This window comes from Lontra canadensis, unplaced genomic scaffold (assembly GCF_010015895.1).
Source record: "Lontra canadensis isolate GAN:19392208 unplaced genomic scaffold, GSC_riverotter_1.0 scaffold123, whole genome shotgun sequence".
NCBI lineage: Eukaryota > Metazoa > Chordata > Mammalia > Carnivora > Mustelidae > Lontra > Lontra canadensis.
In genome coordinates this window covers 5,070,020-5,137,652 of record NW_022631117.1, presented here as the reverse complement: position 1 = coordinate 5,137,652, position 67,633 = coordinate 5,070,020, and the positions used below count along the sequence as shown (strand labels likewise).

Here is a 67,633-nt window from a genome sequence, read left to right as displayed (position 1 = left end):
ATGAGATGTAGTTGCAGCCCAGCTTCTGAGGGACAGCAACACCCAGCCAACGAGGGACAGGCATAACGCAGCCAATGTTGGAAATCAGAACTCAGGCACTGAGGGGAAGCTGACACTCAGCCGATGAGTGTCAGGCACAACCCACCTATTCAGGAAGAGTCCCAGCTCAGCCAATGAAGGACACTCAAAGCTTAGGCAATGAAAGACAATCACAGCACCAACAATGAAGGACAGTCACAACCTAGTCAATGAGATAAAGTCATAGTTCCATCAGTGAGGGACAGCCCCTTCCAGGCTAATGAGGGACAGTCATCTCAGCCAAATAATGACTGTCGCAGCTCAGGCAATGAGGTATAGGCTCAGCCTATCCATTCAGGGATAGACCTGCTTGCCCAGTGAGGGACAGTCAAATCCTAGGCATGAGATTCACATCCAAACCAATGTGAGACAGGTTGTGTCTATCGTTAAGTGGTAAGTACATCACAGCCAAAGTGATACAGCCAGACAGTGAGAGAAATTGATAGCATTGTCAATGAGCAACAGTCACACCCCAGCCAGTGAGGGACAGCTGCAGCCGAGATAATAAGGGATAGTTACATTCATCCCTGAGAGACGGGCCCAGATCAGACAATGACACCAAGACAGACCCCAGTGACTGGAGGATATTCACAGTTTTGACAATGAGAGAAAGTCAAACCCCAACCACTGAGAGACTCATCCAATGATGATGAGCCAAGCTCAGCCAATGAGCAATAGTCACAACTCAGCCAATGTTGGACAGTCACCATTCATCCATTGATGGACAATCAGAACCCAGCAAATGAGGGACTGGCACAGCTCAGCCAATGATGGGCAGTCACAATTCATCCAATGAGAGACAGTCAGAGTCCAGCAAATGAGGGACAGTCGCAGCTCAGGAATGAAGGACACTCTCAATTCAACCAATGAGGGACAGTCATATCCCAGTCAATGATGGACATTCACACCTTACACAATGAGGGAGAGTCATAGCCTAGCCAATGAGAGACTGTCACATCTCAGTAAATGATGGACAGCAACAGCTCAGCCAATGAGGGAGAGTCACAGTTGAGCAAACGAGGGCCAGACAAATTTTAGCCATTGAGGGACAGTCAAAGCTCAGGCATTGAAGGACAGTCACAGCCTAGCCAGTGAAGGTCAGGCACAACTCAGCCATTAAGGGATAGTCACAGCTCAGCCAACGAGAGACAGTGAAAGCTCAACCAAAGAGGGACAATCACAATACAAACAATGAGAGATAGTCACAGCCATTTCAATAAGATATAGTTACAGCCCAACCAATAAGGGACAGCCTCACCCAAGCCAATGATGTACAGTCATGCTCAGCCAATGAGGGACAGGCACAGCTTATGCACTATGCATTAGACATGATCAAGAAATGAAGAACAGTCACAGCCCAGCCAGTGAGGGAAATTCACAGCTAAATCAATAAATAGGCACAGCTTATTATTAAGTGATACTCACAGCACAGCCAATGTGATACATCCACAGCCCAGCCAATGAGGGAAATTAACAGCTTTGCCAATGAGCAACAGTAAAACCCCAGCTAATGGGGACAGCTACACCCAAGATAATGAGGAATATTCAAGTTCAGCCAAGGAGAGACAGTTATAATTCAGACAGTGGTTGGCAGTCAGAGTCCATATATTCAGTTTTGACAATGAGATAAAATCAAAGCCCAGCCAATGAGAGACTGTCACAGCTAAGCCAATGGTGGACAGTCATACCTCAACCAATGAGGGATATTCTCAGCCCAGCCAATGAAGAACAGTCAAGCTCAGCAAAAGAGAGGCATTTACAACTAAGCCAATTTGGGACAGTCACAGCCTAGACAAGTGAGACATACAGAGCTTAGAGAATGACAGAGAGTCACAGAACAGACAGTGGGGGGATGTCCACACCCAAGCCGAAGAAAGACAGTTTACTTAAGCCAATGAGGGACAGTCACAGCTCAGGAATTAAAGACAGTCACCATTCGCCCAAAGATGGACAGTCAGAGTCCAGGTTATGAAGGAAATTCACAGCTTACACGATGAGTGAAAGTTATAGCACAGCCAGTGAGAGACTGTCATTGCTCAACCAATCATGGACAGTCACAACTCAGCCAATGGGAGACAGTCACTGCTCAGCCAATGAGTGATAGTCAGTATTCAATGACAGATAGTCAGAGATCAGACAATGAGGGATATTCACAGCATATCCAATAAGAAAGAGTCGTAGCCCAGACAGTGAGATACTGTCACAGGCCAGTCAACGATGGACAGTCACAACCCAGCTAATGAGGGACAGTCAAGTTCAGGGAAAGATGGTCAGTCACAGCTCAGCCAATGAGGGACAGTCACAACTCAGCCATAGAAGGCCAGGCACAATTCAGGCAATGACACAAGATCAGAGCCCAACCAATGAGGGACATTCACAGCTTTGCCAATGACTGAGAGTCATAGCGCAGCCAGTGAGAGACTCACCTCTCAGCAAATGATGGTCAGTCACAGCTCAGCTAATAAGGGAGCATCACAGTTCAGCCAATGATGGACAGACAAATCTTAGCCATTGAAGGACAGTTAAAGATCAGCCAGTGAGAGACAATCACAGCCCAGCCAGTGAGGGACAGCCACACCCAATCCAATGAGGAACAGTCATGCTCAACCAATGAGGGACAGTCACAACTTGGCCAGGGAGGGACAGGCACAGCCCATCCATTAAGGGATAGACATGCTCAACCCATGAGGTATAGTCACAGCCCAGCCAATGAGGGAGATTCACAGTCAAGCCAATGAAGGACAGACACACTTTATCCTTTAGCTATAATCACAACACAGCCAAAGTGGTACAGTCACAACACAGACAAGAGGGAAACTGACAGCTTTGCCAATGAGTGACAGTCAAATCCAAGCCAATGACAGTCAATCCAAGCTAGACAGTCAGTCTAGACAATTGAGACATAAAGAGCTTAGACAATGAAAGAGAATCGCAGACCCGCCAATGAAGGACAGCCACACCCAAGACACTGAGGGACAGTCAAGCTCAGCCAATGAAGTACAGTCACAATTCAGACAATGAGGGAGAGTCAGAGCCTAGCCACTGAGGGACATTCACAGCTTACACAATGAGACAGAGTCACAACTCAGCCAATGAGAGACACTCACAGTTCAGCCAATGATGGACAGTCACAGCTCAGCCAATGAGAGACAGCCGCAATTCAAACACAGACGTACAGCCAGAGCCTAGCCAATGAGGGACATTCACAGCTTACACAATGAGAGAGAGCCATAGTCAAACCAATGACAGACTGTCAAAGTTCTACCAATGATGGACAATCACAAGTCAGCCAATGATGGACAGTCAAAGATCAGCCAGTGAGGGACAGAATACAGCTCAGCCAATGAAGAACAGTCACAATTCATCCAATGAGGGACAGTCAGAGCCCAACCACTGAGGAACATTCGCAGCTTCCACAATGAGAGAGAGTCATAGCCCAATCAATGAGAGACTGTCATGTCTCAGCCAATAAGGGACAGTCAGAGTTACACTAATGAGGGACGTTCATAGCTTAGCCGTTGAGGGACAGTCACAGTACACAAAAAGAGGGTAAGTCACAGCTCAGCCAATGAGGGAGAGTCACAGCCAATCCCTCAGGAGACAGGCATAGCCAATACATAAAGGGATAGTTACAGCTCAGCCAGTCAGGGACAGTCACAGCCCAGCCAATGATGATCAGTCATGCCTCAGCACATAATGAAACAGTCACAGCCAAGCCAATAAGGGACAGGTACAACCCATCCATTAAGGGATACTTACAACTCAGCCAATGAGGGAAAGTCACTGCCCAGCCAATGAAGAGCAGTCAAGCTCAGCCAAAGAGAGACAGTTACAACTAAGCCAATTAGGGACAGTCAGTCTAGACAATTGAGACATAAAGAGCTTAGACAATGAGAGAGAGTCACAGACCAGCTAATGAGGGACAGCCCACCCAAGCCAAGCAGGGACAATCAACCTAAGCCAATGACAGACAGTAAGAGCCCAACCAATGACGGATTTTCACAACTTACACAATTAGAGTCATAGCCCAACCAATAAGATACTGTCACAGCTCAGCCAATGATGGACAGTCACAGCTAAGCCAATGAGGGACATTCAAAGCTCAGCTAATGAGGGACAGTCAAGCTCACCCAGTTAGGGTCAGTCACAATTCAGTCAATGACAGACAGTCAGAGCCCAACCAATGAAGGACACCCACAGCTTAGCCAATGAGAAAGAGGGATAGCCCAGACAATGAGAGATTGTCACAGCTCAGCCAATGAGGGACAGTCATGGCTTATCATTGGATAACAGCCACAGCCCAGACAATGAGGGAGAGTCACAGCCAAACCAATGAGGGAGAGGAACAGCCCAGCTTAAGGAATAGTCACAACTTAGACAATGAAGGACACTCACAGCTCAGACAATGAGGGATAGTCAAGCTCATCCATCAAGGGACACTTACAGCTCAGCAAAGGAGGGACAGTCATAGCCCATCCAATGATGGATAGTTACAGACCAGCAATGAGGAACAGTCACACCCAAGCTAATGAGGGACAGTCAAGATGAGGCAATTAGGGACAGTCACAACTCAGCCAATGACAGACAGTGAGAGCCCATGGAATGAGGGACATTCACAGCTTAGGCAATGAGAGAGTCACATCCCAACGAATGAGAGACTTTCATGACTCATCCAAAGATGGGCAGTCATAGTTTAGCCAATGAGGGAAGTCACAGTTTAGCCAATGAGGGACAGTCACACTCCATTTCCAAAACCCAGTTTCCTCCAGTGGACTCTTCTTTACAACTCCCCCTCTCCTCTATATAAGAACCTTCCTCTCCTTTGTTCTCTGGGACCAGCCTACAGTTTTTCTGTAGCTTGCTTCTCCTGGATTGTTATTCCCTGCTTTTCCCAAACAGATGCATCTTCCTGGCAAAATAACTAACAGATTTATTTTTAAGGTTCACAACTTCTTCACTTGGGAAGCAAAGTCCTGGCACTTGTTAGTCTGTAGATCCCAGTTCAGTAAGGAATCCAGGTTCCCTTTTGTGAAGCAGGGGCATGGTGCTGTACCATTCTCAAGCGCACACACCATGGAGTGAGGGACACTGGGTTTCACTCTGGCTTCATCTCCCAGCTGACCTGGAATAAGGACAGACTCTCTGGGGGCTCAGTTTACTCAGGTGTTAAGTGAATATCATGGCCTCTGCCTCATAAGGTGGCTGTGGTGGTTGTGATGAGGAGGATGGTAAGAAACCAAAGCCCACCCTGGCATGTTTGCGGTGCTCTGGAAAGGTTCTGCTCAGGCTTGGTGCTACCTATAGGAGACAGGCATGGCCCAGTACCTTGGAGAGGCTACAGGCCCTGGGCCAGAGCGAAGTACAGGGTGGTTCATTCACTGATAGTTAGTGATGCATTTGGCAAACAAACAGAGAGCAGACTCCCCTTATAGGCCAGGGATTTGCTGAGGGACAGAAGTTTAGCCATGTCTGACAGGGTAGCTCTTCCTGAGAATTGTCAGGGCTGAAGAGCTGAGGGAGAGGCTGAGGCAGATGAGAGCTAGGCCCTCTCTCCCCTGGGAGCTCCTGTCAAGGATAGACACTGAGCAGAGAATGTCCCAAATCCAGGGTCAAATGACAAATAAGGACCAATAGCAGACTGTGGGCCAGGGGTAGCCAGAGTCTTTGGAGTCTGGAAGCAGCACTGGAGGAATGGACAGAGCTTGCCCCAGTGATGCGGATTAAGAAAAGCACATGTTTGGATGAGCACTAGGTGTTATACCCAAATAATGAATTGCTGACCACTACAACAAAAACATATGATGTACTATATGCTGGATAACTGAACATAATTAAAAAAAAAAAAAGAAAAGAAAAGAAAAAGAAACTGAAGAAAAAACAAGTAAATTTTAAGAATAAAAAATAATTAATTAAAAAAAGAACCTGGCTTCAAGCCAGAGCTGGCCCTGAGCAGTTTCTCCAGGTCTGCCTTATTTGCTCATCTCCTGAGGCTATGTACCTAACTTCTGTGATTCCACATCCTCTCCAGCAAGCTGAAGCTCTTGACAGCACCAACATCCCAGGCTGGTCGTGAAGATTAGAAATAATTCTCTTACACTGTTGGTGGGAATGCAAGTTGGCACAGCCACTTTGGAAAACAGTGTGGAGATTCCTCAAGAAATTAAAAATAGAGCTTCCCTATGACCCTGCAATTGCACTACTGGGGATTTACCCCAAAGATACAGATGTAGTGAAAAGAAGGGCCATCTGTACCCCAATGTCCATAGCAGCAATGGCCACAATCACCAAACTGTAGAAAGAGCCAAGATGCCCTTCAACACATGAATGGATAAAGAAGATATGGTCCAGGGGTACCTGGGTGGCTCAGTGGGTTAAGCCTCTGCCTTTGGCTCAGGTCATGATCTCAGGGTCCTGGGATCGAGTCCTGTATCAGGTTCCCTGCTGAGCAGGGAGCCTGCTTCCCCCTCTCCCTCTGCTGCACCCCCTGCTTGTGCTCTCTCTCCGTCAAATTAATAAATTCTTTAAAAAAAATAGAAGAAGATATGGTCCATATATATAATGGAATATTACACCTCCATCAGAAAGGATGAATACCCAAATTTTATATCAACATGGGTGGGACTGGAGGAGAGTATTCTGAGTGAAATAAGTCAAGCAGAGAGAGTTAATTATCATATGGTTTCACTTACCTGTGGAGCATAAGGAATAACATGGAGGACATTAGAAAAGGGAAGGAAGAGTGAATTGGAGGAAATCGAAGGGGGAGACAAAGCATGAGAAACTATGGACTCTGAGAAAGAAACTGACGGTTTGGGAGGGGAGGGGGGTAAGGTGGGCCTGCTGGTGGGTATTAAGGAGGACACATATTGCATGGAGCACTGGGTGTGGTGCATAAACAATGAATTCTGGAACACTGAAAATAAACTTAAAAAATGAATAAAAATGTAAAAAAAGAAACTCATTTTAGTCATAAAGACACCTCCATATTTAAAGTGAGGGGGCAGAATATAATTTACCATGCTTATGGACATCAAAAGAAAGCTGGGGTGGCAATCCTTATATCAGAGAAATTGGATTTTAATCCAAAGACCATAATAAGAGATTAGGAAGGACACTATATCATATTTAAAGGATCTGTCCAACTAGAAGATCTAACAATTTTAAATATATATGCCCCTAACATGGGAGCAGCCAATCATATAAACCAATTAATAACAAAATCAAAGAAACACATCAAAAATAATTAAATAATAGTAGGGAACTTTAATAATCCCATCACTGAAATGGACAGATCATCTAAGCAAAAGATCAACAAGGAAATAAAGGCTTTAAATGACACACTAGACCAGCTGGACATCACAGATATATTCAGAACATTCCATCCCAAAGCAACAGAATACACATTCTTCTCTAGCGCACATGGAACATTCTCCAGAACAGATCACATCCTGGGTCTCAAATCAGATCTCAACCAGTACCAAAAGATAGGGATCATTCCATGCATATTTTCAGACCACAGTGCTTTGAAACTAGAACAAACCACAAGAAGAAAGTTGGAAAAAAACTCAAATCAATGGAGGCTAAAAAGCATCCTACTAAAGAATGAATGGGTCAACCGTGAAACTAAAGAAGAATTTTAAAAATTCATGGAAGTTTCTGTGGCCGATGTCAAAGAGGTTACTGCCTATGTTCCCAAAGGCAAAGGGAAAAAAGTGAAAATGAACTTTTGGGACTTCATCAAGATCAAATCTTCTGCACAGCAAAGGAAACAGTCAACAAAACAAACAGGCAACCCACAGAATGGGAGAAGATATTTGCAAATGGCAGTACAGACAAAGGGCTGATATCCAAGATCTATAAAGAACTCCTCAAACTCAACACACACAAAACAGATAATCATGTCAAAAAATAGGCAGAAGACATGAACAGACACTTCTCCAAAGAAGACATACAAATGGCTAACAGACACATAAAAAAATGTTCATCATCACTAGCCATCAGGGAGATTCAAATCAAGACCACATTGAGATACCGCCGTACACCAGTTAGAATGGCCAAAATTAACAAGACAGTAAACAGCATGTGTTGAAGAGGATATGGAGAAAGGGGAACCCTCTTACACTGTTGGTGGGAATGCAAGTTGGTGCAGCCATTTTGGAAAACAGTGTGGAGATTCCTCAAGAAATTAAAAATAGAGCTTCCCTATGACGCTGCAATTGCACTATTGGGTATTTACCCCAAAGATACAGATGTAGTGAAAAGAAGGGCCATCTGTACCCCAATACTCATAGCAGCAATGGCCACGGTCACCAAACTGTGGAAAGAACCAAGATTCCCTTCAACACATGAATGGATAAAGAAGATATGGTCCATATACTATGGAGTATTATGCCTCCATCTGAAAGGATGAATGCCCAACTTTTGTATCGACATGGATGGGACTGGAAGAGATTATGCTGAGTGAAATAAGTCAAGCAGAGAGAGAGGGTCAATTATCATATGGTTTCACCTATTTGTGGAGCATAAGGAATAACATGGAGGACATGGAAAGATGGAGAGAAGAAGTGATTTGGGGGAAATTAGAGGGGGAGATGAACCATGAGTGACTGTGGACTCTGAGGAACAAACTGAGGGTTTTGGAGGGGAGGGGAGTGGGGGTTTGGGTGAGCCTGCTGGTGGGTATTATGGAGGGCATGTATTGCATGGAGCACTGGATGTGGTGCATAAAAAATGAATTCTGGAACACTGAAAAGAATTTTTAAAAAATCACAGCAGAACTCAATGAAATAGAAACCAAAAAACAGCAGAACAGATCAACAAAACTAGGAGCTGGTTCTTTGAAAGAATTAATAAGATTGATAAAACCCTGGCCAGACTTATCAAAAAGAAAAGAGAAAGGACCCAAATTAATAAAATTATGAATGAAAGGAGGAGAGATCATAAACAACACCAACAAAATACACAGAATTATAAGAACATATTGTGAGCAACGTTATGCCAGCGAATTTGACAATCTGGAAGAAATGGATGCATTCCTAGAGACATATAAACTACCAAAACTGAACCAGGAAGAAATAGGAAACCTGAACAGACACAAAACCAGTAAGGAGATTGAAGCAGTCATCAAAAATATCCCAACAAGGGGCACCTGGGTGGCTCAGTGTGTTAAGCCTCTGCCTTCAGTTCAGGTCATGATCCAAGGGTCCTGGGGTCGAGCCCCACATCGGGCTCTCTGCTGAGCGGGGAGCCTGCTTCCCTGCTTTCTCTGCCTGCCTCTCTGCCTACTTGTGATCTGTCTCTCTGTGTCAAATAAATAAATAAAATCTTTAAAAAAAAAAATCTCCCAACAGGGGTGCCTGGGTGGCTCAGTCGTTAAGTGTATGCCTTCAGCTCAGGTCATGATCCCGGGGTCCTGGCATCGAGCCCCACATTGGGCTCTCTGCTCGGTGGGAAGCCTGCTTCTCCCTCTCCCACTACACCTGCTTGTGCTCTCTCTCTCTCTCTCTCTCTCTATGTCTCTCTTTCTGTCAAACAAATAAATAAAATCTTAAAATTAAAAAAAAAAAATCTCCCAACAAACAAGAGCCCAGGTCCAGAGGGCTTCCCAAGGGAATTCTACCAAACATTTAAAGAGAACTAATACCTGTCCTCCTGAAACTACTTCAAAATATAGGATTGGAAGGAAAACTTTCAAACTCATTTTATGAAGCCAGCATTACCTTGATCCCAAAACCAGAGACTCCATCAAAAAGGAGAATTGTGACTGTGGACTCTGAGAAACAAACTGAGGGTTTTGGAGGGGAGGAGGATGGGGAGAGTAGGGTGAGCCTGGTGTTGGGTATTAACGGGGGCATGTATTGCATGGAGCACTGGTTGTGATGCATAAAGAGTGACTCTTGGAACACTGAAAAAAACAAAGTTTAAATTAAAAAAAAAAAAAAGAGGATTGCAGACCAATATTCCTGATGAGCATGGATGCAAAAATTCTCGCCAAAATACTAGCCAATGGGATCCATCAATACACTAAAAGGATTATTCATCAGGATCAAGTGGGATTTATATCTGGGCTGCAAGTTTGGTTCAACATCCAAAAATCAATCAATGTGATAGAGTACATTGATAAAAGAAAGAACAAGAAACATATGATACGCTCCATAGATGCTGAAAGAGCATTTGACAAAGTACAGCATCCTTTTTTGATCAAAACTCTTCATAGTGTAGGGATGGAGGGTACATAACTCAATATCATAAATCCATCTATGAAAAAACCCACAGCAAATATCATTCTCAGTGGGGAAAAGTGAGACCTTTTCCCCTAGGATCAGGAACACGGCTTCACTGTCCACAATCACCACTGCTATTCAACATAGTAATAGAAGTCCTAGCCTCAACAATCAGACAACAAAAAGAAATAAAAGGCATCTGAATCAGCCAAGAAGAAGTCAAACTCTCGCTCTTTGCAGATGATATGATACTTTGTGTGGAAAACCCAAAAGACTCCACTCCAAAACTGCTAGAACTCATACAGGAATTTAATAAAGTGTCAGGATATAAAATCAGTGCACAGAAATAAGTTGCATTTCTATACACCAACAACAAAACAGAAGAAAGAGAAATTAAGGAGTCGATCCCATTTACAATTGCACCCAAAACCATAAAATACCTAGGAATAAACCTATCCAAAGAGGCAAATAATCTGTACTCAGAAAACTCCAAAGTACTCATGAAAGAAATTGAGGAGGACACAAAGAAGTGGAAAAACGGACCATGCTCATGGATTCAAAGAACAAATATTGTGAAAATGTCTATGCTACCTAGAGCAATCTACACATTTAATGCAATCCCTATCAAAAAAAAAATACCATCAACTTTTTTTCGATGAAATGGAACAAATAATCCTAAAATTTATATGGAGCCAGAAAAGACCCTAATATCCAGAGGAATGTTGAAAAAGAAAACCAAAGATGGTGGCACCACAATTCTAGACTTCCAGCTCTATTACAAAGCTATAATCATCAATACAGTATGGTACTGACACAAAAACAGACACATAGGTCAATGCAACAAAATAGAGAGCTCAGAAATGGACCCTTAACCCCATGGTCAACTACTCTTCAACAAAGCGGGAAAGAATGTCCAGTGGAAAAAAGACAGTCTCTTCAACAAATGGTGTTGGGAAAATTCGACAGCCACGTGCAGAAGAATGAAACTGGACCACTTCCTTACACCACACACAAAAATAAACTCAAAATGGATGACAGACCTCAATGTGAGACAGGAATTTATCAAAATTCTTGAGGAGAACACAGACAACAACCTAGCTCAACCTTAACTGCAACAACTTCTTCCTAGAAACATCACCAAAGGCAAGGGAAGCAGGGGCAAAAATGAACATTGGGACTTCATCAAGACAAAATGCTTTTGCACAACAAAGGAAACAGCCAACAAAACCAAAAGACAACCGACAGAGAGGGGGAAGATATGTGCAAATGACATATCAGATAAAGGGCTAGTATCCCAAATCTATAAGGAGCTTATCAAACTCAACACCCAAAGAAAAAATAATCCAATCAAGAAATTGGCAGAAGACATGAACAGATGTTTCCCCAAAGACGACATCCAAATGGCCAACAGACACATGAAAAATTACTCAACATTACTCGGGATCAGGGAAATACAAATCAAAACTACAGTGAGATACCACCTCATACCAGTCAGAATGGCTAAAATTAACCAGTCAGGAAATGACAAGGGTTGGTGAGGATGCAGAGAAAGCGGAACCCTCCCATGTAGTTGGTGGGAATGCAAGCTGGTGCAGCCACTCTGGAAAACAGTATAGAGGTTACTCAAAAAGTTGAAAACAGAGCTACCCTATGACCCGGCAAGCACACTACTGGGTATTTACCCTATAGATACAAATGTAGTGATCCGAAGGGGCACGTGCACCTGAATGATTATAGCAGCAATGTCTACAATAGCCAAGCTATGCAAAGAGCCTAGATGTCCATCAACAGATGAATGGATAAAGGAAATGTGGCATATATATATATATATATATATATATATATATATATATATATATGAAATGCAGCCATCAAAAAATGAAATCTTGCCATTTGCAACAATGTGGGTAGAACTAGAGGGTATTATGCTAAACAAAATAAGTCAATCAGAAAAAGGAGGTTACATATGATCTCTCTGATATGAGGAATTTGAGAGGCAGGGCAAGGGAGTCATGGGGGAAAGGGAGGGAAAAATGTAACAAGATGGGATTGGGGAGGGAGAAAAACCATAAGAGACTTAATCTCAGGAAACAAACTGAGAGTTGCTGGTGGGGGAAGTGATAGGGTGGCTGGGTTATGGACATTGGGGAGAGTATGTGCTATGGTGAGTGCTGTGAATTGTTTAAGACTGATGATTCACAGACCTTTACCCCTGAAACAAATAATACATTATATGTTAATAAAAAAATTTAATTTTCAAGTTTAAAAATTAAAAAAAAAGAAAATTAGAGAAATGACAAAAACTTCCTTTGTGGACTGCAGAGGAAGATTCAATAAGCAGACTAGATAGAGTGAGTTCATTACATAGAAGTAAACACTTGGATTGGAAGTTCCAGAAGACGTGACATTCACCGAGGCTGTGTTACACTACTTTCCAAGGGGAGACCAGGCATAAATGAAGAGCTCTGTGTGGCTCTTCTCTACTCTGTTGGTCAGAAAGTACTGTGGCTTTGTCCTTAAGGAAGGACCATGCTACACTGCCAAATGTTTATGCTGTTAATTGTTACCTCATGCCTCTCCCAGCTGACCTGTGGCCAAGTACTAACATGACAGTGCACCATGGAAAGCTTAGATAGTAATCAGAATTCTTGAAGACTATTCAATACTGGATCAGAATGACACTAATTCCAGGGGACCCAAAGAATCACTGTGTTCCATCAGGCACAGAGAGAGACAATGGAGGCCCGGTCATTAATGGAATTTTACCTCAGTACAGTCTACCAGTGCTCTCCGGTTTTCCCTTAATCCACCCACAGACAATTGGTGGCACCATCAATAATTTGGAGACATATCTTGAAAGAAGTTGCTGTGGCTGATATCGAAGAGGTTACTGCCTATATTCTCCTCTAGGATTCTGATGGATTCCTGTCTCACGTTGAGGTCTTTTATCCATTTCAAGTTTATCTTTGTGTAAGGTGTAAGAGAACGGTCGAGTTTCATTCTTCTACATATAGCTGTCCAGTTTTCCCAGCACCATTTATTGAAGAGACTGTCTTTTTTGCACTGTATACTTTTTCCTGTTTTGTCGAAGATTATTTGACCATAGAGTTGAGGGTCCGTAACTGGGCTCTCTACTCTGTTCCACTGGTCTATGTGTCTGGTTTTATGCCAGTACCATGCTGTCTTGGCGATCACAGCTTTGTAGTAAAGCTTGAAATCAGGTAAGGTGATGCCGCCAGTTTTATTTTTGTTTTTCAACATTTCCTTAGTGATTCGGGGTTTCTTCTGATTTCATACAAATTTTTGGATTATTGGCTCCATCTCTTTGAAAAATACCGGTGGAATTTTGATCGGAATGGCATTAAAAGTATAGATTGCTCTAGGCGGTATAGACATCTTAACAATGTTGATTCTTCCGATCCAAGAGCATGGAATGGTCTTCCATCTTTTTGTGTCTTCTTCAATTTCTTTCATGAGTGTTCTGTAGTTCCTTGAGTACAGATCCTTTACCTCTTTGGTTAGGTTTATTCCCAGGTATCTTATGGTTCTTGGTGCTATAGTAAATGGAATCGATTCTCTAATTTCCCTTTCTGTATTTTCATTGTTAGTGTATAAGAAAGCCACTGATTTCTGTACATGGACTTTGTATCCTGCCACGTTGCTGAATTGTTCTATCAGTTCTAGTAGTTTGGGGGTGGAGTCTTTTGGGTTTTCCATATAAAGAATCATGTCATCTGCGAAGAGAGAGAGTTTGACTTCTTCACTGCCAATTTGGATACCTTTTATTTCTCTTTGTTGTCTGATTGCTGTTGCTAGGACTTCTAATACTATGTTGAACAAGAGTGGTGAGAGTGGGCATCCTTGTCGTGTTCCTGATCTCAACGGGAAGGCTGCAAACTTTTTCCCATTGAGGATGATATTTGCTGTGGGTCTTTCATAGATAGATTTTATGAGGTTCAGGAATGTTCCCTCTATCCCTATACTTGGAAGCGTTTTAATCAGGAATGGATGCCGGATTTTGTCAAATGCTCTTTCTGCATCAACTGAGAGGACCATGCGGTTCTTCTCTCTTCTCTTATTAATTTGTTCTATCACATTGATTGGTCTGCGAATGTTGAACCATCCTTGTAGCCCAGGAATGAATCCCACCTGGTCATGGTGGATAATCTTTTTAATGTGCTGTTGGATCCTGTTTGCTAGGATCTTGTTGAGAATCTTAGCATCCATATTGATCAGTGATATTGGTCTGAAATTCTCCTTTTTTGGTAGGGTCTTTGCCTGGTTTGGGGATCAAGGTAATGCTGGCTTCATAGAAAGAGTCTGGAAATTTTCCTTCTGCTTCAATTTTTTGAAACCGCTTCAGAAGAGTAGGTGTTATTTCTTCTTTGAAAGTTTGGTAGAATTCCCCAGGGAATCCATCAGGTCCTGGGCTCTAGTTTTTGGGGAGGTTTTTGATCACTGCTTCAATCTCGTTACTAGATATCGGTCTATTCAAGTTGTCGATTTCTTCCTGGTTCAATTTTGTGAGTTTATAGTTTTCCAGGAATGCATCCATTTCATCTAGGTTGCTTAGCTTATTGGCATAGAACTGTTGATAATAACTTCTGATGACTGTTTCTACTTCCTTGGTGTTAGTTGTGATCTCTCCCTTTTCATTCATAATTTTACTAATTTGGGCTTTCTCTCTTTTCTTTTGGATTAGTGTGGCCAATGGTTCATCGATCTTATTGATTCTTTCAAAACACCAGCTTCTACTTTCATTGATATGTTCTACTCTATCTCTGGTTTCTACCTCATTGATCTCAGCTCTAATCTTGATTATTTCCCTTCTTATGTGTGAAGTTGGTTTGATTTGTTGTTGATTCTCCAGTTCTTTAAGGTGTAGAGACAGCTGGTGTATTCTGGATTTTTCGATTTTTTTGAGGGAGGCTTGGATGGCTATGTATTTCCCCCTTAGGACCGCCTTTGCTGTATCCCATAGGTTTTGGACCGAAGTGTCTTCATTCTCACTGGTTTCCATGAATTGTTTCAGTTCTCCTTTGATCTCCTGGTTGATCCAAGCATTCTTAAGCAAGGTGGTCTTTAGCTTCCAGGTGTTTGAGTTGCATGGTGGTAATTCTGAATACCTCCCTTACATCTTACCTATTTGGCATGTGCAGAACTTATAGATCTTGGAGAATGACAGCCAATTATAAGCTTACTTGGTTGTTGACATCAGTTACAATGGCTGTGCCACTTGTGGCGCCAGTGTTTTAGCCACCAACACATTCCTGGGCATCTGATATATCTATTTGGTTGAGCAAATTATTTTTTTTTTCTCTTTTAGGAAACATCACCAGAAAGAGTTTGCCTTCAGCTGGAAAGGGCACCATCATTTCCTACCTCGGGCGTATATCAGTTCTCTGAGCTAATGTCAGAAACTCTTCCTTAGGGAACTTGATCATCTTTCTCTTACAATGGATACCACACTATTTTTTTTTTTTTTGCACTGAGGACATTACTGTGATGGAGAAGTAGAAACAATAGACACATTGGCAACACACTTGAAAGACAGAACATAGGAAATAATTCCCACACAATATCAGAGGCTTTGCAACTTAGTGAAATGTTTAGAGATTTAGTATTCTGGGGCAGGACAAGATTGTGCTACTACAGTGAACAACAGATTGACAAATCTCAACTTTCAGCCCATTAAAAAAGTGAAAAGAAGGGCCATCTGTACCCCAATGTTCATAGCAGCAATGGCCACAGTCGCCAAACTGTGGAAAGAATCAAGATGCCCTTCAAGGGATGAATGAATAAGGAAGATGTGTTCCATATATACTATGCAGTATTATGCCTCCATCAGAAAGGATGAATACCCAACTTTTGTATCAACATGGACAGGAGTGGAAGAGATTATGCTGAGTGAAATAAGTCAAGCAGAGAGAGTGAATTATCATGTGGTTTCACTTATTTGTGGAGCATAAGGAATAACATGGAAGACATGGGGAGATGGAGAGCAGAAGGGAGTTGGGGGAAATTAGAGGGGGAGATGAACCATGAGAGACTGTGGACTCTGAAAAACAATCTGAGGGTTTTGGAGAGGTGGGGGTTGGGAGGTTGGGTGAGCCTGGTGGTGGGTATTATGGAGGGTACATATTGCATGGAGCACTGGGTGTGGTGAATAAACAATGAATTCTGGAACACTGAAAATAAATTTAAAATAAGAATAAAATTTTTTTAAAGAAAAGTGATGCAGAAGGGGAGCCTGGGTGGCTCAGTGGGTTAAGCCTCTGCCTTCGGCCTAGGTCATGATCTCAGGGTCTTGGGATCGAGCCCCACATCAGGCTCTCTGCTCAGCAGGGAGCCTGCTTCCCTCTCTCTCTTTCTCTGCCTGCCTCTCTGCCTACTTGTAATCTCTCTGTCAAAAATAAATAAATAAAATCTTTTTTAAAAAGTGATGCAGCAAAGAGTTGACCTATGAGGTGCTGGTGAAAACACATATCGTTATGGTTTTCTGGTACCATGACCCTCTGATAGGTGACCTGAGAACTGGGTAGCTTGGAGTAGGGCCCAGAATAAAGTTCTCTGACCCTACACCTATGCCCTCATGGGGAGCTCCATGTGATCACTTGACAGGAAAAGAAAAAGCATCATGCCTGATTTTCGCTTGGGACATTCCAATATGCAGGCACTTGTCCATATTAGTTTTCTATTAGTACATAATGAGTTACTCTATATTTAGCAGTGTGAAATGACACAAATGTATGATCAAAGAGTTCCATAGGTTTTGGAGGGAGGGGTGGGGGGGGGGTGAGCTTGGTGGTTGGTATTGCAGGGGGCACATACTGCATGGACCACTGGGTGTGGTGCACAAGCAAGGAATTTTGGAACACTGAAAATTAAATTAAATTAAATTTTTTAAAAAATGTTCAGACAAGCTCGATTGGGTTCTCTGCCTAGGGTTGCACGCAATTGAACTCTAGATGTTGTGCATACTGGGTCGTTACATGGAGACTCAGATAGTGAAACCACTTCCAAGCCCTTCCAGGTGAGTGGCACCTCTAGTTTTGTAAGGTTGTAGGACTGAGGTCCCCATTGCCTTGCTATATCTCAGCTGAGGCCACTCTGAAGTCCTAGGACCACCCCCATACCTCCCTAGGTGCACCCCCTCCATCTTCCAAGCTGTAATGATGCATCATAGTCATGGAAAGAGGAATGCAGATTATGCAGGACCATAAACATGAAATTCCACTTAGCAAGACTGGTGGTGTTGCCGATACTACCGACTGCTCCATGGCCAGCAGCACAGACCAACACTGAGCTCCTGATATGGCACCACATCCCCCAAGTGGTCAGTCAGCTAATATCAATAGGCAGATGGATTATTTTGGTTTCCTTTCATCAGGGAAAGGGAACACTTTGTACTCAGACACTGATACTGGAAATGGATCTTCCTTTCCACCCATAGATTTTTGAGAAAACCGACATTCATGGATTTAGAAAATGCCTTACCCACTGTTATGGTACTCCACAAAGCATCACTTGCAAACAAGGAAAGTGCTTCTCAGGGCACATGTTTATCGAATTCAGTAGGTGTATTATCTACCTCAACATCCCGAAGTGAAGGTCTCAAAAATGTCCTGGAATGATCTTTTAAACCCACAGTTATGGTTCTAACTTGGCAGCAGTACCTTGAGGGGCTGGGGTAATATAATTTTAGAGGATGTAAATCCTCTACCTCATTGACCAGTGTATGCGGATGTCTCTCCCATAAACATGATTCACATCTTTATTAATGAAGGGATGGCAATGTGAGGGGCTCCTCTCATTATTACTCTTATGTATCCAGGAGCCAAATTTTGCTTCTTGGTCCCCACAACCTTGGGCTTCCCTGCACTAGATGGCTTTATCCAAAGGAGAAATGCTTTCCACAAGAGCCCTAACAATGACTCCATTGAGATGCAAACAGACTCTGCCAAGAGCTCAGGCTGGAGTGTTCCTCTCTGTCAATCATCAAGCAAACATGGGGATCCCGATGTTGGGTCCACGGTCAAAGGAACGAGACTGATACAAAGCGAAGGTCAAGCAAAGCTTTATTTTGCGCCAAGCATCGAGAATCAAACTGACCAGTCAGGGCCATCTCTGACAAAGAGGTGACCTCTCTCTGCCTTACAGACTAGCTTTTAAGGGCAAGGGCCATGTGGTTGGGCCTGGCCATGCACAGGTGGTCAATGAGGTTGTAACACGCAGAGAAAGCTGCACAGTCATGCTAGGCCACACATAAGTGACCAGTTGAATTACAATTTACCCTATAGTAGATATTTGAACTAGCCTATCACCTTGGTCAGAATTGGTGCCCAAAAGGCACCCAAAGGGCGGGGCCCATACTCCTTGGTAGCTACCCTTGTATTTGGGCTTTGTTACCTGCGACTGGTTTCCCAGACTTGCTTTTGAGTAAGTCCCCTGGTGGGGGGGGGACAGGGTCAGTTTAAGTTTTACTGCATAAACAACAAAATGACTGTTTAATCCAAGATGGAATCGCTCTGGCTAAATAGGACCTTACGCTAAGCATTGTGGGGAGATGGAACCTGACTGGTGAGAACACAAGGATGCCATGACACAAAATCCTGAGGAGGACTATGTCCATGATGTTTGGGTTTTTCTCAGCACTCTCATGTTGGTGATTAAAGTCAAAGGGAAATTATAGCAACTCATTTCGGGCAGGACATCTAATCATCAGGTCCATCAGTATTTAAGCTGTGAGTCATCCCCTCAGGCCAAGCCACATGACCAGCTGAGGGGATGATCTCAGGCAAAAGGAAAAGAAATGGATAACCTTATAGGGTGCTGGCTGGCTCAGTCAGTGGAGCAAGTGACTGTTGATCTCGAGGTTGTGAGTTCGAGCCCCATATTGGGTACACATTACTTAAAATATAAAATTTAAGAAAATAAATGGCTAGTGTAGAAGACAGCTATAAATACCAGCTATAGTCCTGTGACCAGCTAAGGAGCTAGGATATAATGTAGACTGGTCACTTCAGAGCATTTCCCTACTTCAGGGAGAAAACAAAAAGACAAATAGCAAATTATGCTTTTAAATGCATTGCTAAATCCAACTTTACTAACAGAAATTTATAACATTAAAGATCCAATGCCTCAAGAGGACAATCTTCTTAACTAACATGTGCTAGAAGGCATCAAAAAGTTCCATTCTAGGAGAGCAAACTGGTTCAGGTTACACATTGATAACATATTAATAGAATTACAATTTCGGGGTGTGATTGTCTTTCTTGAGGAGGTGGTCAGGTTCTAATTTTTCTAATGCCTTTTGCGGGTGCCTTATTAAGTCTTGTCTTTTAAATCTGAAAATAAAGAGACAAGTCATTAACCAAAAAACACCCAAAGAACCCATAATGTAGGAGGCTCCATGGGGGGTATAAAGGGGAACTCTCAATCTATATGGGAATAGGAAATGGACTGTCATGATAAAGGACAATCCAGAAAATACAAAGAGTGTCAGTTCAGGGTCAACACCTACCTCAAACTCTGATGTGAACAGAATTCTTGAATTTGGAAGAGTAAATGAGACTCAGATAATATCAGTCTAAATAATGACAGAGACAACAGGAAATCTGATTGAAGACCAGGGTTGAGAAAGGACAGGCCGGGCCCACCCTCTCCCCCTCAACCCCACCACACTGGACCCCGCTGTGCTACAGTTTCTCTCTATACCCACCTTGCTGTTTCTTTGATGGAAAATAAAACAAAATTTTTCCCACAATTCTAAAGATGCTTCCATGCCTTTAAGCAATTTGAAGACTCTTTCATATTCTGGAAATATTTAGAAAAAAATCTTCAGTATTTCTAAAGTACAAAGAGGAGGTAGAACTCCATCTTGGTGTCTCCAGAATTATTCAAGGGCTAGAATGTTAGAGTACCTGTGTTTTCCATGGTTACAATCAGATACCCAAGCAGATCCACCAATGGAACTCTGGTACTCAATAACCAATTAAGTAATACAAAAGAAAAATGACAGAAAAAAGTTTTATTGGGACATTTCAGTCAAAATAAAGAGGAACCATGCTAAATTATATTAAAACACAATTCTGGCAAAGGATGAAATTTAAGAGGTCCATTCAATCTAGTTTACATCACAGAATGGGAAAGAATTCCTGTGGTTTCACGATAATAAATTCTGATGCTACTTACTTTGTCCATATTGTTGAATTCCCTTCTCTCTCTTTTTTATTATGTTATGTTAGTCACCATATAGTACTTCATTAGTTCTTTTTTTTTTTATTTGACAGATAGAGATCACAAGTAGGCAGAGAGGCAGGCAGAGAGAGAGGGAGGAGGAAGCAGGCTCCCTGCTGAGCAGAGAGCCCGATGCGGGGCTCGATCCCAGGACCCTGGGATCATGACCTGAGCCGAAGGCAGAGGCCTTAACCCACTGAGCCACCCAGGCGCCCTGTACTTCATTAGTTCTTGATGTAGTGTTCCATGATTCATTATTTGCATATAACACCCAATGTTCATTACAATACATGCCCTCCTTAGCACCCATCACTGGGCTAACCCATCCCCCCCACCTGTCTCCCCTCTAAAACCCTCAGTTTGTTTCCCAGAGTTAATAGTCTCTCATGGTTCATCTCCCCCACTGATATATACAATGTGTATATCTATCTATCTATACACACATACACACAATGAAATATTGCTCAGACAGTAAAAAGAATGAAATTTTACCATTTGCAACAATGTGGAAAGAGCTAGAGTGTATTATGCTAAGCGAAATAAGTCAGTCAGAGAAAGACAAATACCATATGATTTCACTCGTATGTGGAATTTAGGAAACAAAACAGATGGACCTATGCAAGGGGGGGAAAAGAGAAGGAGAGGGGGAGGCAAACTATAAGAGACTCTTAATGAGAGAGAACAAACTGAGGGTTGGTGGAGGGAAGTGGGGGAAATGGCTAAATGTGTGATCAAGATTAAGGAGGGCAATTGTTGTGATGAGCTCTGGGTGTTGTATGTAAGTGAATCACTAAATTCTACTCCTGAAACCAACATACATTATATTAACTAACTCAAATTTAAACAAAAATTTGGAAGAAAAACAAAAATAAAAAATGAAAAGAAAAGAAAGTGGCTTGTTATAAAGAGGTAGAAGTGAATAATGAGATTATAAAAGGTAATATTTGGGAGGAGAAATGCAATATGTACACTGCTATGATTTGAAAGAAAATGAACTAAGAATACTCCTTTAGTGTCCACTATTTGACTTCTTAAAAATTTTGTAATTGTTTTTATTTTTTTAATGTTATTAAAATCTAAATAACTCAAGTAAAACAAAAGGAGTGTTAGCTCTGAATGTGTAGAAAAACAGTAATAACGCCATTGGTGACATTTATTCCAGTTTTTAATGGGGACTGGTAGTCCATTGCAAGCAGCAAATAAATGTCTCAAATTATCATCTTTGGATACCTAAAATGAAGTCTTATAAAAGGCAAAGATACAGGTAAGCAAGTAGATACCCTGCAACCCCGCAATTTCACTACTAGGTATTTATCCAAAAGATACAAAAATAGTGATTCCAAAGGGTACATGCTCTGCTCCCCAATGTTTATAGCAGCAATGTCCACAATAGTCATCTATGGAAAGATCCCAGATGCCCATGGACAGATGAATGGGTAAAGAAGATGTGGTATATACATTAAATGGAATACTACTCGGCCACCAAAAAAGAAAGGAAATCTTGCCATTTACTACAACATGGATGAAACTAGAGGGTATACTATGCTAAGGGAGATAAGTCAATCAGAGAAAGACAATTATCATATGACCACGCTGGTATGTGGAATTTAAGAAACAAGACAGAGGATCATAGGGGAAGAGAGGAAAAAGAAAACAAGACAAGATCAGAGAGGGAGACAAACCATAAGAGGCTCTTAATCATAGGAAACAAACTGAGGGTTGCTGGAGGGGAGTGGGGTGGTGGAATGGGGTAACTGGGTGTTGGACATTATGGAGGGCATGTGATGTAATGAGAACTGGGTGTTATATATGAGAGGTGAATCACAGGCCTCTACGTTGAAACCAATAATATATACATGTTAATTAATTGAATTTAAATTTTAAAATATGTAAAAAATAAAACAAGTAAGCAAGTAGAAGATACCTGTGAACACATTTGTCAAAATAAGGGCTATAACTGAGATCAACCATTGCTTCTAAATCCCCTGGGGAACTAAGGGATGAAATATGTTCAGGTCCTAAAAGTCTCACTTCAAGGTCCACATAAGGAACAGAAAGCTTCAGTGAACTGGCTCCAGTTACTTCTTGTCACTTCAGGGTCAAGATGTGGGCAAACCCTAGCCAAAGTCTAATCCTGTGACCGGCTGGTTTACCACACAATGTGAATGCTCATACTCCCAAGGTCTCTGGCCTTCAGGTTAGGGCACTGATTAAGTAATGGCTGGGATCCTGAAACCCGGAGTGGGACCCAGATGCAGACCCTGATGAAGCTGGGGAACTTGAACGGCTAAATTCTGTGAGATGATTTGCCAGTAGAAGCAAATCTTCCTCCTGTCTGAGGAGGTTATTTCCCCTTGGTCTGAAGAAGCAGTAATGGTCTTGCCTGAGGTAGCAGCCTTTTGGGACCCCACTGATCTGCCCCAGAAGCTATGCCCACTGCCTCCTTTTCCTTCCAAATCCCTTAACGAGTCTCATATTCCTACAGGCCAAATAGTATAAAGCAAAGTGATAGACACTTGCAGAGATAGAAAAGTCACCCAAAGATCTCCAACATTTTAAAATCCATATATACAAAATATTGGGGGATTTGCATGAAAATAGTTCTTTGTGGTGAGGTATGGAGGTAGAAGGAAAACAGAGTTGAATCAGACCACATTTATCAATGTAGGCTTATTAAGCCCAGACTCTGGATGAAATGCACTTTTTAAAATGTTTTATTTATTTTTTAAATTTCTTTTCAGTGTTTCAGAATTCATTGTTGATGCACCATACCCAGCGTTCCATGCAATACATGCCCTCCACAATACCCACCACCAGGCTCACCCAACCTCCCACCCCCCGACCCTCCAAAACCCTCAGTTAGTTCCTCAGAGTCCATAGTCTCTCATGGTTCGTCTCCCCCTCCAATATCCCCCAGCTCCCTTCTTTGCTTCATTGCACTACAGGGTATTTACCCCAAAGATACAGATGTAGTGAAAAGAAGGGCCATCTGTACCCCAACGTTTATAGCAACAATGTCACAGTCACCAAACTGTGGAAAGAACCAAGACGCCCTTCAACGGATAAATGGATAAAGAAGATATGGTCCATATATACTACGGAGTATTAGGCCTCCATCAGAAAGGATGAATACCCATCTTTTGTACTGACATGGATGGGACTGGAAGAGATTATGCCGAGTGAAATAAGTCAAGCAGAGAGAGTCAATTATCATATAGTTTCACTTATTTGTGGAGCATAAGGAATAACATGGAGGACATGGGAAGATGGAGAGGAGAAGTGATTTGGGGGAAACTGGAGGGCGAGACAAACCATGAGAGACTGTAGACTCTGAGAAACAAACTGAGGGTTTTGAAGGGGAGAGGGGTGGGGTGTTGGGTGAGCCTGGTGGTGGATATTATGGAGGGCACATATTGCATGGAGCATTGGGTGTGGTGCATAAACAATGAATTCTGGATCACTGAAAAGAAATTTTAAAAATAAATAAATAATTTCTTAAATGTAAAAAAAAAAAATGCTTCTGCTTCAGGGTTAGAGAAGCCTTTCATCATTTGCTTTGTTGCTGTCTTGGTGTGTTAAGGCTGCTCTAAGAAAACGCTCCAGACTGAGTGGCATAAGCAGCAAACATATTTATCACGGATTTGGATTCTGGGAAATCCAAGATCAAAGTATCAGCAGGTCTGGTGTCTGGCAAGGGCCAGTTTCCTGGATCACAGACGGCCATCTTCTTGCTGTGTCCTCACGTGTTGGAAGGGGCAAGGGAACTCTCTGGGTTCTCTTTCATAAGGGCACTGATGCCATTTATGAGGGCTCCACCCTACTGACCTTGTTATTTCCCAAAGGTTCCACATTCTAATACTATCGAATCAGGCATGAGGATTTCAACATGAGTTTCCTGGGGAGACCCCTAAAACATTTAGTCTTCCACCCTTGGTTTACTGGGCAAGTTCCAAAGGACACAAGGAGAAATGCAAGATGTTTCCTGGTGTACTACAAAGGAAGAAATCCAAAGGCTTAAGGAGATGGGAACATTAGAGTGAATTTACCACATAAGATGGTGTTCACTCACTTCCAGAGGTCCAGAGGATACTGTCATCAAGTCTGTGATAAATTGCTCTCTAAGGGGAACTCAAACATCTCGGGGAGCTCCCTGGCAGCATTTCTCTTTTCTGTTGGTCAGAAATTACTGTGAGGATCTCTGTGGTGGCATTTCTCTTCTCTATTGGTCAGAAATGACTGTGGGATTGCCCTCAAGCAAGGACCATGCTACACTGCCAAATATTTATGCTGTTAATCATTACCACAACCTTCCCCCAACGGACCTGTGGCCAAGTACTAGGGTGATGACACATGGTAGAAAGTTAGTAAACCAAATTCTAAGAGATGATTTGATACTGGCTCTGAACTGACATTAATATTTGAGAACTACAACTTCATGGGTTACAGAAATGGCTCATGTAAGTCATGGAATCAATGTGGTTTTACCTCATGTCCATCTCAGTGATAGGTCCCTGAATCCACTGTCTGGTTATTAATTTCCTCCAATTCAGAGTTTATACTTAGAATAAGAAGATGACAGAATTCCCATGTTGGCTCTCTGACCTGTGAAATGAAGGCTACCATGGTGGAAAGGCCAAGTAGAAGCCATGAGAACTACCTACCTATGAAGATAGTAAAAGAAAATGCAACATTTCACCTTGGAGGGAATGGACTGATTATACAGCATTGAGATTTGAAAGGGGCAGGTCGTGATTCTAGGACATCCCTGGCAACCTACCTATATGTCTGGTCCAGAAACAGACAGACCTTGGAGAAGGACAGGAAATTATAATAATCCTCACCACATGACTATTCCAAGTACAGCTGCTTGTCTACATGTGCTTTTGTTGTTTTAGCAATCAAACATCTACCAAGGCACCCGGCATATGTTATTGAGGGGGGAAATGGTTTTTCCCCTATCAGTAAATACCACCAGAGTTTGGCTTCAGCTTGAAAGGCTGGCAATAAGCCGCTTCTTACCTCAGGGGCTGAATGTAACACAGAACTCACTGGAGTGTGGCACCCATCTTCAAGTGACCTGAAAACCTACCAGCTTGGAGTGGGGCCCAGAACAAGACAAAGTTCTCTGATATGACCTCACGTACATTCCCAGTGACCAGTTGACTGGAAAAGAAGGAACATCATGTGTGATTTCCAGTTCTTACTTACCAATATGCAGGCCCAACCTATTTTAGACTTCTCTTCCTGCATATCAGTCAGCACACATTTAGCAGCTTAGAACTAGATAAATATATTCTCAAACAGTCCTGTAGCTGAGAAGTCCAGGCAGGCTTGATGAGGTTCTCTTCGTGACTGGGTCACGTGGAATTGAAGTCAAAATGTTGACCATGCTGGGTCATTAACTGGAGAGTCATGGAGAGAAACTACTTCCAAGCCCTTTCAGGTTATTGGCAGGTGTAGTTTCTCAAGGCTGTAACACTGAGGTCCCCATTTCCTTGCTGTCCCTCAGCTGAGGCCTCTCTGAGCTCCGAGGACCACCCTCATACCTCCCGAGGTGCACCCCTCCATCTTCCATGCAGTAATGGTGCATCATGATCATGGAAGCGGGAATGAAGGTTGTGCATCGAACACAAACATGAACTTCCACTCAGCAAGACTCATGGTATTGCAGATACTGATGACTGCTCCATCTGCCAGCAGCACAGACCGACACTGGGCACCTGATATGGCACCATACCCCCACGGGGTCAGTCAGCTAACTACCAGTGGCAGATTGATGATCTTGGTCTGCTTCAAAAATAACTGGGGAGAGGGCAGCTCTTTGTACATGAACACACCTTTATTCTCGGTAGGGATTTTCCTTCTCACCCAGGGTACTTTAGAGAACACCATGTGTGGACTTAGAAAATTCCTTCCCAACATCATGGAATTCCACACTGCATCACTTATAAACATGGAACTTGCTTCCCAGGTAACATGCTCATGGATCTCACAGCTATTATGTTTCCTATCATCCTGAAGTGATGGTTCAGTTGAACTGTGGTATGATCTTCTGAAGCCTCAGTTATGGTTGTACCATGGTGGCAGTGCCGTGTGGGATGGGGACAATATAACCTGGGAAGTGGAATGCTCCTTCTCAGGGTCAGATAGATGGAGCTGTTCCCGTAACAGACACAACTCTTGTCTTCAGCAAGTAAAGGATAGCAGCGTAAAGACTTCTGCTCATTATTGCTGCTTATGTATCTAGGAGCAAAATTTCCTTTCTCTTCCCCACAAGGTTAGGATCAGCAAGTGGAGAAATGTTTTCAACACGTGACCTCACTGACTCCCCTGAAATGCAGATTGAGACTGCCCAAACAACCACGTTGGATTCTCATCCCTCTCAATCAATGACCAAAAATGAGGTTCCTCCGTGATGTGGAGACATGGAACGTGACTATCAAAGGAAGCTGGATTGCCAACCCATATGGCCTAATAAGGAGTATGTGTGAAATATCTAGAGTTCTTCTTGGTACTCCCAGGTATCTGTGATTAGTTAATGGGATATTTCAACAACACAATCCAGGCAGAACACCTACTGGTCCAGACCCTCCAGGAATTAAGTTGTGAGTCATCCCCTCAGGACGAGCACCAGAACCCGCTGAGAGGTTGTCCCAGACAAAGGGAATAAGAAATAGTTAGACAGTACCCAGTCATAACTACCAGTGAGTTCCAGAGCATGCCAAGGAAAAGAAAAATATTTACTTGGTGATTTAATAATATCCCCAAACTCAGTCGAAAAGAAACAGAAAAACACCAGTTTAGCCATTCAGACAAAATGCTTAGGGCAAAAGCCCAACGTTTACTAACAGAAACTTGTAACATGAAAGTTGCAGTGCTTTTTCTTAGCCTCAAGAAGACAATTTCTTAGCTAACTCATGCTGGGAGGAGTCAACAATATCTGGTTGCATTCCAAGACAGCCAACTGGTTCTGCTTTCTCATTGATGATTGTGATAACAGGACTATAAGTTTAGGGAACCAATATCTTTCTTGAGATACTGGTCACATTCTAGTTTATCTAGAGCATTCCCAAGTTGATTTATTAAGTCTTGTCTTTCATATCTGAAAATAAAGAGACAAGTCATTAACCAAATGATACCCAAAGAACCGATGTTGCAGGACGCTCTGTAGAAAATGCAAAGAGAATCTCAGTTTATAGGAGAACAAAAAAAACACATGTGCATGGTGAGAGACAATCCAGTAAATACAGAGAGTGCCAGTTCAAGGTCAAGGCCCACCTCAAACTCGGGTGTGAACAGAAGGTTCCTTGAGCTTGCAAGAATGAGTGAGACTCAGATAATATCAATCTAAATAAGTGGAGACAACATGAACTCTGAGTGAGGATCAGGGTTTGAGAAAAATCAGGCAGGGCCCAACTCCACCCCTCACCAAGCAGTGCACTGGCTCTGCAGTGAAACATTACTGGACAGTTCCTCCTACACTCACCTTGCCGCTTCCTTCATGGCATATACAACAAATTTTTTCTGCACTTCTGGAGATCCTTGCATTCCTTCAAGCAATTTGAGGATATTTTCATATTCTGAAGATATTTAGAAAAAAATTCAGTATTTCTAAAGTACAAAGAGGAGATAGAACTCAATCTTGGAGACTCAGAGCTCATTCTAGGGCTAGAATGTTACAGAGTACCTGTGCGTTCCATCCTTACTTTCAGACATCTGAACATACCCAGCAATGGAATCTAGTACACAATAACCAATTAAGAAATACAAAAGAACAAGAGAAAAAGGGTTACTGGGACATTTCAGTCAAAATGAAGAGGAACTATTCTAACTGGGAAAACCCAATTCTGGCAAAGGATGAAACTCAAGATTTTATCAGTTGAATCTATTCTGATTCATAGAATGGGAATGATTTCCTGTGGTTTCATGGACAGAAATTCTTATTTTACTTACTTCCTCCAAACTGTTGAATTTCATTCCTTATTCGCTCTTTTATTTCCATATTGATTTTCACTGGTATTGGTAGTTGATCTGGCACATCTCCCAACACAGACATTGCTGTGACCTTGGGCTCATCTGCAGAGAGACAGCTGGGAATGATTCTTCCCACCAGTGCATCACTACCAGGTCTGTGAATCAGCCCACCCTTGTTGACTCTGGCTACATTACGATACAAAGAATCTAACTGTGTCAAATACTATCTCCTGCCATACTCACAAGCTCTGGAGATCAGATTTTGACCAGAAGCCATCAGGTGGTGATCAACCACTTTCCCTCCCCTCCCCGTGGACACTGTGAATGACAGGTGCGTCTGGAAACCTAACTGAATGAGGAGCTGCAATGACGTGCATTTCAACAACCCCATACGCACATCCATGTGCTTCACAGTCTCTAATATTTCTTTTCATAGCAGGAGAATGTACAAGATAGATGTATCAGGTATGAAATTTAACCTCAGGAAAAACAATACAACAAAGAAGCCTCTTCTATTCTTGTCACTACACATACACACAGAAACAGACTTGGACAATACAACGAATCAACAAACATTCACAGAGCCCTGGGACTCAGGATTCAATGTTCCCTTGATGCACTCTACAAGGGGAAGAGCTGAACGTGTCACTTAATGTCACGATGCCTGATATTAGCACTAAATCACTAGAAATCCCAGTCAGTAAATGATCTTCCTCATCTGGCTTTTTTGTCTCCGAAAACAAATTTTTTACTCCATGTGTGACATGTCTACTTCATTCACTCATGCTCCTCTGTGCCGAACATCAAGACAACAGTGGGGATCAGCAGTGAACCAGACAGAAGGACCCTTTCCTTTTGGAAGTTATAACTACTGTGGATGTCAAAGAGTACATGTACAATGAGCAAAGGGAATAACACAATTTGATTTTGTGTAAGGAAGAAGTCAGCAGGGATGTGAGCCAGAGTGGCAAAGGAAGCCTCCATGATGCCGGGTCCGGCAGGGTGCCCTGGGCAGAGCTAGGAGCAAGAGACAGAGCTGGCTTGTGCGCATGCAGAGGAGGCAGTCTGATAGCCATGAAGGCTGTGCATGGCCCCTACAAGGGGACAAGCCTGGGCCATGGAACAAAGGTCAGAGGCAGAGAGAGCAAGGAAGACACAGAGAGGACATGAGATGGCAGGAGAGGATGGCAGGGTCAGGAGGTGCAAGGTCTGGAGACCAGAGTCAGGAGCTCAGACTCTGTTCTGAGTGCTTGTGGAATTAATGATGGGTTTCAGGATATGCATGTAATGATCTGATTTCTGTGTGGACATGGTCACTCTGGGTACATGGGAATAAATGGGCCACACACATTCAGGTGGGAAAGCAGGACGTGAGCTCGGAAGCTCTGGAACAGCTTGCTGAGTGATAAGGCAGTGTGGATTGAGGGACAGTATAACGGTGGGACTCAGGAATGGTGACAGTGTTAAGAGGAGAGAAAGGAAATCAGAAAGGAGAAGGGAACCAGTAGAGTGCAGAGGCTGGGAAGCCAGGAATGTCTCCATGAAGGACAGAGTGAACACCTGGTCCAGTGTGGCTGAGAAATTAATGACAGCCTCACCCAAAGCCAGGGACCTTGATCAGAAATGACCCTGAGGCATGCAGGAGCCAGAGGCAGGGCTGCCCTGGGTCAGGTCAGGGAGGGTAGGGGAACACAGGCATCCTCACCATCTTCCAAGGACATGGCTGAGCCCTCAGGCTGGGATGATCCCTCTCCTTCCTCTCTCACTGACAGCAGAGGCATGCTCAGCCTTTTCTTAAATGGAGGTGGAGTGATGGATTTTCCAGAACGTTTCACTTGACTTTTGGGCCCAACAGCGAAGTCCTCTGCTTTATCACTCATCACTTCCTGAGGAGCATTAAGAAACATGTTCCATTAATGATTAAAAAGCAACCATTCTGAAAGAGGATGGAGGTATCTCAGGACGTTACCATAGAACTACATTATGACCCAACATTTGTAGTACCGGGTATTTACCCAAGGAACACAAAAATACTGATTTGAAGGGGTACCTGCACCCTGATGTTTACAGCAGCATCGCCGACAGTAGCTGAACTCTGGGAAGAGCCAGACTGGTGACTGACAGTTAAACGGAAAAAGAAGACATGGTGTACATCTACAGCAGAATATTACTCTGCTGTCAACAACAGTGAAATCTTGCCATGCACAATGACCTGGGTGCAGCTAGAGAGCAGAATGCTAAGCAAAATAAGTCCGTCAGAGAAAGGCAAACAGCAAACGAGTTCGCTCCCATGCAGAATTTAAGAAACAAACAGATGACCACGGGGCAAGGGAAAGAAGGGCAAACCAGAAAACAGACTCCTAAGTGCAGAAAACAAACTCAGGGTCGTGGAGGGGAGGTGGGCTTGGGGACATGTGTGTGACAGGGATGAAGGAGGGCACTTGTGTGATGAGCACCGGCTGTTGTACAGACGTGTGAAATCACTCAGTTCTACACCTGACACTAATAGTATCTCTATGTTACCTAAATGGAGTTTAAAGAAAAACGTGGGAAAGAATGCAAGCATTCCACCTGTGGGGCCTGGCTCTTACAATCTTGTACCTTCCCTCTTCCACAATGCGTCCTGAGCCATCAGCCAGGCATTTCTTCAGCATGCACGTGGCTGCTCTGGGGGCTCTCTGACTACACCCACAGTTGGATTGCTTCCTCTGCTGACTAGGAGTGACCACCCTGTAGAAAGGTCTTTGCATCTGGGGCCCATTCTGTCACCAGACACCAGAGAAGCTGTAGAAGTCCAAGGCAGAAAGGCAGGTGAGCCAGAGCTTGAATGGGAAGGGACTCCCCTTGTGCAAGATTTTCACTTGTGGCACGGCCTGTTCATGTTAATGCAGCTACAGCATCAGGAACTTGACCTGCTTGTGCATCTCACACAGGCTGGTCAGGGAAGGCAGCACGGTCAGGCAAGAGGAGAAGGACCAGGAGTGGGATCTGCCAGAGCAGGACCACACCTTCTCCCCTCTAACAGTGGTGTGTGCTCCAGTCCAGGTATGGTGCATCTCAGCAGGCCAGAGGGATCCCAGAGGGCATGGAGCCATTTCCCCTCACCCACAGCTGGGAAGAAACACACCCATCCTAGCTATACATCCCTTGGCAAATTCCAGAAGATCATGCTTCTCCCTCCCCCCATGGGGCTTGGTGTGCTGAGCAGCAAAGCACAGGAATCCACATGGAGAGGCAGGAAAATGGCTGTGTCCTAAGACTTCCATAGCTTTCTGAGGCTGGGCAGCCCAGCAGGGGACCCCAGCTGGGGGATGGGGTAACAAATAGACCTTACTGTGTGGTCATTCAAGGGTATTCAAACCTAGGACAGTACTGAAGTCCACCAGACCAAGGTGGTTCTACTGTTGGCAATGTAATCTGCTGCTTATATCTGCCAATCTTACATTCTACTATCCTGCTGCCCACAGGTCGCCAAGGGTTGGGAACCTCCTCTCCATGTCATGGTCCTTTGCCTAGTTCCTTAAACCATCAATAATATGGCCAAGGGCCTGGTCCCTTCCCCAGGGTCTCTTCTGCATTTAGAAGCCACTTCATCCCAGTTCTGGCTCCTCCTCATGATTGCAAAGTGGCTGCCAGGGCTCCTCAGTTACCTGCTACTCAAGTCCTGTGTAGCAGAAGAATGAGGTTACATCCTTCTGTAGCACTCCCACAAGAAGTCCTAAGGTTTGCTGTGATGGAATCCTTCTGTGCACATGTCCGCCTCCAACAATCATTTTCCACTACGGGGGGCATCAATCACAATGTGCCAATTTCCTTGGCTCAGGCCCCAGACAGCAAATGCATAGATTGAAAGATACGACCCCCAATAGGCTTGATCGTGGCCTCACATAGAATCCTGTATTCATTAATCAGAATATAATTTCTTCTCAAGCAGGCAACCATTGGCAATGGTGACACCAAAACCCCAATCCTTAATTTCATGTAGACTATGATATCTAAACAAATTGAAATTAAAGAAGTACTTCTTACCAACACAACGAAAGGTACTCCAAAAGTTTGTAACATACTTCTAAATCAATACTCACTATTGAACTCTAAGCAAACATCACATGACTGATTCGGTGGGACACATGAAATTGGGGTGGGGGGAAGCTTACAACTTCACATTCTGTTAGAAAAGAAACATTGCTGCAAATGAATGAGGTCTGTTCATGGAGGAAGAGGCAAAAAGACTATAGTGAGAGCTATGCTGTGTTTTGACACTTGTGTCTCCCCAACAGCCTGTGTTGAATTCCAAACCCCCAGGGAAGCTGTTATCAGGAGGCATCCACGTCCTTTGGCGGGTGCTGAGGTGCAGACAGTGGCCCACTCCTGAACCGGATCAGTGCCTCAGAAAGGAGGCTGCAGAGACACCGAGCCCTCCCACAGGGCAGAATGAGGGCGCCTGACCCTGAACTAGGCCACCGACCTTCCTAGATCACCCTGGTGTCAGCAGCCTGGTCCTGGTGTCCCAGCCTCCCCAGCCCTAGGCAACACATTTCTGTCCCTGCCACCTTCCCAGTTTCTGCCATGTTGCTATGGCAGCCTGAACAGACCAAGATGGCTCTTTCGCATGATTATCGAGGACAGTCTAGCCACAGATAAACAACACTAAGCCACCAAGCAGGAGTCCGAGACCTGCATTCAGAAGGGAGTTCTGTGAAAGACAGCAGGAACACCCAGAATGACTTTATACCAAATTTGGGAACTGAGATGACATAGACACTTTCCTAGAACAAGGAAACATTCCAAAAGTCACCGAGAAGAAACAGAAAATCTGAACACCTGAAGGCTTTCTTGAGGAGTGCTTCAAGACATTCCGGAGGGATATAATACCAGTATGCAAACTGTTTCAGAAAAGGGAAGAAAGGGTGTGAGTTCCCTACTCATTTTGAGATGCCAATATAAATGTGTTACTAACATCTACCAAAAACACTGGAAGAAAAGGAAAACGAAAGACCCAGATCTCTTTCCTGAATATAGACACACAACTCCTCAACAATAGTGAGCAAATTAAATTACACAGGACATTAAAAAAAAAAAAAAAACAAAGGTCACGCGTTGTTGGGTCTATTGCTGGAAGGAAGACTGGTTTCACCCTGGAAAATTTATCAGTGAAATGTGCTACATAAACAGCCAAAACCGGGGAAAACACACAACGCCACTGCAATAAATGGGTTGATGCTGGATACTTAACTCATGGTAAAAATCCTCAGCAACTTCGGATGAAAGGCAACTTCTTTAACCTAAGAAAGCTTAACTTTCCCCCTAACCCCCCCCCCCACAAAATGTACACAAATGTTGTATTTAATGATGACCCAACTCTTTTTTCTTGAGTTTTAAATAAGTCATGGTGTCTGCTGGGTTTTCAAGAACATACTGGAAGAACTGAAAACTGTCACATTTTGGAGAAGAACTGAGGTTGTCATTGTTCGCAGTGGACATGTTCTATATGTAGAATATCTAAAATACCGAGAATTAATAAGTGTACAATAGCCAAGTTACTGGATGCAAGAGCAAGAATCAAAAACATGTGTATTTCTGTGTAATGACAATCCGATTAGAAAAAGATATTTAAAATACCATTAGAACAGTGTCAAGCACATCAAGGGGCACCTGGCTGGCTCAGTCAGTGGACGGTGAGACTGTTGATCTTGGGGTTGTGTGTTCAAGCCCCATGTTGGGTGAAGAGATTACTTACAAATAAAAAAATTAAAAAAAAATCAAAACCCATAGAATAAAGGTAACCACAGGTGTGCTGAAGCACTACCCGTGAAACATAAACCTGATGGACAGAAATCAAAGGCCTCAGTAAATGGACCGTGTGGATACATCCATACCGTGTGGATGGGCAGACTCGTTATTAAGTCATTATTGCCAATTCTGCCCAGAATAATTATTGCATCATGCTTAAATGTAAGTAATTTTTTATTTAAAACTTTAAAAGCTCCCTGTTAATATTGGGGATAACTCATGAGCTGATACTACAGAGTATATGGATATCGAAGGGCCTAGAATAGCTGAGACCTTATTTAGGCAAAAGCACCAGGTTGGAAGATGCACACGGCCCGACAGCAGACGTAGGAGCCATAACAACGCTGTGGGGTTGGAGCAAGGGTGGGTGGATACACCAGTGAGACAGGGAGTCTAGACATAACTCTGAAAACAGCGGGTGCTAGATTGCTGACACCGGGGCCTTCAAGCCTCTGTGGTCCATTCAGTAAGTCCTCCTGCTCCCTGCGGGGAACAGCAATTCTGCTCTGATCCCTTTCCTGTCCATATAACACTGATCTCCCATGAATGGGAGAGCTAGAAGGACATGTAGGATATTACTTTCATGGTCTTAAAAGGTAAAGCTTTTAAAAAGAATGAAAGCACTGACCATGATGAATAGGTTGACTAATTAGACTTAATTAAACTGAGAATTTCGGTGCATCAAAAATATACTAAGATGGCAATGACTTAGGGCACCTGTGTGCCTCAGTTGTTTAAGCATCTGACACTTGACTTTGGATAAGGTCATGATCTCAAGGTGGTGAGATTGAGCCCCAACCTGGGCTCCAACCTGAGCTCTGTGCTGGGTGGGGAACCTGCTTATGATTCTCTCTCTCCCTCTCCCTCTGTCACTCCCTGCTTTTTGCGTGCATGCCTTCTCTCTCTCTCTCAAAAAAGAGAGTGACAAAACAAAACAGATCAGCAGAAGACACAGAAAATTATATTTTTAAATATAGGTATAAATATAAATATATGTTGAACAGCAAATCAATTTTAAAGCTACAGATATCTCATGAGTCAAGCAGAGAAAGTCAATTATCATATGGTTTCACTTATTTGTGGAGCATAACAAATAACATGGAGGACATGGGGAGACGGAGAGGAGAAGGGAGTTGAGGGAAATTGGAAGGGGAGGTGAACCATGAGAGACTATGGACTCTGAAAAACAACCTGAGGGTCTTGAAGGGGCGGGGGGTGGGAGGCTGGGGGAACCAGGTGGTGGGTATTGGGGAGGGCATGGATTGCATGGAGCACTGGGTGTGGTGCAAAAACAATGAATACTGTTACGCTGAAAAGAAATAAAAAAAAAAAAAACTACAGATATCTCAGTAAGATGTGGATGCACGTCCTGGAATGTCTCTTCAAAAGACATACATGAACCATAAAGCACATTAACCAGTACAAAATGCACATGTAGACATAACGAGAGCCCCCGCACACCCACCAGAGCACTGAGATTGAAGACGCCCTATAGCAAGTGTTACAGAGTATAGAGGGCAACCAACTCTCATATACTGTCAGCCCCAGATTCCCACTTTGATGACCACGGCCACCCACAGAAGGTTAGACAGAACCCCTGCGAGACTGAGATACAGAAACCCAGGGAAACTACCCCACCCCAGGCTGAGACAGAGCATCCAAACAAGAGCAAACCACCCCAAAGTGCACGAGAGCCCCCGACTAAGAATTCACCCCGAAGGCTGAGACAGACCACACGAGGGAGAATGTACCCGTTGAGCAGAGCGCCCAGAATGCTCCCCGGCAAAGGCTGAGACAGGGTAGCCGAGGAAGAGCAGCCCACCTCCATAAGGGGGACCAAGAGCCCAAGGCACCCTCCACCCAGGGCTGGGAGAGCGCACTCAAGGAGAACCCCCTTCTGGGCAGAGATGGACCTTCCGAGGAAGACCCTCGGCTCCCCGGACCGCAGCGGGAGCGCCAAGAAAGAGCCCAAACCCCCAGTGCTGAGCAAGCACCCAAGGTGAAGTTCTCTCCCGGCCACGCCCGGCTCAGACGGAGCCCCCCAGGACAGTTTCACAATCGTCTTAAAGCATCCGAGGAACGGCACCCCCGTAGGAGGGGACAGAGCCCCCAGAAAGTCTCCCCAGGACTAAGAGTCCCCACCAGGGACCAGCAGAACACCACAGAAGCCCAGCCCCACCATGGCTGAGACAGAGCACCCCGGGAAAATGCCCCCTCGTGCTGAGCTACACCCCAAGGCGAGTCTCTCGCAGGCTGAGGTAGAAGCCCTCAGGGACAGGAATCCGAGGGCTGAGCTGGTGCACCCCAGGAACCATCCCCCTCACAGAGCTTGAACGGAGAGCCAGGAACCACTGCCCCCGTCCCTCACTTAGGACTGAGGTGATCACCCAACAACAAGTCCCCTCACCAGTGCTGAGAGAATGACTAAGCAGAGTCCCTCACAGAACTCAAGACACCACCAAGGACGGCCTTGTCTCCAACATGGCTGACACAAGCTGCCCAGAAAATGCCTCCCCTGTGCTGAGGTCAGAACCCACCCACGTCTCTCCACAGAGCAGAGGTAGATCCCCCAGGAAGACACCGCGGCCAAGGGAGAGGCACCCCAGGGCACAGAGAGAGCGCCAGGGACAAGAATCCACTCTCCCAGGGTTAAAATCCTGACCTTGTCCCAGGCGCCTGGAAACAAGAATGGCAGTGACGTTGTGGTGCCTCTCAGGTGGGACTTTACAGAAAGGTGCCCCCTGGGAAATCTCTGGACATCCGCCCCCTGGGGGATCTGGGAGTGGTGCGCACAGACAGCTGTCCGGCCAGAAGGCCGATCTACTTATTTTTACTGCCCCGGGGAGGTGTAAGGGCATTTACAGGCCTTGGCGGGCTGTTGGCCACACTGCCCTGCAGCAGCCCGACCCCCCCGAGAAGCTGTGTGCGGTGCGGAACCGAGTGCTGGAGAAGCCCGTTGCCCCCCAGGGGCCAGCTGTGCCGGCTGCCCAGAACCAGGAAGCAAGTCTTTCCGGCCGCGGCTCAGGCGCCACCTACAGGCAGACCTCGGTCACACAGGCCACAAGAAAATAGACTTGTAGGAACCAGAACTCTTACATATGAGGCCGCAGCGTTCAGTTTCAAGATAAGAGTGGATCAATGAAAAACTGGCCCACTGTTTTAACAGAAGGAGAGGAGGGTGATTTAATCTTCACAGTTATGAGGAAAAATTAAATACATTTCATAAAATTTTGTCTACACAAATCTGCTTTGCACCCTATTTCTGGGGAGAATCATTGGAAGTATTTCTTGCACATAAAATGATAGCAAGAGAAGATTACGCACTGTCATCCCTATTATTCAACACTCCCTATAGGGGTCCTGCTTGGCACTTTAAGATGGTGAACAGGGCTGTGCACAGAGAGAGCTCTCAAACTGTGAGAACTGTTGGATGAGTCCTAGGAATGGTGCTTTTGAGGAAGTCACCAGTCACGTCAAATAGTGACAATTGTCTGGGAATGGAGATTTGTGGGGGATCTCCAATCAGTTTAGTCCCTTCCAGTGGCTGACAGGTCGCGGGTGTTCTGAGCTACTATGGACGTGAGGTCATTGGTTTCAAGGCTACCATGGAGCTGAGGAGGGGTGGTGATAACAGCAGAAAGCTCACTATTCCTAGTGGGATGGACCCATCTTTTGTGAGTGAATGCACTTTCAGTTGTTGCCCTGTTTGGATTAATTTATGCACAGTTCCGAAACCAGTTAATTAGGGAGGATTTGCCTGCGTTCTCATTGCTTGTGTGCTGGAGTGGATTTTCACAAGCTCTTCCTCCACCAACCCAGACGTGTCTCCTCATATAAGCTACATCTTAAATGAGGCTTAAATCATGCATCTGACTGTAAATAATTTATATTGCTTTCCTTTTTGTTCTGGAAGGAAGCTCGTATAGGCAGTGCCTGCATTTTAGAAAACTACCTGTAAACCAAGCCTCCTGAATTGCTTCTCTAGACAACTGGTTCTGTGAAATGCACATGAGGACATGGGTACAGATTCAGAGAGTGTACTGGTTTTTAATTTTGTGTAACAAATCACCCAAATTCAGTCGCTCCAAAGTTTCCCCCAAACATAGTAGGTGAAACCCATTTCTTCCTTCTTCTATCATTATTCTGTAGCTCTGAATTCAAGATCATCTTGACTGGGGTCTCTGCTTCAGGACTTGAAAAGTTGAAATCATGATTAGGGCCAAGCCAAGTCATACTGTGGAGGGCCTGCGGTGACACTGGCCTCCACCTCCTGTTGGGATTGTAGGCACAACCCAGTTTACTGCCACGTCAGAGTATGTTCCTTGATTTCTCAATGGCCATGAGCTGCAGGCCCCTCTCACCTCTCAGAGCCTGTCATTAGGTCTCCCTCTTGGGGTCCTGTCGTCTTAGAGGCGTCATGAGCACAGGCCGCATTGTCCTCGTGCAAAACTCTCCTTACTTGTAAACGTGTAGTTTCATACAGGAAGGTGGGCAGACAGCAATCGAAGTAGAGAACAAAGCAGTTGAATATTTTGGAATGACGTTAGTGGTTGATGTATTTGTGCATAAAATATTTGAGCTCTTAAAACATCCCCAGAGATGACTGAAAGTCCAAATGCTTTCATATTTTAAAACTGAATTGAATTCATAGGTCATTATAACACTGAGACCATATCTATTCTATACTATCGATATAGCTGCTAAATTAGCTCATTAAAAAAAAAAACTTCTGTGTCCTCTTTCTCTTATAAAATTAAAAACAAATGTTTCAAGCTTCTAGGAAAATATGTTAAATGTGGCATGTTGTTGAGAATAAAAGAAGCAAAATGTGTATTCTTGTCTCTTGATTGTACACCAGATTTGACTCATCCCAATCAAAATTTATGATTATTATGTACGATCACACTAAGAATAATGTCACAACAGTAAATAGTTTTATTGACTTGGTTGAAATGAAGAGAAGCTGATCACTGGGGTGCCTGAGTGGCTCAGTCTTTTGGGCATCTCCCTTCAGCTCGGGTCATGATTCCCAGCTCCTGGGATGGAGCCCCAAAGGCAGATTCCCTGCTCAGAGGGGAGTCTGCTTCTCCCTCTCCCTCTGTTGCTCCCCCTGCTTGTGCACTCTCTCTCTCTCTCTCTCTCTCTCTCAAATAAATAAATAAAATCTTTTTTTTTTAAAGCTGACCACAGCCTAGGAGATACAAATTTTCATACACTGTAAGAGGATGACATTGGCATTAAAATGCACAGGACAGAGACACGATAAGGGACCAAGTATGACAGGTACATACAAGTGTGCATAGAGGTCATTATGCCCACAGAAATGATTGTGTCAAATTTGTATCTTGATGGGCTCAATTTTTGATGAAAACAACTGGCTGAGTAATATTCTTTCTGTCTGTGAGATAAAGTGTATTTGAGTACAAATGGGGACATGATAAGGCATCAGACCAAAGGCAATCAAGATACAATTGCACACACATTAGGGACTGCCACAAAACTTCTGTAATTTTAATTTATTTCTTTATTTGAGAGATAGAATGCGTGCATGCTAGTAGGGCATGGGGAGTCTCAGAGAGAGAGAGAGAGAGAGAGAGGCAGAGAAAATCTGAATCAGACTCTCTACTGAGTCCAGAGCCCAACGCAGGGCTCCATCTCATGACCCTGAGATCATAATCTGAGCCAAAACCAGAAGTCGGACACTCAACCAGCTGAGCCACTCAGGCACCCTGAGACTTGTACAAAGTTTTAAAAGGTATGATATCAGATGACATAAAGACATTATACCAAATCAAAAGCATATTGTCAAATGGACTACAATTTCTTACATAACTTGTATAGGCAGGATCATATTATGAACAAAATTGAGAAAGTTAATAAAGCTCTACAACCATAAACCATGACTGTATATGAAGCCATTTGCTTCTAAAAAGGTCTATTCTCTTGATTACATGAATGAAAGAAAGTAACTTTGAAAGTGTGTTTGATGCCTATGTAGCCAAGGCAAAGATGGGAATATATTTCTTGAGTACCCAGTGAAGGGAAGATAAGTATAGAACTTAGAAATGCACAAATCACCACATGATAGATTTAATTTTTAAGGGGGGAGTACATGTCAAATAGAAATTAGGGAGTAAAAATGTACTAATTTCACATTCAAATGGAGATATTTCAAATTAAATGAAGGGTCCTCGAGGCTTGGAATTTTTAACAGAAAAACATTACTCCGTATGACTACATCTGATTTACAAAAAGAAGTGACTGCTGTGATTCATAAAGGTGATGACAATGTAAGTTCTGTAGAAATTTCATTGATAGCTATTAGTTTAAAGCAGAGACAGTATCTGGACTTTGTAACATATCAGAATTGTGTTTGGATCTTAGAAATCTGATTCGTGAATTTTCCTTTGTCCACTCTTTCAAAATGTAGTAGTCTTGCGATTTTTTTAAAGATTCTATTTACTTGACACAGAGAGAGAGATCACAAGTAGGCAGAGAGGCAGGCAGAGAGAGAAGGGGAAGCAGGCTCCCTCCTGAGCAGAGAGCCCAATGTGGGGCTCGATCCCAGGACGCTGAAATCATGACCTGAGCCGAAGGCGCCCCAGTCTTGAGATTTTTATTGAACAACACCAATCACAGCAGCATCCTGCAAAAGAACTTCCAGTAAGCTGAAGTTAAATAAAGATCATTAGAGAGCATCAGTTGGCAGGAGAGGTTGGCACACATGGCAATTTGCCTATCAAAAAAGACATTGGCAAAGAAGTATAGGTTGAAAATATGATTGATGAGTTTGCTACCATGAAACCCAGAAAGTCAAATTATAGTAAATTCTATTTGGGTACAAAAATATTCAAACTGAAAATAGTATTGTGAGTTAAGGTACACATATCTTTCAATTTTACAATACCTTTTCAATGACTTTCATAAATACATTTTTACTTCCTCAATTCCAATATAATTAACATAGTGATAAATGAGTTCTAGGTTTATATAGTGATTCTTTGATTCTGTACATTACTCACTGCTCATCATGATAAGTGGACTCTTAATCCCCTTCACCTATTTCACCTACCCCCCTCCTTTTGGTAACCACCAGGTTGTTCTCTATTCTTAAGTGTCTGCTCTTGGTTTGTCTCTTTTTTTCTTTGTTCATTTGTTTTGTGTCTTAAATTGAACATATGGGGGAATTCATGTTATCTGACTTTTTTTGACAAATGGATAGGGAAGATGTGGTATATACAACTGAGGGTCTTACTTTAGATGGGACGACACAGTGCCTCTCTGAGGAGGTGACATTTAAGGAGAGAGAGGAAGGATGACAAGACTTTGGAAGGGAGGGGCGCCTGGGGGGCTCAGTGGGTTGGGCCTCTGGCTTCAGGTCGGGTCGTGATCTTGAGGTCCTGGGATCAAGGCCCACATGGGGCTCTCTGCTCAGAAGGGAGCCTGCTTCCCCTATCTCTTTGTCTGCTGCTCTACCTCCTTGTGATCTCTCTCTGTCAAATAAATAAATAAAATCTTTTTAAAAAAAGACTCTGGAAGGGAGATTGAGGAAGGGGGAAGTCCACTGCAAAGGCCCCCAATGGGTGCAGGCTGCCACATGTAGAGAAGCTGCAGGCCAGGGTGGCTGTAGTGCAGGGATGGGGGTGGGGAGGTGAGGGTCCTGAGGGTCCTGAGTGTGCTTCATGTCTGTACATGAATCTTTTCAACTGGCCCTTCCATGATTGCACTTGCCAGTCCTACATGGCTGAACGGTTCAAGGTCATGGTTAAAAGGGGACTGGAAGAGATTATGCTGGGTGAAATTAGTCAAGCAGAGAGAGTCAATTATCGTATGGATTCTCTTATTTGTGGAGCATACGGAAAAACACAGAGAACATAGGGAGATGGAGAAGAGAAGGGAGTTGGGGGAAATTGGAGGGGGAGGTGAACCATGAGAGACCATGGACTCTGAGGAACACACTGAAGGTTTTAGAAGGGAGAGGGATGGAGGGATGGTTGAGTCTGGTGGTGTGTATTAAGGAGGGCATGGGTTGCATGGAGGATTGGCTGTTATATGTGAACAATGAATCTTGGAACACTACATCAAAAACTAATGATGTATTGAACAGTGACTAATATAACACAATTTTAAAAAAAGAAATTGTCTGCCTAGGAGCACTCAGCCTTCTGTACTGGTCACTTAAATTGGGAAGGCCTTGTGCTGCACTGGAGATGACAGGCGGTCTTGTCATGCACTTAATGAAATTAATATAAAGAAACCTCAGTAAGTTGGGGTACAGAGGCCGGGAAGGGTGCTCTAATACCCAATCATCTGAGACCAATTGTGAATCCAACAAGAAGAGAGGAATCTTGCAAGCCCAAACTACTTCAGACACTGCTTTACTATCTTAGCGGGAGGAAGAAAGATCTTCCTCCACCCCAGCAACAGGCCTGCCTATGAGAGACAGGTACTAGCTCAACCAATGAGGAAGAGTCACAGCTCAGCTGATACGATACAGTCACCACCCAGCCAATGAGAAACTGTCACAACTCAGCCAATGACTTATAGAGCCCAGCCAATGAGGGACATTCACAGCTTACCCAATGAGAGACAATCATAGTCAAAACAAGGAGAGACTATCACACCTCAGCCAACGAGGGAGTCGCAACCCAGCCAATGAGGGACAGTAGTAGCTTAGCCAATGAGGGACACTCACAGCCCAGCCAGTGAAGGGCAGTCACAGCCCAACCAATGAGAAGTCACCCACCTTCCAAATCCCAGTTTCCTCCAGTGGACTTTTTGTTTACAACTGCCCCCTCTCAGCGATAAAAGGGCCTTCATCTTCTTTGTTCTCTAGGACCTGCCTATGGTTTTCTTGTAGCTTGCTTGTTATGGATTGTTATTCTCTGCGTCTCCCAAATAGATGCCTTTGCTGGCAAAATAACTGACAGGGTTTGTCTGTTTGTTTTTTTAAAGATTTTATTTATTTATTTGACAGAGAGAGATCACAAGTAGGCCGAGAGGCAGGCAAAGAGAGAGGGGAAACAGCCTCACCGCTGAGCAGAGTGCCCGATGTGAGGCACGATCCCAGGACCCTGGGATCATGACCTGAGCCAAAGGCAGAGGCCTTAACCCACTGAGCCACCCAGGCGCCCCAAGGGTTTGTTGGGGTTTTTTGTTTTGTTTTGTTTTTAAGATTTTATTTATTTATTTGACACAAAGAGAGAGATCACAAGTAAGCAGAGAGGCAAGCAGAGAGGGGGTGAAGAGAGAGAGAGGAGGGAAGCAGGCTCCCTGCTGAGCAGAGACCCTGATGTGTGGCTTGATCCAAGGACCCTGAGCCAAAGAGTTTAACCCACTGAGCCACCCAGGCACCCCAATAACTGACAGTTTTATTTTTTAGGTTCACAACTTCTTCACTTGGGAAGGGAAAGTCCTGGCACTTGTTAGTCTGTAGATCTCAGTTTCGTAAGAAATCCAGGTTCCCTTTGTGAAGCAGGAGCACGGTGTTGTACCATTCTCAAGAGCACAGGCCATGGCCTGAGGAACACTGGGATTCACTCTGGCTTCAGCTCCCAGCCAGCTGTCGGACCTTGAGTAAGGACAAGCTCTCTAGGAGATCAGTGTCCTCAGGTGTTAAGTGGAAATCATGGCCTCTGCCTCCTAAGGTGGCTGTGGTGGTTGTGGTGAGGAGGATGGTAAGAAACCAAAGCCCACCCTGGCACATTTGAGGTGCTCTGGAAAGGTTCTGCTTGGGCTTGGTGCTGCCTATAGGAGACAGGCATGACCCAGTACCTCAGAGAGGCTACAGGCTCTGGGCCAGAGAGAAGTGCAGGATGGGCCATTCACTGGGGGCCAGTGATCTCATTTGGGGAACACAGAGAAAGCAGACTCCCCTGTGGGCCAGAGATTAGTGGAGGGACTGAATTTTAATCCTGTCTGACAGGGTAGCTCTTCCTGGAAATCCTCAGGGCTAAAGAACTGAGGGAGAGCCTGAGGCACGTGAAATCTAGGCCCTCCCTCTCCTTGGATCTCCTATGAGGGAGGGAGAGTGAGCAGAGAATGCCCCAGATCCAGAGTCAGATGACAAATAAGGACCACAGACTGTGGGCCAGGGGTAGCTGGAGGCTGTGGAGTCTGGGGAAGTACTGGAGGAGTGGAAAGAACTTAGCTTCAGGCCAGAGCTGGCCCTGAGTGATTGCTCCAGGTCCACCCATGAGCATATATTGCTCATGACCTGGGCCTATGTACCTAACCTCTTTGTGTTTCCACAGCCCCTACTGCAAACTGAGGTTCCTGACAGCATCAACCTCACAGGCTGGTCCTGAGGATTACAAATAATTCATTCGGTATTTGCTAGAAACTGTGTAAGTGGCACCTGCTTTCTCGGTTGGAGAGAACAGTGAACTAGACACTCTTTCATGGATCTTCCATGAGACACTAGACAAGTAGCACAACTGTCGTGTAGTGGTATGTACTCTGCACAAAGTAAAAATTGGATGGAGAAATGCAAATGGGTGGACAGCAACTTTAATCGGGCTGTCAGGGAAGGCCTCCCTGAGGAGGAGACATCTAACGTCAATCAGAGTAATGGGCCTTGGCAGTTAGTCCTTTGGGAGGGCCCTGGCTTCTAGCAAACACCCTCTTCCCCAAGGTGGAAGGAAAAGGTACACTCATGGGCATCAGTAGGTCGTTGTGGGGCATGAGGCTCATGTCTGTGGCTTCTAGCCTGCTCCTGATCTCTTGTTTCTGAATTCCTGCTCTGCTCCAGCATCAGATAAAGATGCAGTCCAACAGAGACCCGCGAATGATCAAGGACCATTTCATGACATCCTTTCCCTGTAACAAATCCAAAAGGCATAACATTCGCCAAGACTCTGGTAACTAATTTTTAGCGGGGGGGGGGGGGAGCACAGGCATCTGTAAAGAGCTCTGTGTGGCTCTTTTCTTCTCTGTTGGTCAGATATTACTGTAGGCTTGCCCTTGAGGAAGGACCATGCTACACTGCCAAATATTTATGCTGTTAACTGTTACCCCAACCTTCCCCTGATGGATCTGTTGCCAAGTACTAGCATGACAGTGCACAGTGGAAAGGTTAGATACTAATCAGAATTCTTGAAGATTATTCAATCCTGGATCAGAATGACACTAATTCCAGGAGACCCAAAGCATCACTGTGGTCCATCAGGCACAGAGAGGGACAATGGAAGTCAGGTCATTAATGGAATTTCACCTCAGTACAATCTCTCAGTGGTCTCAGGTTTTCCACTAACCCACCCAGTGACGATTGGTGGCACCATCAAGAATTTGGAAGATGCATGGTGGTAATCCTGAACAAGTCCTTTTCGTCTTACCTATTTGACATGTGCAGAATGTATAGATCTTGGAGAATGACAACGAAATATAAACTTAGTTGGTTGTTGACTTCAATTACAACAGCTGTGTCACTTGTGGCTCCATTGTGTTAGCCATCCACACATTCCTGGCATCGGGCTTATCTATTTGGTTGAGCAAATGCTTTTTTCTCTCTCTCTTTTAGAAAATATCACCAGAAAGACCTTGCATTCAGCTGGAAAAGGCACCATCGCTTCCTACCTCATGCTTATATCAACTCTCTGAGCTAATGTCAGAAACTGTTCCTTAGGGACCTTGATCACCATTCTCTTGTAACAGACACCACACTGTTCCTTTCATTGATGACATCATTGTGATGGAGAAGTAGAAACTAATAGACACATTGGCAACACACTTGAAAGACAGAACACAGGAAATAATTCTTACATGAAGCCAGAGGCATTGCAACATAGTGAAATGTTTACAGATTTAGTATTTTGGGGCAGGACAAGATTGTGCTTCTACAGTGAACAGCAAATAGACAAATCTCAATTCTCTTACCATTAAAAAAGAGACACAGCAAAGGGTAGGTCTATGAGGTGCTGGTGATAGCACATATGTTTATATTCTCGTGATACTAGAACCCCTGACAAGTGACCTGAGAACTGGCTAGCTTGGAGTGGGGCCCAGAAGAATAAAGTTCTCTGACCCTACATCTATGGCCTCATAGGGAGCTCCGTGTGAGCACTTGACAGAAAAAGAAAAACCATCATGCCTGATTTTCAGTTGGGACAATCAATCCAATATGCAGGCATTTGTCCATATTAGTTCTCCTTTTTTTTTAATTTAATTTTATTTTTTCAGCATATCTGTTTTCTTTTTCCCCATTATATACTTTCTTTTTTTTGGTAGTTTTATTTTTTTCCAGTATTCCAAGATTCATTGTTTATGCACCACACCCCGTGCTCCAGGCAATACATGTCCTCCTTAATACCCAACACCAGGCTCACCCAACCCCCCATCCTCCTTCCCTCCAAAACCCTCAGTTTGTTTCTTAGAGTCCACAATCTCTCATGGTTCATCTCCCCCTCCAATTAGTAGTACATAATATGTTACCCCATATTTAGCAGTGTGAAATGACACAAATGTATGATCAAGGAGTTCCATAGGTCAGAACCTCAGGCAGGCTCAATTGGGTTCTCTGCTTAAGGTCTCACGCAATTGAACTCAAGGTTTTGGCCATGCTAGGTCATTAATTGGAGACTCAAGAGAGAGAAACCACTTCCAAGCCCTTCCAGGTAATTGGCACCTCTAGTTTCTTAAGGTTGGAGGACTGTGGTCCCCTTTCCTCTGCTCTCTCTAGCATAAAGCTACTCTGAGCTCCTAGAACCACCTTCACACATCGCTACGTCCACCCCTCCATTGTCCAAGCAGTAATGATGCATCATGGTCATGGACGCAAGGATGCATTCATGCATGGACCATAAACATGAACATCCACTCAGCAAGACTGATGGTGTTGCAGATACCGCTGACTGCTCCATCTGCCAGCGGGACAGACCAACAACGAGCACCTGATATGGCACCATACCCCCAGGTGATCAGTCAGCTAACTACCAGTTGGCAAACTGATTATTGTGGTCAACATTCATTAGGGAAAGGGAGCTCTATGTACTCCAATAGACATTGATTCTTGATATGGATCTTCCTTCCACCCATAGATATTTGAGGAAACCAGCATTCATGGGTTTAGAAAATGCCTTATCCACTGTTACGGTATTCCACACAGCATCACATATAAACAAGGAAATAGCTTCTCAAGGCACATGCTTATGGAATTCAGTAGGTTTACTAGCTACCTCATAATCCTGAAGTGAAGGCTTCAAAAAAGTCCTGGAATGATCTTTTAAAGCCACAGCTATGGTTCTAACATGTACCATGAGGGGTACCTTGAGGGGCAGGGGTAATATAACTTAGAGGATGTCAATACTCTACCACATTGGCCAGTATATGCAGATGTCTCTCCCATAGACACGATTCACACCTTTATTAATGAAGGGATGGCAGTGTGAGGGACTCCTCTCACTATTACTCTTCTGTATCCAGTAGCCAAATGTTGCTTCTAGTCCCCACAACCTTGGGCTTTCCTGCACTGCGTGTCTTTATCCAAAGGAGAAATGCTTTCCACAAGAGCCCTAACAATAACCCAATTGAAATGGAAATAGACTCTGCCAAGGGGTCAGGCTGGAGTGCTCCATTCCCTTGATTAAGGGAATGGAGCCTGATTGCCTGATGATTTCAGGCAAACTTGGGGGTCCTACGCAGTATGGGGAGATGAACCCTGACTGGTAAGGACACAGGACTGCCATGACACAAGACGCTGAGGAGGACTATGTGCACAATGTTTGGGTTTTTCTCAGCACTCTCATGTTGGTGATTAAAGGAAAATCAGAGCAATTCAGTTCAGGCAGGACATCTAATGGCTGGGTTCATTGGTAACTAAGCTGCGAGTCATCCCCTCAGGCCAAGCCATGTGACCAGCTGAGGGGCTGTCTCAGGCAAAAGGAAAAGAAACGGAGACTGTATAGGGTGCTGGCTGGCTCAGTCAGTGGAGCACATGACTCTTGAACTCAGGGTTGTGAATCAGGCCCCATGTTGTGTGTAGAGGTTACATAAAATACAAAATTTTAAAAAAGAAGTGGCTAGTGTAGAAGACAAGTATAAATATGAGCTACAGGCCTGTGACCTGCTGAGGAGCGAGGATACACTGTAGGCCAGTGACTTCAGGGCACTCCTCCACTTCAGGGGGAAAACAAACAGACAAAGAACAAATTATCTTTTTAAATGCATTGTTAAAGCAAACTTTACTAACAGAAATTTATAACATTAAAGTTCCAAAGCTTTTTCATAACCTCAAGTAGACAATTTTCTCAACTAACATGTATTGAAAGGCATCACCAATATCCAGTGCCACTCTAAGATTCAACTGGTTCATGTTACACATTGATAACTTGAAAACAGAATTATAAGTTTGGGGTGTAATTATCTTTCTTGAGAAGGTGGTCAAGTTCTAATTTTTCTGGTACCTTCTGCAGGTGCCTTATTAAGTTTTGTCTTTTAAATCTGAAAATAAAGAGACAAGTCATTAACCGAAAGACACCCAAAGAACCATAATGTGGAAGGCACTGTGGGGGACAGAAAGGGAAGTTCACAATCTACAAGGGAATAGAAAATGGACCATTTTGGTGAGGGACAACCCAGCAAACACAAAGAGTATCAGTATTTTGAGGTCTTGTCCTACCTCAAAATCCAGTGTGAACACAAGTCTTCTTGAACTTGGAAGAGTGAGGGAGACTTAGATAATATCAATCTAATAACAGCAGAGAAAACATGAAATCTGATTGAAGACTATGGTTGAGAAAATGCAAGCAAGGCCCAACCACACCCCTCGCCCAGCACCACACTGGGCCCCGCTGTGCTACAGAGTTTCTCTCTATACCCACCTTGCTGTTTCCTTGACGGACAATAAAACAAAATTTGTCCCGCAGTTCTACAGATCCTTCCATTCCTTCAAGCAATTTGAAGACCCTTTCATATTCTGGAGATATATAGGGGGGAAAAAAGCCCTTCGATATCTCTAAAGTATGAAGAGGAGGTAGAACTCAATCTTGGTGTCTCAGCAATCACTCAAGAGCTACAATGTTACAGAGTATGTGTGCTTTCCATGCATTCATTCAGACACCCGAACATATCCACCAACGGAACTCTAGTACCCAATAAACGATTAAGAGATATAAAAGAATGACAACAAAAAAACGTTCACTGGGACATTTCAGTCAAAATAAAGAGAAACTGTCCTAAAGTGTGTGAAAACACAATTCTGGCGAAGGATTAGCTACAAGACCTCAGTTGAATCTAGTCTAAATCACAGAATGGGAAAGACCTCATGTAGTTTCACTGCTAAAAATTCTTATCGTACTTACTTTGTCCAAATTGTCGAATTTCCTCCTTTAATTGAAGTTTCATTTCAGCACTAATTTCCACTGGTATTGGCAGTTGATCTGGCACATCTCCCAACACAGACATTGCTTTGACCACGGGCTCATCTGCGGAGCGATAGCTGGGAATGATTCCTCCCACCAGTACATGACTACAAGCTTTGTGAATCAGCCCACCCTTGCAGACACTGGTTAAGTCATGAAAACAAAGAATCTAATTGTACCACCTCCTGCCATACTTATAAGCTCTGGAGATCAGATTTAGACCAGAAGCCATCAGGTGGGGATCAACCACTTTCCCTCCCCTCCCGGTGGATACTGTGGATGACAGGTGCATCTGGAAACCTAACTGAATGTGGAGCTACGATGACATGCATTTCAACGACATCACAGACACATCCATGTGCTCCACAGTCTCTAAAATTTCCTTTTATAGCAGAAGAATATACCAGCTAGATGTATCAGTACTGAAAATTTGACCTCGGGAAAAATAATACAATAAAGAAGCCTCCTCTATTCTTGGCACAATGCATAAACACAGAACACACTTGGACAGTATAACCCATTAACATTCACAGAGCCCTGGGACTCAGGATTCAATGTTCCCTTGATGCCTTCTACAAGGTGAAAAGCTGAACATGTCACTTGATGTCAGGATGCCTGATATGGGCACTCCATCACTAGAAATCCCAGTCAGTAAATGACCTTCTTCATCTGTCTTTTCTGTCTCAGGAGATAATTTTTTTTCTACACCACGTCTGACACCTCTACTGCATTTACTCATCCTCCTTTGTGCCAGACATGTGCCAAAAACTGGGAGATCAGAAGGGAGCCAGACAGCCAGAACAGATAAAGACAATCCCTGCCCTTATGGATCTTACATCTTCATGGGGAAGGCAGAACTTATGTGGAAAATAGGCAAGAGGATTAACACCGTTTAATTTTCTGTTAAGAAGGAAGTCAGCAGTGATGTGACTGAGAGCAAGAAGGGAAGCCTTCCTGACCTCTCAGGAGGTGATCCCTAGGCAGAGCCAGGCACAGGAGACAGAGTTGGCCTGTACACATGCAGAGGAGGAGTTCCAGCTGCCGTGTGGGCCATGCAAGGCCCCTAGCAGGGGATGAGTTAGGGCCATGGAGCAAAGGACAGAGACAAAGAGAGCAAGGAGAACACGGAAAGAACAGGTGATGGCAGGAAAGGATGGCAGGTCCAAGTCATGCAAGGTGTGGGGACCAGTGTCAGGAGCTCAGACTCCGTTCTGAGTGCTTGGGGAGTTGATGATGGGTTTCAGGATATGCATGTAATGATCTGATTTCTATATGGACATGGTCACTCTGGCTGCACAGGAACAAATGGGCTACACAGGGTCAAATGGGAAAGCAGGACACGAGCTCAGAAGCTACTGGAGCAGCCTGCCTAGTGATGAGGCGGTGTTGAATGCGGGAGAGTGTGACAGTGGGACTCAGGAACGATGACAGTGTCAAGAGGAGAGAAAGAAGATCAGAAAGGAGAACAAAGGCAAATTCAATAAGGAGAAGGAAACCAGTAGAGTCCAGAGTTTGGGAAGCCAGGAATGTCTCCACGCAGGACAGAGTGAACACGTGGTCCGGTGTGACTAAGAAATTAATGGCAGTCACACCCAAACCCAGTGACCTTGATTGGAACTGATCCTGAGGCATGGAGGGGCCAGAGGCAGGGCTATCCTGGGTCAGGTCAGGGAGGGGAGGGGAGGACAAGCATCCTCACCATCTTCCGAGGACATAGCTGAGTCCCCGGGGTGGGATGCTCCCTCGCCTTCCTGTTCAGCTTCCTGTTCCACTGACAGTGCCATGCTCAGCTGTCTCTTAGATGGAGGAGGACTCATAGGTTCTCCATGACGTTTCATTTGGTCTTCAGGCCCAATGGCAGACTCCTCTGCTTTATCACTCATCACTTCCTAAGGAGAATCAGGAAACAAGTTCCGTTAATGACAAAAATGTAACCATGCCCAAACTGCATTCTACATTTGTATATACAACATGCATCTGCATCATTTTTATGAGTTTTCTCAGGGGCCAAGGTTTACCATGCCCACAAACACTCTGTATGGGAAAACGGAGGAAGTTAATATACCAGTGTAGTCCAAAGGCAAATATTGTACATGATGAATCAGACTTCTTTCAGTGGAGAGATAGTCCAAGTCCAAGGCAGTGGAGGAGTAGGAGACCTTAGTTTCATCAGGTCCCAGGAATAGAGCCAGTTAGCCATCAGATCATTCTGAACACCAGGAACTCAACCAGAGATCTAAGAAAATAATAGCTGCATCTCCTCAAAAAGAAAAGTGATGACTTTCTGCAAGGTAGGAGGTGTGGAGAAGTGAATCCCAGGCAATAATGAGAAGATAAACTGTGGGGTGGGGGGTTTGGGAGGTTCCATCATCTGGGACTGGGACTGGGACTGGCATCACCAGGGACTGGGAACTGATATAGCAGTGAAGCACAAAATCAGAACTCTTAGAAGTCTTCTCCAGTGGTGGAATGTCCCTACCTGAAAGATGCTCAGCTGGCAAAGTGAGGTGGAACCCTAGGTGGGACAGTGTGGTCTCAGGACTCCTTGGGTCCCAGGAAGACCAAGAGTGCTTGAGTGAAGAAGAGTTCCCAGGCATGAAAGCAAGGAATCAGGCTGCAATCAGCATGCCCAAGAGTGGGATCTCAGCTCACAGTTGCCATATCCTGCGAACCAGAGCACACAACAGGACCCTCCTCCATCCCCCTGGTAGGAATAGCATGGGTGCATGCTGCAGGATTCTGCAGGGTTTGGAGACTCAAAACAGGGTTGTGCCCCTGAGATAGAAATGCTCAGTCACAGCCTGGGTGAGCGTGGAGTGCGAACTGAGACCAGGAAGAAAGGTGAGGTTTGACGGCTTTTCCCTGAGGGCCACAGAGGAGTGGGGGCCCACGATCTCTCGGCTCTGGGGCTGGAGACTGGGACTGCCATTTTCATTCTCATCCTCTAAAGTGCTGCAGAAACCCTTCAGGACACAAAAGCCACAGAGAGCAAACCCAAGCAAATTACCTAACCTGGCTCCAACAAGGGCGGAGCAATTCCACCTGGGACAGACCCCTGAGAATCAGTGCAACAGGTCCCTCCCTCAGCAAGAACATCAGCTAAGACCAAGTTTTCTGATCACAGAGAAATGCAAAACTCCAGGGTTAGGGGAAAATAGGATATAGAATTCATGGGTTTTTCTCCACAATTCTTTAGTCTTTCAATTTTTTTTCTCTTTCCTTCTTCAACTAATTTCTTATTTTATCAACTCTTTTTTAATCCTTTTTAATTGTGATGCTTACAGTTACATTCTACCCTTTCATTGTGTTTAATTATATATATATAGATATAGATATATAGATATAGATATAGATATATAGATATATACAAGTTTTCCTTTTTTTAAATTCTGGGAAGCAGTTGCTTCTAACAAACAGACCAAAATATACCCAGAATCTACTGTATGGCTCATTCTTTTCACCTGTCTAATCATATTCTCTCTTTTATTCCTTTTTCTTCCTCTTCTTTTTTGTTAAAGTTCTCTTTAGTTCTCATCTTCACAGTTACATTCTATGTATTTCAATGTATTTAATTTCACTGTTAAATATGTTTAAGGTTTTCTTCCTTTATAATTTTGAGATGTAGCTTCTTCTAAAAAAAAAACAAGAAAAATCACTCAGGACATAGTGTATTGCTCTATCCTGTTCACCTGTCAGTTCCTATTCTCTCTTTTTTGTCTTTTCATCTTCATTTGTATAGTTACATTCTATCCTTTCATTATACTTACTTTCATTTTTGTACATATATAAGTTTTATTTTCTTTTTTAAAAAATATTTAATTTATTTATTTGACAGAGAGAGATCACAAGTAGGCAGAGAGGCAGGCAGACAGAGAGAGAGGAGGAGGAAGCAGGCTCCCTGCTGAGCAGAGAGCCCGATGTGGGGCTCGATTCCAGTACCCTGAGATCATGACCTGAGCCAAAGGCAGAGGCTTAACCCATTGAACCACCCAGGCGCCCCGAAATGGATGCACGTCAAGAGACCTATAAACTACCAAAACTGAAACAGGAAGAAATGGAAAACCCGAACAGACCCATCACCAGCAAGGACCTTGAAACAGTAATCAAAAATCACCCAACAAACAAGAGTCCAGGGCCAGTTGGCTTCCCAGGGGAATTCTACCAAAGATCCAAAGAAGAATTAATACCTATTGTTCTGAAGTTATTTCAAAATACAGAAATGGAAGGAAAACTTCCAAACTCTTTCTATGGGCTAGCATTACCTTGATCCCAAAAACAGACAAAGACCCCACCAAAAAGAATTACAAACCAATATCCCTGATGAACATAGATGCAAAAAAAGTCTCACCAAGATACTAGCCAATAGGATCCAACAGTACATTAAAAGGACTATTCACCACGACCAAGAGGGATTTATTCCTGGGCTGCAAGGATGGCTCAACATCCAGAAATCAGTCAATGTGATACTCTACATTAATAAAAGAAGGGACAAGAACCGTATGAGCCTCTCAACAGATGCAGAAAAAACACTGGACAAGGTACAACATCCTTTCTTGATTAAAACTCTTCACACTGCAAGCATAGAGGGAACATACCTCAATAACACAAAAGCTGTATTTGAAAAGCCCACTATGAATATCATTCTCAATGGGGAAAAACTGAGACCTTTACGCCTAAGGTCCTGGACATGGCAAGGATGTGTGATCTCACCACTGTGGTTCAAAATAGTACTAGAAGTCTAGCCTCAGCTTTCAGACAACAAAAAGAAATAAACGCATCTGAACAGGCAAAGAAGAAATCAAACTCTTACTTGTCACAGGTGACGTGATACTCTATGTGGAAAACCCAAAAGGCTCCACCCCAAAATTGCTAGAACTCATACAAGAATTCAGCAAAGTGGAAGGATATAAAATCAATGCACAGAAATCAGCTGTATTCCTATACACTAACAATGAGACATGAGAAAGAGAAAAGAAGGAGTTGATCCCATTTATAATTGCCCTCCAAATCATGAGATACCTAGGAATATACCTAACCAAAGAGATAAAGAATCTCTATGCAGAAAACTATAGAACACTCAGGAAAGAAATTGAGGAAGACACAAAGAAATGGATAAAACATTCCGTGTTCATGGATTGGAAGAATAAATATGTTAAAATGTCTATGTTACCTGAGCAACCTATACATTCAATGCAATCTCTATCAAAATATCATTAAGTTTTTTCACAGAGCTGGAACCAATAATCCTAAAATCTATATGGAACCAGAAAAGACCCCAAATAGCCAAAAGAATGTCGAAAAGAAAACCTAGTAACCTCACAATTCCAGACTTCAAGCTCTATTACAAGGCTGTAATCATCAAGACAGTATGATACCAGCTCAAAAACACACATAGGTCAATGGAACGGAATAGAGAACCCAGAAATGGACCCTCAACTCTATGGCCAACTAATCTTCAACAAAGCAGGAAAGAATATCCAATGGAAAAGAGACAGTCTCCTCAACAAATTGTGTTGGGAAAATTAGACAGCTACATGCAGAAGACTAACAATGCACCATTTCCTTACATCATAAACAGAAATAGTCTCAAAACAGATGAAAGACCTAAATGTCTTTAGGATTTAGGTGGACAGGAATCCACCAAAATCCTACAGGAGAACGCAGACAGTAACAACTTAGATTTGGACCATTTGACAACATCTGACAAGGACATGAGAAGAAAAGAACATTACAGGCCTAGATTTCTTTCCTAAAAATAGATATAAAAATTCTAAACAGAAGATTAACAAACAAAAAACACAAAGAGACAAATAAGAGAGACCTCATGTCATGATGTTGTATATTCCATGAAGACAACATTCGGTTCAAACTTGAAAATCTTTGTATAGCATATTTAGAAAAAACAAGGAAAAATTCCATTATTAATTTTGTACAAGGGTACAAGTTCAAGAACTATTTATTCATGATTAAATATCATCAGCAGGTTGGGGATGCCTGGGTGCCTCACTCATTTAACAGTCTGCCTGCAGCTCAGGTCAGGTCCTAGGATGGAGCCCCAGATCAGGCTCCTTGTCCACTGGGGAGTCTGCTTTGCCCTCCTCCACTGCCACACCTCCTACTCATGTTCTCTCTTTCTCTCTCTCTCCTCCCCCTCACAAATAAATAAAATCTTGAAAAAATTATTAGCAGGTTAAAATAAAAGCCAGTTTCTTTGACCTAGTAGAGAGTATTCACCCCAAAATATCCTATAGCAAATATTATACTTAATGGTGATATCCCAAACACTTTCTACCTACATTGGCAACTAAGAGAAGGATGTCTACTATCTATTCAAGAATATATGGAATTCATCAGGTGTGCCACAGTGCCAGGAACATATATTAAGTATAAATTTTGGAAGGGAGGAAGCCAAAATGTCACTCACAGATGGCATTTTTTTGTACATAAAATATCCTAAAGGATATAAAACAATTAAAGTTAATAAAGGAACAATAGCCAAGTTACTAGATGTAGGACCAAGAACCAAAAAACACATCTATTTCTGTGGAATAACGAAAATATTTAGAAAAAAATTCAAAATACCATTGAAAAGAGGGTTAAGAACATCAAAACTCAGGGAGTAAACCTAACAGAAGGTGTGTTGGAGCATGCCACGTAAAACAGAATACCTCACCAAGAGATGATAAAGGCAGTAATGGGGAGTTAGAAATTTTGCTTGGATTGTAAGACTCATTATTAAGTCACCATTGTCATCTCAGCCCAGAATAATTATTGCATCATACTTAAAATGTAAATGATTTTTTAATTTAAAATTTTAAAATCCCACCCTGTTAATAATTCATGACCTGATACTAAAGAGGGTATGGATATCAAAGGGTCTAGAATAGCTGAGACGCTATTTAGGCAAAAGCACCAGGTTGGAAGACACACACTGCCAGACAGCAGACGTAGGAGCCATGAAAACATTGTTGGGTTGGAGCAAGGGTGGGCGGATACACCAGTGCGACAGGACAGGGAGTCTAGATATAACTCGGGAAACAGCAGGTGCTAGATTGCTGACACCGGGGCCTGCAAACCTTTGTGATCCATTCAGTAAGTCCTCCTGCTCCCTGCGGGGGACTGCACCTCTGCTCTGATTCCCTCCCTGTCCATACAACATGAATCTCCCATGAGTAGGAGAGCTAGAAGAAACTTAGGATATTTCCTTCATGGTTTTAAAAAAGTAAAGCTTTTGAAAAGAACGAAAGCACTGCCCATGAAGAATAGATTGATTGAGTAGACTAAATTAAGCTGAGACTTTCTGTTCATCAAAAAGGCACTATTAAGGGAGTGACATGGGGTGCCTGGGTGGCTTGGTCAGTTCAGCATCTGACTCTTAATTTTGGCTCAAGTCACGATCACAGTTTTGTGAGATCAAGCCCCATCTTGATCTCGTATTGGTGTGAAGACTGATAGTGATTCTCTCTCTCCCTCTCCCCCTACCCCCGCCACCAGCACACTTTTTCTTAAAGAGAGAGTGAGAGAGAGAGAGAGATTGACAAAACAAAAGAGATTAGCAGAAGACACACAAACTTATATATAAAAATATATGTTGAATGACAAATCAATTTTAAAACTACAAATATCTCAATAAAATGTGGGTGAAGTTCCAAAAGGCTTTTCATAAAATACATACATGACTGGCCAATAAAGCACATTATTCAACACAAAATGCATGTAGACATAAGGAGAGCCCTCCCCCACACACCCAACATGGTGGCTGAGATTAAAGACTCACTATAGCAAGCGTTCCTGAGTATAGAAGGCAACCAACAGGAACTCCCACCTTCTGGTTTAGGACTAAGGTAGCATCCAAAGACGTGTCCCCTCACCAGGACTGAGAATTATACAAGGAACGTCCCTCAAAGAACTCAAGACACCACCAAGGACAGCCTCGTCTCCAACATGGCTGAGACAAGCTGCCCAGAAAATGCCTCCCCTGTGCTGAGATCAGAACCCACCCACTTCTCTCCACAGAGCTGAGGTAGATACCCCAGGAAGACACCACAACCGAGGGAGAGTCACCTCCAGGTCACAGAGTGAGCCCCAGGGAAAAGAATCCACACTCCCAGAGTTAAAATCCCGACCTTGTTCCAGGAGCCTGGAAGCAACTCACACAATGGCAGTAAAGTTATGGTGTCTCTCACGTGGAACTTTCTAGAAATGTGCCTCCTGAGAGTTGCTGGAAATCTGCCCCCTAGGGGGTCTTGGTGTGTTGTGCAAAGTGAGCTACCTGGCCAGAAGGTTGATCTATTATTACTGCCCCAAAGAGGTGAAAGGGCCAAGGGGTGTTCCTGGCCACACTGCCCTGCAGCAGCCCGACCCCCAAGCTGTGTAAGGTGCCGTTCCCCTTTCTGGAAAAGCCTCATGCGCCCCAGGAACCTGCTGTGCCTGCTGTGCCTGCCCTGCCTGCTGCCCAGAATAGGGAAGCAAGTCTTCCCGGCCGCCTCTCAGGCGCCCCCTGGAGGCAGAACTCGGTCACACAGGCCACAGCAAAAAACATTTCTAGGAGCCAGAACTTTTTTTTACATATCAGGTGAAAAGGTTCTTTTTGAAGCTGAGATTGAATAAATAAAAAACTGGCCCCCTGTTTTAACATAAAAAGAGGAGGAACATTTGATGATCATAATTCCGAGGAAAAATTGAAAGAATTTGCTAAAAATTTGTCTACACAAATCTACATTGCCGGTTATTCTTGGGGGAGAAATATTTGAAGTACTTCTTGTACATAAAATGAAAGCAAGACATGATGCTTACCGTCGCCCCTTCTATTCAACACTCTCTACAGGTGTCCTGTCTGGCACCTTAAGATGGTGAATTTGCTGTGCCCACAGAGAGAGCTCTGGACTCTTCTGTATTGGACGAGCCCAAGGAGCGACACATTTCAGGGAGTCACCAAGCATGTTAAATAGTAACAATTGTGTGGGAACAGAGATTTGTGGGGAGCTCCCATCAGTTTAGTCCCCTCCAGTGGCTGACAGGTCGCTGGTGTTCCGAGCTACTGTGGACGTGAGGTCCCTGGTTTCAAGGCCACCGCGGAGCTGAGGATGGGGCAGTGGGAATAGCGCTCCTCACAACAGCCCAAAGCCCACTGTCCCCAGTGGGACGGAGCCATCTTTCCTGAGTGAATGCACTTCCGGTTGCTGCCAGGCTTGGGTTAATTAGCACGGTTCTGAACCAGTTAATTAGACAGGATTTGCCCGTGTTCTCCTTGCCTGTATGTTGGAGTGGATTCTCACAGGCCCCGCCTCCACCGACCCAGAAATGCCTCCTCCTATAGGCTACATAGTAAACTAAGTATCACTCCAGTGTATCCGACCGTAAACTATTTATACTGTTTCTCTTTTTGTTCTGGAAGGAAACCCGTATAGGCGGTGCCTACATACTGTGAAAACTACCTGCAAAGGAGGCCTCCCATGGCCCCTCAAAGGCAGGGTTTGCGTATGAGGAAGAAAGGGTTCAGGAACATGGGCAAGGGGATCGCAGTCCCTCTCCACGCAGAACCCACGCAGCACCAGGGAGCGGATCCGTTGTCTGCACGTGGTCGTAGCGCGGACGGAAAAGGGGCGGAAGGAGAACGATGGAGACTCTCACTTTAGATGGGGTGACAAGCGCCTCAGTGAGGAAGTGGCATTTGAGGAGAGAGGAGAAGGGCGACAAGACTTGGGAAGCGGAACTGAGGCAGCAGGAAGTCCAGCTGCAAAGACCCCCGAAGGGCTCGGGCTGCCAGTGCAGGGAAGCAGGAGGCCGGGATGGCTGCAGCACAGGGATGGGGAGACCACCGGGAGTCCTGAGTGTGCTTGGACAGTTACACCTCTCTTTTCAGCTTCCCCATCCATGATTGCCCTTGTCGGTCCTTCCTGGCTGAATAGTTTAAATGTTTGAAATCATTTTAACGGTTAAAAACATTTTTAAAATATTTTATTTGTCAAAGACAGAGAGAGCACCAACAGGGGCGAGGCAGGCAGAGGGAGAAGGAGGCTCCCCACTGAGCAAAAAGCCGGATGCGGGGCTCAACTCCAGGAAAATGGGATCCTAACCTGAACTGAAGGCAAAAGCTTAACTGACAGGGCCACCAAGGTGTCCCTGTTTCAAACAGTTTAAAGGGAAGTTTACACAGCCCTGACTGCATAAACAACTTTTTTTAGAAGCCTTATGTGCTCGTCTTGAGCCATGGAGGGAACCTAGCTGTACTTGGACATGAAAGGGGGATCTTGCCATGCACTTTATGAAACTTTATAAAACATAAGGTCTCCAAATTGGATTCAAGGGGACCAGTAGGGGGAGCACTGATGCGCTACCCCTGGTTATCCATTGCACATCCATAGGGGGAATTTACCATGCAAGTCCATACTACTTCAGCTGCTCCCTTACTATCCCAGCAGGAGGAAGAAAGATTTTCCTCCTCCCCCAGCAACAGCCCAGACAAAGTGGAACACTCACAGCTCAGCCAATGAGAAGTGGCTATACTTTCAAATCCCAGTTTACTGCAGTGGACTTTATAACAGCTTTCCAAATGCCCATTCTCCTCTAATAAAAGAGCCTTCTCCTTTGTTCTCTGAACCTGCTTATGGTTTTGCTGTAACTTGTTTACTCTGGATTGCCATTTTCTGTTTTCTTCAAATAAATGCATTTTGTTGGCACAATAACTGACAGTTTTATTTGTTTTAAAATTTTATTAATTAATATGAGAAAGGGAGAGCATGAGCAGGGGGAGGATCAGAGGGCTAGGGAGTTGCAGACTCCCCATTGAGTGTAGATCAAACTGGGCTTGATCCAAGGACCCTGAGATCATTACCAAAACCAAAGTCAGATGCTTAACCAACTGAGCCACCTCAGTGGCTCAACAAATTTATTTTTAAGGTTCAAAACTTCTTCACTTGGGAAACAAAGTTCTGGCACTCATTAGTCTGTAGATCTCAGTTTAGTAAGGAATCCAGGTTCCCTTTTGTGAAGCAGGGGCACGGTGCTGTACCATTCTCAAGAGCACACGCTATGGCCTGAGGGACACTGGTAATCACTCTGGTGTCAGCTCCCAGCCAGCTGTTAGATGGAGAAAGGACTGGCTCTTTGCGGAGTCAGTGTCTTTAGGTGTTAAGTGGGAATTGTGACCTCTGCCTCATTAGGTGGCTGTGGGGTTGTGGTGAGGAGGATGGTAAGAAACCAAAGTCTACCCTGGCATGTCTGAGGTGCTTGGGAAAGGTTCTGCTCAGGCTTGGTGCTGCCTATAAGAGACAAGCATGGCCCAGTACCTCAGAGAGGCTACAGGCTCTGGGCCAGAGAGAAGTACAGCATGGGCCATTCACTGGGGGCCAGTGATCTCATTTGGGGAGCATACAGACAGCAGACTCCCCTGTGGGCCAGAGATTTGCTGAGGGACCGAAGTTTAGCCCTGTCTGACCGGGTAGCCCTTCCTGAAAGTCCTCAGGGCTGAAGAGCTAGGGAGAGCCTGAGGCAGGTGAAAGCAAGCCCCCCCTCTTCTGGGAGCTCCTGTCAAGGAGGGAGAGTGAGCAGAGAATGGTCCAGAGCCAGGGTCAGATGACAAATAATGACCAATGGCGGACTGTGAGCCAGGAGTAGCTGGAGGCTGTGAAGTCTGGGGGCAGCCCTGGAGCAGTGGAAAGAGCTTGGCTTCAAGCCAGCCCTGGTTCTGAGTGGCTGCTCCAGGTCCACCCATGAGCATATATTGCTCATGACCTGGGGTTATATGCCTAATCTTTCTGTGTTTCCACATCCCCTCCTACAAACCGAGGCCCCTGACAGCATCAACCTCCCAGACTGGTTGTGAGGGCCAAAAGTAATTCATTCGGTATTTGCTCTAAACCATCTAAGTGGCAGCTGTTTATCTAGGTGTGAAAGAACAGTGAACTGGACCCTCTTCCCATGCTTCTTCCATTCCAGTTGGGAGATAACACCAGAGGGACTCTAACATGATGTAAGTGCATTGAAAAATGTTGAAGTCAGGTGAAGAGAAGGAACACAAGTAGATGGTACTTTGAATTTGGTGGTCCGGGAAGGTATCTCTGAAGGACAGTCATCTAACCTGAATCAGAGGAAAGGGCTTTGTATTGTGAAAGGCTCAGGTTTCTGCAGATTATCCTCTTTCTCAAGGTGAAAGCAAAAGACAAGACATGAGTTTCAGTTAAATCTTTGTGGGGGTTCCAACTCATGCCTTTGGGTTTAGGCCTGAGTGTGATCTTTTCTTCCTTAATGTCTGAGCTGCTCTGGTGTCCAACAGGGAGACACCAACCTTATAGACTGCTCAATGATTTCCAACTTTGCATAAGACCACTTCCTTATGAAGTTTCAAATCCATGAGACACACACATATGTATACACACACACACACACACACACGTAAATATACTGATAGAGTTTCTAGAGAACAAAGAACAAATATAAAGATGACTTCTGTGGAATTGTTCTGGGTTCTGGAATGCCTTCTTCAATCTGATTAGATTTAAAGCCATTAGTCTCCAGAAATCAGCATGGAGGTTCCTCAAGATGTTAAAAATAGATCTACCCCACAATTCAGAAATTGCACTATTAGGTATTTACCCAAAGGTTAGAAAAGAACATATTCTAAGGGGTAAATGCACCCTTATGTTTATAGTAGCATTATCAACAACAGCCAAACTATGGAGAATATCCAAATGTGCATTGACTGATAAGTGTATATAAGAAGTTCACTCTCTCTCTCTGTGTGTCACATACAGTGTATACACACATACACACACACTCACACACATATCTATAATGGAATATTACTCAGCCATGAAAAAGAAAGAAATCTTTTCATTTGCAACAATTTGGACAGAGCTAGAGTGTATTGTGTAAGCGAAATATGTCAGTTAGAGAAAGACAAATACCATATGATTTCACTTACATGTGCAATTTAGGAAACAAAGCAGATAAACATATGCAAGGGAAAAAAAGAGGAGTTGGGAGGCAAACCATAGAAGACTCTTAACGATAGAGAACAAACTGAGAGTTGATGGAGGGAAGTGGGTAGAGGACGGGGTAAATAGGTGATGGGGATCAAGGAGGGCACTTGTTGTGTTGAGCACTGGGTGTTGTATGTAAGTGATAAATCACTAAATCCTACTCCTGAAACCACTATTAAACTACGGGTTAGCAAAATAAGAATTTTAATAAAAATTTGGAACACAAGCTGCCCTATGACCCTGCAATTGCTCTACTGGGTATTTACCCCAAAGATACAGATGTAGTGAAAAGAAGGGCCATCTGTACCCCAATGTTTATAGCAGCAATGGCCACGGTCGCCAAACTGTGGAAAGAACCAAGATGCCCTTCAACGGACGAATGGATAAGAAGATGTGGTCCATATACACTATGGAGTTTTATGCCTCCATCAGAAAGGATGAATACCCAACTTTTGTAGCAACATGGATGGGACTGGAAGAGATTACGCTGAGTGAAATAAGTCAAGCAGAGAGAGTCAATTATCATATGGTTTCACTTATTTGTGGAGCATAACAAATAGCATGGAGGACAAGGAGAGATGGAGAGGAGAAGGGAGTTGAGGGAAATCGGAAGGGAGGTGAACCATGAGAGACTATGGACTCTGAAAAACAATCTGAGGCTTTTGAAGGGGCGGGGAGTGGGAGGTTGGGGGAACCAGGTGGTGGGTATTAGAGAGGGCACGGATTGCATGGAGCACTGGGTATGGTGCAAAAACAATGAATACTGTTACGCTGAAAAGAAATTAAAAAAAAACAATGAATACTGTTACGCTGAAAAGAAATTTTTAAAAGTTAAAAAAAAAGAGGTGGAGGTAGATAATCAGATTATAAAAGGTAACATTTGGGAGCTGAAATGCAACACTTATAGTGCTATGATCTGAGAGAAAATGAACTAATAATACTCCTACAGTGTCCACTATTTGATTTCCTTTAAAAAAATCCGAATTGTTTCTATTTTTAAATGTTACGAAAATCTAAATAACTCAAGTAAAACAAAAGAAGTATTAGCTGGGAACATGTAGGAAAAAAATAAAGCCCTTAGTGACATTTATTCCAGTTTTTAATGGGGATTGATAGTCCATTGCAAGCAGCAAATAAGTGTCTCAAATTATCACATTTGGGCACCTATAATGAAGTCCCTATAAAAGGCAAAGGTACAAGTGAGCAACTAGAAGCTACCTGTAAATACACTTGTCAAATAAGGGGTATAACTGAGATCAATGATTGCTTCTAAATCCACTGGGGAACTAAGGGATGAAATACGCTCAGGTCCTGAAAGTCCCACTTCAAGGTCCACATAAGGATCAGAAAGCTTCAGTGAACTGGCTCCAGTTATCTCTTGTCACTTCAGGGTCAAGATGTGGGCAAACCCTAGCCAAAGTCTAGTCCTGTGACTGGCTGGATTACCACACAATGTAAATGCTCACTCATATTCTCAAGGTCTCTGGCCTTCAGATTAGGGCACTGATAAGTAATGGCTAGGATCCTGACACCTGGAGTGGGACCCAGATGCCGACTCTGAGAAAGCTGAGGAATTTGAACGGCTAAATTCTATGAGATGATTTGCCAGTAGAAGCAAATCCTCCTCCTGTCTGAGGAGGTTATTTTCCCTTAGCCTGAAGAAGCAGTGATGGTCCTTCCTGAGGTAGCACCCTTGCAGGGCCCTGCTGATCTGCCCCAGAAGCTACACCCACTGCTTCACTTTCCTTCCAATTCCCTTAACAAGTCTCATATTCCCACAGGCCATATATTATAAAGCAAAATGTGACACTTGCAGAGATAGAAAAGCCACCCAAAGATCTCCATCATTTTAAAATCCATATACACAAAATACTGGGGATTTGCATGAGAATAGTTCCTTGAAGTGGGGTATATGGAGGTAGAAGGAAAATAGAGTTGAATCAGACCACAGTTACTGATGCAGCTGTATTAAGCCCAGACTCTGGATGAAATGATTTTGCTTCAGGGTTAGGCAAGCCTCTCATTGTTTGCTTCATTGCTGTTTTGGTGTGTTCAGGCTTCACTAAGAAAACTACACCAGACTGGGTGGCATAAGAAACAAACATGTGTTTATCATGGATCAGGAGTCTGGGAAGTCTAAGATCAAAGCATCTGCAGATCTGATGTCTGAAGAGGGCCCATTTCCTGGATCACAGATGACCATCTTCTTGCTGTGTCCTCACGTGTTGGAAGGGACAAGGGAACTCTCTGGGTTCTCTTTCATAAGGGCACTAATGCCATTTATGAGGGCTCCACCCTGCTGACCTCGTCATTTCCCAAAGGTCCCACATTCTAATACTATCAATTCAGGCATGAGGATTTCAACATGAATTTGTTGGGGGACCCCTAAAACATTTAGTCTTCCACCCTTGGTTTACTGGGAAAGTCCCAAAGGACTTAAGAAGAAATGCAAGATCTTTCCTGGTGTACTACAAAGAAAGAAATCAAAAGGCTTAAGGAGATTGGAACATCTCCAATTTATCATATAAGATGGTGTTCATTCACTTCGGGAGATCTGGAGGATACTGTCACCAAGTCTGTGGTAAATTGCTTTCTAAGGGGAGCCCAGACATCTGTGAAGAGCTCCGTGGTGGCATTTCTCTTCTCTGTTGGTCAGAAGTCACTGTGGGCTTGCCCTTGAGGAAGGACCATACTACACTGCCAAATATTTATGCTGTTAATCATTATTGCAACCTTCCCCCAACAGACCTGTCGCCAATTAATACGGTGACAACTCATGATAGAAAGTTAGTAATCCAAATTCTAAGAGATGATTTGATACTGGCTCTGAACTGACACTAATATTTGAGAACTATAACTTCATGGGTTACAGAAATGTCTCATGGAAATCATGGAATCAATGTGGTTTTACCTCAAGCCCATCTCAGCGATAGGTCCCTGAATCCACTGTCTGGTTATTAATTTCCTCCAATTCAGAGTGTATAGTTAGAAGAGTCAGAAGATGATAGAATTCCCATGTTGGCTCTCTGACCTGTGAAATGAAGGCTACCATGGTGGAAAGGCCAAGTAGAAGCCGTGAGAACTACCTACCTATGAAGATAGTAAAAGAAAATGCAACATTTCACCTTGGAGGGAATGGACTGATTATACAGCATTGAGATTTGAAAGGGGCAGGTCGTGATTCTAGGACATCCCTGGCAACCTACCTATATGTCTGGTCCAGAAACAGACAGACCTTGGAGAAGGACAGGAAATTATAATAATCCTCACCACATGACTATTCCAAGTACAGCTGCTTGTCTACATGTGCTTTTGTTGTTTTAGCAATCAAACATCTACCAAGGCACCCGGCATATGTTATTGAGGGGGGAAATGGTTTTTCCCCTATCAGTAAATACCACCAGAGTTTGGCTTCAGCTTGAAAGGCTGGCAATAAGCCGCTTCTTACCTCAGGGGCTGAATGTAACACAGAACTCACTGGAGTGTGGCACCCATCTTCAAGTGACCTGAAAACCTACCAGCTTGGAGTGGGGCCCAGAACAAGACAAAGTTCTCTGATATGACCTCACGTACATTCCCAGTGACCAGTTGACTGGAAAAGAAGGAACATCATGTGTGATTTCCAGTTCTTACTTACCAATATGCAGGCCCAACCTATTTTAGACTTCTCTTCCTGCATATCAGTCAGCACACATTTAGCAGCTTAGAACTAGATAAATATATTCTCAAACAGTCCTGTAGCTGAGAAGTCCAGGCAGGCTTGATGAGGTTCTCTTCGTGACTGGGTCACGTGGAATTGAAGTCAAAATGTTGACCATGCTGGGTCATTAACTGGAGAGTCATGGAGAGAAACTACTTCCAAGCCCTTTCAGGTTATTGGCAGGTGTAGTTTCTCAAGGCTGTAACACTGAGGTCCCCATTTCCTTGCTGTCCCTCAGCTGAGGCCTCTCTGAGCTCCGAGGACCACCCTCATACCTCCCGAGGTGCACCCCTCCATCTTCCATGCAGTAATGGTGCATCATGATCATGGAAGCGGGAATGAAAGTTGTGCATGGAACACAAACATGAACTTCCACTCAGCAAGACTCATGGTATTGCAGATACTGATGACTGCTCCATCTGCCAGCAGCACAGACTGACACTGGGCACCTGATATGGCACCATACCCCCACGGGGTCAGTCAGCTAACTACCAGTGGCAGATTGATGATCTTGGTCTGCTTCAAAAATAACTGGGGAGAGGGCAGCTCTTTGTACATGAACACACCTTTATTCTCGGTAGGGATTTTCCTTCTCACCCAGGGTACTTTAGAGAACACCATGTGTGGACTTAGAAAATTCCTTCCCAACATCATGGAATTCCACACTGCATCACTTATAAACATGGAACTTGCTTCCCAGGTAACATGCTCATGGATCTCACAGCTATTATGTTTCCTATCATCCTGAAGTGATGGTTCAGTTGAACTGTGGTATGATCTTCTGAAGCCTCAGTTATGGTTGTACCATGGTGGCAGTGCCGTGTGGGATGGGGACAATATAACCTGGGAAGTGGAATGCTCCTTCTCAGGGTCAGACAGATGGAGCTGTTCCCGTAACAGACACAACTCTTGTCTTCAGCAAGTAAAGGATAGCAGCGTAAAGACTTCTGCTCATTATTGCTGCTTATGTATCTAGGAGCAAAATTTCCTTTCTCTTCCCCACAAGGTTAGGATCAGCAAGTGGAGAAATGTTTTCAACACGTGACCTCACTGACTCCCCTGAAATGCAGATTGAGACTGCCCAAACAACCACGTTGGATTCTCATCCCTCTCAATCAATGACCAAAAATGAGGTTCCTCCGTGATGTGGAGACATGGAACGTGACTATCAAAGGAAGCTGGATTGCCAACCCATATGGCCTAATAAGGAGTATGTGTGAAATATCTAGAGTTCTTCTTGGTACTCCCAGGTATCTGTGATTAGTTAATGGGATATTTCAACAACAC

At 43.9% G+C, this 67,633-nt stretch overlaps 2 protein-coding genes across 3 annotated transcripts; both read right to left on the bottom strand.

The window, feature by feature from the left end:
- Positions 1-19,552: 19,552 nt before the first annotated feature.
- LOC116857413 (integrator complex subunit 6-like) lies at positions 19,553-36,996 on the bottom strand (the record flags this gene model as incomplete). Its single annotated transcript, XM_032841451.1, has 5 exons — positions 36,970-36,996; positions 30,220-30,400; positions 28,494-28,616; positions 28,027-28,120; positions 19,553-19,648 (listed from the first exon to the last, which is right to left on the bottom strand). Coding segments are annotated over exons 2-5 (488 nt in total), but the record flags the coding sequence as incomplete, so codon positions are not given.
- An 11,662-nt stretch (positions 36,997-48,658) lies between these two features.
- LOC116857399 (cancer/testis antigen family 45 member A8-like) lies at positions 48,659-51,394 on the bottom strand. Of its 2 annotated transcripts, XR_004380749.1 has the most exons (5): positions 51,363-51,394; positions 49,604-49,726; positions 49,124-49,218; positions 48,922-48,990; positions 48,659-48,743 (listed from the first exon to the last, which is right to left on the bottom strand). XR_004380749.1 is itself a non-coding variant. In XM_032841435.1 (4 exons), the coding sequence occupies exons 1-4, from the start codon at positions 51,376-51,378 to the stop codon at positions 48,976-48,978; spliced, it is 249 nt and encodes an 82-aa protein (XP_032697326.1). In that variant the 5' UTR covers positions 51,379-51,394; the 3' UTR covers positions 48,807-48,975. The 2 variants fall into 2 exon arrangements, 1 of the variants encoding a protein (XP_032697326.1); XM_032841435.1 differs by lacking the exon at positions 48,659-48,743 and having other exon boundaries at positions 48,807-48,990.
- Positions 51,395-67,633: the final 16,239 nt, after the last annotated feature.

Bases quoted from the DNA above. Each gene is read 5' to 3' on its own strand.
- LOC116857399 (XM_032841435.1), bottom strand. The intron at 49,219-49,603 runs GTAAGTACGATA...ATATATCTCCAG, and splicing joins AATTCGACAATTTGGACAAA to AATATGAAAGGGTCTTCAAA.